At 29.7% G+C, this 72,089-nt stretch overlaps 1 long non-coding RNA gene across 1 annotated transcript; it reads left to right on the top strand.

The window, feature by feature from the left end:
- The first annotated feature begins 25,796 nt into the window (after positions 1-25,796).
- Positions 25,797-46,774, top strand: LOC139904843 (uncharacterized). Its single transcript, XR_011779091.1, has 3 exons — positions 25,797-25,940; positions 31,340-31,425; positions 46,455-46,774. It is a non-coding gene; the product is annotated as an uncharacterized lncRNA (long non-coding RNA).
- The last annotated feature ends 25,315 nt before the right edge of the window (positions 46,775-72,089 follow it).

The raw sequence follows: 72,089 nt of genomic DNA, 5'->3' as shown, positions 1-72,089 counted from the left end.
CCTAAAATAGTTGACTTTCTGTTCGGTCCTGTCAAAGAACTAAATAAATGCATTAATTGAGCTCAAAAGTGTTTCGAAATTCTTCACAAGTTTCAAATTATTATTGAAAAGTTGTTGGGAGTTGTTCAGTGATCACAGCTAAATAATATATATTTGGAATTAAACCAATCAACGTTGAGAACACTGATAAGGAAGAAAAGCAGAAAAATAAAATGTCCAAAAAAACTCGGGATCCTATTGTTTGAGCGAGGCAAGTAAAATTTCAGGCAAGGGCCTAATTCTATAAGTTTTTTACAATGATGAAAAGTTGGAAAAAGTTGTATTTCACCCCGAAAACGCCAGAGCCCATTGATGTAGAAAAATAGTAGCTTACCTATATCCAATTCAGTGTTGTAGGAAAATCACATAGCTAAAAATAGTATAATCCATCCAGCTGTTTCGGAGTGTATTGTTAATAAATAAACATAAGTCTACATACATAAATGTATGTAAGCTTTATATATGATACAATTGTTGAAATTTAAAATACATATTATATAATATGACACAGAACACTTGTCAATTTTCAGAGTTGGGAAATTATTACACAAGTTCAGATCTACTATCGAGTCTTTGCTTACTTGTCCACGTTCTTAAATATTTCTATCGGGTCCAGTTATAGTCCAGGAACAAAGTCGGTACATAACACCTTCTTAAAATATTACAATAAATCGTTGTTTTCAAAGATTTTTTTTTAAATCGACAACTAAATTTACACTCACCACAATTAAGACAATTTTTTCAGCCCTATACATAAGATAGTGAAAAATGCACGAAGGAGAAGTTATTCTGCTGAAATCAATGAGTTTATGCTCAAATCCTGCACGATTTGAAAAAAGATGTTAAGTTTAACATTTCTAATCTTTATGTGGAACAGTAACACACAACGTGGCCATTTAACGGAGAGAAGGTGGGTAATGTTGCAAACTTCGTCAATCATCATGGGGAGACGATATATATTAATAAAAGAAAAAGAGTATTAACATTTAATTTTTATGCAAAAATTCCCAAAAATTTCAAAATCTGAAATTTTTGAAAACCTCTCATAAACAGTTCTAATCGAAAGTACAGAGTCCCCATAATGTTTATCAAGCTTCTTTTTAGTCTCCTCAAGCGTTTTGTCTTTCATAAGCTAACTTACATTTCCTAATATTAGAAAAAAAAAATTGGTATAACTTTTTACATATGTAGACTAATTCCATACATTAAATCATAAAGTATCAGGAACTATGTACATTTATTAGAGTGTGTTCTATGAAATAATAAAAAATCCGAACTGATCACGACATGAATTTACATATTAGTACGAATACCCTGTAATATTTTTTTTGTCCTCCCAAAATTCGAAGGGGTCCATTAGGTCAAGGCATCTGGCCAGTAATAAAACTCTTCCAAAAGTTATCAAAATTTAGTCTATTTAGTGAATTAATTTATGGAGTCAATTTACCGAAGTAAATATAGTAACACATTGGGCGTTATGTGCAAATTCATATTTTTGACAAAATATAAAGAGTTGAAACGCTATTATATTTCTTGTACAAAATAAATAGCATAACTTGCAAGGAGTATGAACAAAGAAATAAATGCTTAGAACCAGACTTCATATGAGGATACTTTTTTTTTTTTGAAAAAATGTTGGATCATTAATATTAAGAATTATGACAACCAATCTTTTAAGTTGTTTTAATGGATTTCTTGTTTGGATGTATAAACCCCAAGAGAGTTGATGCTGTTGTGATCCATTTTGTATTGTGAACTGTCTCTGGATGTTTTTTGAGAAATAAGCTGTTAGCCAAAATCCATGAAGTACTTTTGATCTCAGATAATCTTGCTCTTTTGAGACTCCTTAATTATCAGAACACATGTTTTTATTGCTTTTTTTTTTTTTTTTTTGGATCCTTATGACAAGAGAAGTTTGATACATAGGTTTCTAATATTCCTTGGTCTACTTAAATTTCCATCATATGATTCAAAAAGGTTTTTGACAGGAAATTCATTGAAGTGAAGAAGACAAATAACTCACTGTAATGGAATATTCAATTTCTTTTCCAGAAGTCTAATAATACCACTTTTGTGCCTTTTATTAACCGGTGCCCATTACTACTGATTCTCTGATTGAATTAAGACTTTTAAATTAAGCTATTAATAAATTATAATTCATTTGCAATATGCTCAGATTTCCAGGAATATGTGATAAATGATTTCACTATTCTACACCAGGTTCTACAATAACTGTTATATGATCCTCCATAATTTCAGGCTTTTTAGATCCGGATACACAATTTGTAAGATATTTGTGCCCATCAAACTTGATACATACGTATGTTTTTCTTTATACATTTGATAAATTTTAATTCCATATTTTGAACTTGCTTACTAACTTACAAAACTGAAACAAAATAATGGGATTTGAAGGCTTTAGATCTCGTAATAATGCATTGCATATGCTGCAACCGAACAAACTAAAAGTACATATTTGACTGGAATTTAACATGATTCTCGGAGATCAGCATTATTCTTCTGTTTCTTTGGCTTACTTACTTCATTAATTAAAGGACTCATATAATGAGAATTATTTTCATATTGATTCAAAAGCTCATTTTGTTGATTAGATTCTTCTTTTTCTTTTTCTAAGTTCGCCATTATTATTTTTTTTTCTTGATATGTTTTTTTAGCCTCTTGGTCCTTCCTTTCTTGATTTCAAACATATTTGTCAGACTTTTCTGTATATAATAGACTTGTTTTCTTGTCAAGGAAGGAAGCAATCCTGAGTTTCTTTGAAAAGTTCGGATCCATTTACAAAATATATTCATCTTTTTGTATTTTTCTGAATGCCTCACAAGTATAGTTTTTAATTTGAAATTATTATTTTCTAATTTTTATAGCAACAACATAAAGCAATATAAAAAAATTTGCCACAATTTTTTTTATAAAAATTTACCAATATATTTATTCTCGATTGCCTTTTGAAATGTATCTTCTTCGCGCAGTCTTTGATCTCTTCGACAAATTTGATAACTTTTTATTCAAGTATTTCGTATTATTAAAAGTAATGCTTTGCTCTTTTTCAAACACTCTTGACATGGGAGGCAACTATTTCATTTATTTATGAATCTTATTTACTTGATAATTTGGCACCATTTGGACGTTAATTTTTAATATACAAGTTTTATCTTATTAACTCGAACTTACTTGTCAAAATATTCCTAGCTACATCACAGGGACATCATAACATTAATTGCTCACGGTTAGTCCTTGTTCCTGAACCCAAGGCAACAGTAGCTTATTTGTATTCAAGGATGTATCAATATTTTTCTAGAAATAATTTACAAGTATCATCAATCAAAGAACATATTTTTCACTACCTATGAAGTAAGTAAATAATATTATAGTTATACCTAATTTTGAGTTTAGTACCTGGTTGGGTTCATCATAAAGCTTGATATGTAGGGATTAAAGTGGATATTTGGGTAAATTATCCTAAATAGAAAAAAAAATAGTTGAAAGGCACGAGTAAGGAAATCTTTGAAGTTTATATTCGCTTATGAGCATTTTATAATTAGCAATGATATATTTTTTTTCATACTGCCTTGCAAGTTATGCTCTGTATTTTGTACAAGAAAAAGATAAGCGTTTTTACTCATTTTTCTTTTTGTCACAAATAAGAATTTGCACATCCATGCTCATGGCATTGGTTGGTATATTTGCATCGTTACATCAACTGCATAAATGAATGAACTAAATTAATATGTTTTTTAGACAAAAAGTCGAATTATTTTATTAAATATCTTTTTCTTTTTATACTCAATTTTATGTTTAAGTTTTTTTTAATCCGATTTTGATAATTTTTGGAGTAGTTTTATTACTGGCTGGAATCTTTGACTGGATGGAACCCTACGAATTTTGGCCTCATAAAAAAATATTGCCGGGTATTTTTAATAATACATAAATTTATATCGTGATCAGTTCGGATTTTGGTTTGGTTAAAGTTTATTTCATAGCACACAGTCTTATGTAAATGTAAATTTATTTCGAACTGGACATAGCCAAAGATACCGTATTGAACAAATGTTTTGAGACTAAAATAAAAGAATGAAACAGTGATGAATAATTTTGTACAACGTATAAAAAAAAATTCAAACATGTTAATCCTGATAATTTGAAGAATGTTTGGGACGAGAGCAACTTAAATGGCATGCCACTTATATTAGACCAGCATCGAACAGCTCTGAGATTAAGGGAATAAACACAAATTTATATTTTCTTGAAAATTGTCATAAAGTTCAGTTCGAGTTCTCTAAAAAAAATTGTTTTACCCACAACAGACGATAATAATTTAGAATAATTAGGAGATAATGACTCAAGTAAGATAATTACAATTAAAAATATTATAAATAGACTCCTGGGACTCTAAAAAGAGCCAGTTAATTGATTAACTTATCGCCAGTATCATTAATATTTATATTTAAGATAAAAAATATGATTGGTTGACATATTTGTTATATAATTTTTGGATTCAAGCCTGAAATGTTAAATAAACATATTTAGATTCATTCTTGCTTAGATGAACCAAATTTCAAGAAAAATATAATGATTACAAATATAATTAATCTTATTTAAGATAATTATAGAAAAAATGGGCATATATGTTTTTCGACTTTGAATTAAAAATTACTCTCGATTGGAGCTAAATTCTTGAGTAAATCAGCGCCCCAGTAAATAAATTTATTTTTTATATAATATGAACTAAAGTACTCTGGACTTTCATAAATATTGTAATTATTGATTGAAAAATTTATAGTTATATGTATAAGTAACTTATTCATCTAATGGGTTACAATAACCCAAGTAAAGTTTTGAATTTTTGATTGGGAGATCAAGCCAAGTTGCAAGTATTTATAATATGGAATAGTGCCCAAGTCTAATTTCCCGTCTCTGCACATAACACTTACCAAATAGTAATTCTCATTTTCAAGCCTAAATTCCATGCTTGAATTATATCAAAAATCTAATGAACAACTTCAGTTAATCTATTTTCAATCACATTTTTGCCCGATTCAACTTGTACAAAATCTTAATTCGTTTGAAACACATGTTTGTGTAACATATTTAAGAAATTTAGTCAAATTTCACTTTCAGTGCTATAAGAAAAGGAACAACTATTCTCTTTTATCTCCAATAACTTTCTATTGGAATTTTTATAGGCCACGTTGCAGTTTCATTTTTTTAAACGTTTTTATATTTTCTTTTTTTCACATTGCCACTATTAAACCTAAGTACTTTTTGTTTTCTATTTAATATAAATAATATTGATTTTTATCTTTTGCCTCGGCTCATGTGATTCTAAAAAATAAATTTAATTCTAGTACATCTCTGATCTCAACAGAATGTTCATCTATGAAAAACGATAAATTCATTGATTTTTTTAGGTTATTCGTTTAAAGTTGGCTTAGTTTGCTTGTGAGTAAGCTGTTTAAAAATCAGATTAAATCCATTGTTAAAAAGTATTTATTTATTCATTTACAATAATGCAGTTTGGATTTTTTTTAATGATCTGTATTTGTCAAAAATAAATAGAGGATGAAATTATATATCTTCTAAAAAAATATTTAAAAAAAAAAATGTAGGAATTGGCAAGTCATTTTCATTTGTTTTGATAAAATTGCATGCGTATATGTAATGTAAAAAAGATTGTATGTCTTTAGTAGGGGTTTTCTCTCGGGATCCCGTTTTTCCGGTATATTTTAGGGGTTTAAATCAATGCGAAATTCCATAGACATCCTGCATTTAATTATTTCAAATTATAAATTTCATGCAGTTATATATAATGTATCAAAAATTTGCTTGTTCATCACTTACTATTTTATTTTTTTGCGTGTTGGATTAGGTTATATCATTTTTTAAACTGGAACTTCGGATTCTATAAAACAACTTGTGCACTTTTAGTGATAGTAATTAAAATAAAATGCAAGATATTTTCTCTTACAAATTGTGTGTATTTTGGGAATGTAAAAAATCAACCAATTAATCCTGACAATTTGAAGAAAATATTGTAGGAAACGTGGCTTAGCGTCATGATGTTTAATTAAATCAGCTATAATTAGCTTTAATGTGGGAAGAGGGGGAGAAATAAATAAACAACGAAGTAGGAAATTTTTCTCGGACGTTGATCCTAAATTCTTCTCTGAGTTTAACAAGGACTTACAATTATAAGCCTTATGTTTATTCTCCGTCTTTTATGAGCACACACAAATGTTTTGAATATATTTGAATGCATTAAAAAAAAAATTCATTCCGTAAATTACCAAATCCAAAAAAAACGGACGAGCTAAAAATATAGATGTGTATTTATTATTTCTTCATAAAATATAAGAAAAATACTTAAATTTACTGTATTTATTATTTATAAACAGGATACTGATATGTTCCGAGGTCCTGAAATTAAAAAATAGATTTCCCGGGATCATGCTCTAATGAATTTTCCAGGGAAATAAGAAACCTTATTTTGTCCTACGTTTATCAAATGTAACTCAAGACGCGAAAAGAAAATAGTCAAGAGAGATATATATTTTCATTATAATATTAATTAATTTTTTAATATAATTATTCCTAGATACATAGATTGATATAAATGCATAAAAAGCCTGGGAAAATCCCTTCGTTAAGATTTATTTAAAAAAAGCCCCATGTATATTGTATTTATTTATACTTGACTATTATTATTATGATAGACCCAAACTATATCTCTATATATATGTACCATACGAGTAACTAAGTATATATTTAATATGTATATGTATGTTAGGTTGGAGAAAAATAATTTCGTATTTTCCACTTCTTTTTTATTAACTAAATATATCATGTGCATAATTGGTCACGTCAAATCATACGATAAGCATAGCAAAGCTATGATTTTATACTACAAATACTTTTGAACCAGTATTGCACTTGGTCGGTTTAGTTGTGAATCATTGTGCGTCGAGTATGAAAGCTTCAAAGAAAGAAATTTGCTATATTTTAAATTTGTACTACTTGAAAAGGAAAAACGCGTCAAAAGCAATTTGCAATGTATTCTTTCGGTTTGTGTTGCACAACTGTGGTTCGAGTGATTTTTTCCCGCTCAACTCTGCCTCTACTGCAAAAACTTGACCGTGCAATGGTGGTGATGAAACAGGAACGGCCAACATTGGTGAATAGGTGACAACACGACATCATCAAGGTAACATGTTTCATGATGCCAAAACCTCTGGGAGCTTGGATAAGAAGTTCTTATGCATCAATCCTACAGTCCGGACATGCCAACAAGTAAATTCCTTCTGTTGCTGTCTATGGTCAACATGTTTAGGGGTACAAATTTGGCCTAAATAGAGGCCTTTGAAAATTAGTTGTTTGAGTTTTTTACCAATAGGGGCAAGGGCTTCTACGAGAAGGATATTATGGAGATTCTCGTTTTCAAACAGTTATCGAACAGAACCGGGCATACTAGACTTAAATCGGATGATTGTGACACTTCTTATCCGAAAATACGAAATTACTTTTTCCCCCACCCTATTTTATAAACTTCGATTCAATGACCCTTTTACATTATACATTTACATTTTACTTTTACCTTATACATTTCCCTTATTATCCTTTTACGAGGCATGACGTCATGAAATTATCATCGAAAAAAATATGATGGCAAAGTTGACTATTTGATAGAACACTCTGACAAAAATGGGATCACACCAAAATGAAACAAAAGTCCTTTGAGATGCATAGTTTTTTAATGTAAAATTTTTTTTTATTGTACAATGAATATTTTTCTATTTATAAATTGGATTATTGTCTTTAATTTAGGAAAAAATTGATCATTTGATTGTTGTCTTGACATTTTCTTTTAGTTTTTGTCGAATGATGAAATATATGTTTAGAAAACAATTCAAAAGCTGCGGAGAAATGAATTGTTTTATTTTTTCTGCTCAAATACTTAAAATGAAGGGAAAGCATGTGCGGCACACAATATCCGAATTTGTATACATTTCAGAACCGAAAACTCTTATTTGCTACTTAAATTCAAAGTAAAATAAGCCATAGGGCTTGACTTGGACTCAAATTTGATAGATTCAGGTTTTCAATAAGAAGCAACGAGTCTTGAATATCACAAATATCCTTTGTTTCAAATTATCTTAATATTTATTCACCATTAATTCTTTTAAATAATATAATATTTATGTTGATAATGACAAATTGACAACTGAGTCAGAGCTAGAAGAGTCATGCACTCACAACTCGGACTGTTGTTCAAAGAATGGTGCCGGAACTTGGACTTGTTAAAAAAGATTCTTGTACAATTATGGTATGTCTGAAATTTGAATAAATTCTCAGTTCTTTTTAATTTTTGGTGTTTTGGTCAATTTAAAATTAAGCTAGTTAGATTACGCTACAAATTTTTAACTCTTTTTCAAATTTCATTCCCATTTGTGACAATGTGTGAAAAGTTGCTCTTTTTTTATAAGTCTTTATATATTTAAAACATAATTTTGTTAATTTATGGTATCAAAAGAAGAACCTAAAGCTCTTTGGAAGTAGCCTGCAGTGACAATTGATTTTATAGGCTCTACCGAATAAAAAACGGAAAAATATATACATCACGAAAGGACTTTGTAGTTTGCTACACTCAAGCCATAAATCATTTGTAGAGCTATGTACAATTTAGTTACAATATGGTTAAGTAAGGTGGGGATTCTTTGCTGCCTTCCTCAGGCTTTCATATTTGGTAAAATATACTACTTTTAGGATCATAAGTTCATTATTTTTTGGAGCGTAAACAAAAATCTCACAATAATTATTAAGTGTACTACAAAAAAAATTGTTGATTTTTTCTTTGAAATAAGACCAAATTTCAACGGATTTGTTTGGAATTTCTAACGTTGAGGAACCCAATAGTATTCCAATATCTGTGGATGCTACCACCATATACCGCTGATTGACTGGTTTTATTCTTATTTGTACTGTTGTGTCCGTCCTTATTTATGAATGTAGACTGCAGCTTCTTCCAGTTCAGTCTTAGTCCGGTCCTGTTCAGTCCAAAAAAATATAAAGTTCGGCTTTTGATAAGGTCACTTTGTTAAGTGCCAAGGTTTTTAGTGCATCAAAGCTAACTAAGCGTGAAAATATTTGCAGTGTAAATTAAGTTCAACAATTATATATGCCTCCGCGAGATATTCTGTTTTATATCTCAAAATTCCCTCCGATACTATTCGACGTTGAAGAGGATTGTCCGAGGGTACGAACATTTAATATATCATAATATGAATTAATTTCAATCACTCAATCTTCATTTATTATTGAATTAGTAAGTATTCAGATTTCAATGGACCACCCGGTAGATGTATCTTTGAGGGAATATGCCCTGTAGTTATAATTTTTAAAGATAGTTCTTCTTATTAAAAGTATCTTCTCCAAAAAATCTATCCATTCTTGTTTCCAAGTCTATCTTATGTACTAATCAATCTAAAATGACACTACACTTATAGAGCCTCCGCATTAGGTTCATCAAGACGGGTTACCCCATTCCTGGCAAAGGCAACAGCATATTTATTGGAAGTGTAATCCCAATCTTCCTTTATCCAAGATTAATTGAAATACAAGGTTAGCCCATAATCTAATAGCCCTAGCTAGAATTTTTTATTTGATCTATCGTATCGACGACTGAGCAAAACAGGCAGATTTTGACAAAACACGCAACCACTCATAGTCTATGACGTCACTATTGCTTGAATTTTCAATTTAATGTATCGAACCCACTGCTTGCCAAGAATAACAGATTTTGACAAAACATGCAACCACTCATACACTTTGACGTCAATATTAAAAATCGTGGTGGAAGTCAAACATCAGTCGTACACTCAATATGGTATAACCTTTTATTTTTATCAATCTTGCCTTTATCTCAGTTAATGTTGGCTTTCTTTTCAATCTCTTGATTTCTTCCAAAGCAATATAAATATCAATGACCCTATTAACAAACTTTTTCTTTTATAAACAATGGAGTCATGATCGAAAAATTATAAAGAGAAGCCAAATAAGATTATATCCATATTTTGGGAATATTCAATTCAATGTACACACTTACATTGCAAAATCATTGGGGGAAATGCTTTTTAAATTATCCCTTTAAAGACTTTGAAAAATGACAAATTTATTTTGTAGACAAAGTATGTAATGTTGTGATTCCATACAAAAATAATCTTAAAAAAATAACAAGAAAGTATAACATTCGCAAATTCATTTTCATACTTAATAAATTGGTATAAAGACCACAATATTTCTTTGGTTGGTTTAAATATGGGTTGGATATTTAAATGAATTAAGACACTAAAGAATATTATATACTAAATAAAGCTTTTAAAAGATTTATGAGACTTTATTTCGCTCAGATATTATCTTCCAAATTGAATCCGTCATTTTTTTTTGAAAAGTTAACATTTAATATTTTAGCAAGCCCAAAGTGTTATTTATAATGGCTTGGAAGGGTTCCACAGAACAATGTACTATTAAAAATGTAAAATAATTAGTGGAAGAATACAATTATATTTGGGACTCAATTTTGAGAAAAATTATTCAAGCTTACTTTTGTGTTGGCGTGCTACATACATAAAATATCAATTTGAAGAATATTTTATTAATGTTTTTGGTTCCTTATTACAAGTTTATTTCAAATAAGTCATTGTTGTAAATGTTTGTTTCTGAAAATATCAAATTTGCATATAATTATTTAAGATTTGAATTGTATGTCTTTCATTAATCATAGTAATTATCATTTGCAATATTTTAAAAACAATAGATCATAAAATATTTTTTTCTTTGTCTTTTCCTTTCAAAATTATCGAACTTTATTTGCGTTAGTTCAAGGCTATTACCACAAAACAAAAGAAATATTTTGATTATAATTTCAGATGTATCTCTTAAACTATATTTACTTTTTAAATGGTTCAATAACATTTTCTTTGGAAGAATCTAAAAGTTGATGAAAAAAAGTGTAAGATTAAGTAACAAATTATATTATACCCTCAAGATATTTTCTTAAATTAAGAAGTTGATTAGAACCTATAATCCTAGTTACAAATTATTTTTTTTATCAACATGGAAATAAGATATTCTATAAATATGTGCTTATCAGTTAAGCTTCTAATATAAGCCTACTAAAACTTTGGATTCCATATTAACAACATATGTCTAGATTTGTAAAAATATGACCTATACCGCTTGTAAGATTTTGTCTAGCAGGTCATCTGAACACTGCTTTGTATTGTATATTTTAATTTGCATTGTTTCAATGTGTTTATTTTCTTTCTCAAGTAGATGCTTTCGACGTCATAACAACTAAGCTACTCTATGTTCAAGCATTATTTAAACTATAAAAGTTAACATTAGTGTTGTGTTGGTTCTTATTTAGAACCGATGTCTACGTTCAAGTGCAGTTTAGTACCACTTGTCAGTCTTTAAAGAAGGTGAAATTGATCCCTCATAACGTCATTGATGCTATTTTTCCTTCTTTCTTTTTAATTGATTCCGTTAAATAGTACAATAAATTATATAACTAAGTGAAAATAATATATGTTCATATAAAATATATATACTATAAATATTTTTTGTTAAATTAGTGCATTGTGCAATGATTTTAATATATATCGGATAAAACTTATTGGCCTTAATAAACCATCGGCATTTTTATGCAATATTACAAAGGCCAGTCCTAAGGACCAATCCTAACACTGGACTGGACCAAATAAATATGGACTGACACAAAAGTAGGTAACAAGTCATTTTTGGTTCCCTTTTTTAACGTACCGGCAGGTCATATGATTTACAACTCAGCATATGAACATCAGAAAAATAAAATTAAGGAATAGGAACAAAAATACATAGGGACTCATATCTGAATTCAACTTTATTCTCATGAGACGTCAGACTCAGCTCGTATTCAAAATTAAAAGATACAAACTTGAATAAGATTCGAGGGTGAATACCCAAAGTCATCTTTTATTTCAAACTTGTGCATTTTATCCTTTTATACGATTGAATTTGAATATTGTTGATAAATGAATCAGAACTCAGGTTCATGTTGTTCATAAGTTTCATTGGACTTTGACTTCAAATCAAATTCAGAAGTGAAAAAACATATACAATACCGAATTCAAACCCAGAACTGTCTTTGAGTGTACATTTTTCAAGTTGAGACATTTCTAACACAGATCAGAGTCGATAAAATATTAAGTACAAACGAATATTTGATGTATTATTTGATATTTAATTTTGATTACACAGATTTAAAAATACCCAGGGATATTTCAATAATTACTTATTTGTCAAGAAGTAAGAAGAGGAGATGTAATCGTTCATACATCCATAATTATATCCTTTGAATAACATAATTATACCTTGCACATATGCACATGAGGGTGTACCATTATGACAAAGGTTGATTATCAAGCATCGCTGCATGTTTTTTATTTTCTATTTTATTCCTGTAATTAAGACTATAACTATATAATGCTCAAAAATATTATTCTTCATGGACGTGCAGTTATAGAATTTTATATTATCAAGTATTATATATGAAACATATATTATGCAACCATATTTTAACAATCTTTCTCTAACTTCCTAGATAGTAGATCAATAAATATTTTTGTTTGGTACCGCATATAACGCGCATTTACTTTGATTTTTGTCTATATTTTTACTGCTCAAATCTGTTTTTTTATATACCAAGGGTAGAATATCTAATTATCAAATATACTTTGGTTGGTCATTTTTTAGAATAAGATACCCTATTATTTTTGATATTTTTTGATTTGATCAAAATCGGACAAAAAATGAGTGAACAGGAATCAAAAAGACAAAGTGATTTGGAACTTCTCGACGCAGATGTTGATCCAAAAAGAGTTTCAGATATTACTGGCGTGACCGTGAGGACAGTCCGGAATAGCAGAGTGGCCAAAGAGAATGAGAAAGGAATCAAAAGGAAGGCAGGAAGTGGAGGAAATGGTTTGAAGCGAGATGAAATATTTATCAAGTCCCTAGTGGCCAAAATCAAGGAAGATCCTACATCATCAATGCCCCACTTGGCTGACGAGTTCAACGTGGACAAAATCACCATCAAGAAGGCAATTCATGGTGATAGCTATTTCACATAATAATTGAACTCGATAGTAAGACAATGACACTTTATATATTTATTTTATTTTACATTTAAATGTCAAAATTGGCACTCTTGGCCTACGTTATGGCCTCGATCATAGATCTAAAGGTCATGTATGTCTTTTTCACGTATTCCTCCGATACGGCGAAAAAATCTTTACACTTCGATCTTGCTACATAAATCAAGGTTTTTGTGAATACAGTAAAATTGTTCCAGTCAAATTAAGTGTCTTAGAAAAGCTGAGGAAATGGTATATGAAGGTGACCAACAAGTTTAAGACACCGCACTTTTGGACACTGCACTGGTAAAAAAACTAACGGAGATTGCAAAGCAGTTGGGGATCTCCAACATGAGCCCAGACATGAACATGATGTTCCAGCAGGATGATGCGCCAACTTGCCTTTCTGCCCACAAAATTTTTTCCCCTCCTACTCGCCAAATGTCAACACATTGGAATTCACTTGAGTCTAAGCCCTGCGCCGTCTGTCACCCAAATGTATGAAGACTACATCTGAAATGAGTTTATGGCCTTCCGTAGCCGCTTGGAAACCATCATAGCTGCCAAGGGGGGCTACATCGATAATTAGGGTAGCCAAAACTTTATAATAGTTATTTTTATTTGATTGAAATACCTTATTACAACTGATGGATGAAATACATCTTGAAAATTTACAGATTTTTTTATTCGCCCGGTATGTACAATATAACTAAGTTATCAAGGTCTTTATATTTTCCTCATTAAACTTGAATGCAAAGGTATGATATAATTTTCTAATACAATTGGGCGTTAACTTAAATTTTAACTTTTCTACATAATAACAAAAGATAATTGAATTTGCTCAAATTTCAAGTTTTCCAACTTCATAAATAATTAATTAGTTCAGGAAACATATATTCAATGGAATTATAATTAGAATATATAAAACACATACATATGTGTGTGGTATTGAAAATCTTTAAAGGGCAAATGAACCTTGAATTAAATTAATAATAGTATTGAAAAAAATAAAGCAGTTAAACGGAGGAAAGAGGGGGATTTACTCTCAAAGGGATTCTTTGATAGAGAGGAACCACAAATAATAATTGTATTTGATCAATCATTTAAAGACAAATCTTTTTTTTTTTTCTAAATGATAAAATAGTTTTGGGATATTGAAGATACTTTCAACACGGGACGGTTGCAACAGTTCCTTGTTTCGAGCATCATGAAAGCTTAAGTCATCACAATTGTATAATATAAAGCCGATGAATGTGAAAAGAAATCAATAAATTTTGACAACTTTTTCTTGACATATTTGTTATAAACGTATTTTAAGTGGAAAATATTTTTGTAGGACTACTTTTTTTTAGAATTATCATTATTGTACTTAAATATTATCTGCAAATTGTTTCACCATTATCGAGCTTTGAATCGATGATAATTTGATACTTATCAGAGCTCAACCTATTTGGGATGATTTTCTTGGTGAAAAACCAAATAAAATTGTGGCTTTAATTTCCACAATGTTGTGGTCTGTCATGCCCATGTTTAATGATAATACCTCTTGAATTATGGCAACAAAAGGGCATTCAAGAAATAAATGCAAAACACTATTAAAAAGCTTTTTACAACCTTTGCAAACAACAATATTTATTTACTCATCAAACGATATTATTTGGTATTGCTCTAATTTTTTTAATTTATTTTTCTAAATTGATATTTTTTTTAGTTTTCCTTAATTTTGTCACATGGAGTTGCACAGATTAAGCATACTATAATATTATATTATTACATTTATTCCATCTGATGTAGGAAGCTTCTTTGAATTCCATATACGTTATGTATATTTTCTTCTCTAGGAACGGACAAGGGTTAATCTACGCACATTTAGTTCAAAAGAATAATTTACCCAGAGCACGTTGTCCATTGAGCTATATCCTTCCATGAATTCGATACTTTTGAAATGTGGCATCTGTCCCTGACTACAAGGACAGTTGCAACATTTGACGAGTCCAATTCAAGTACAACTTATGGAAAAAACTATAGGAGGGTATAATTTTTAGTTATACTGAAACAAAAGCACACATAAGTAGATATGTTGTTTTAAAATTTGTCGGGTTTAAGTCAAAACAGTAAGTCTTTCGGTCTACCTTACATACATATATTACTATGCAATACATTGATTCAAATTTCAAATGTCTTATCAAATACTGCAAATTTCAAATGTCTTATCAAATACTGCAAATTTCAAATTCATGCCAAGAAGTTGTTATTGGATATTTGGAATGAAGGAAAAAAAAATAGAATAATTACATTTGCTGTTCAATCAAATTTCCTTCAAATAATATGTACACATGCATAAATTGCTAAGTATATTTAATATAATCATAATTAGTCAAATTACAAAGAAGAAATGAGAGGCATGCAAATTTTATACAATCCTGTACAAGTAGATAAAAGTAATAATTTTGTACATCTTTTAATTATTATTTATTATTTTTTTCCCACTCAAGTACAACTATATTTTAATTTGTTATTTTATCATGAATCACATACAATATGGAGGTAAACTCGCACTTTAAACCTTAAATATAAAAAAAAGAAATCATATTTCAATAAAAAATCTTTTTTTTTTATAGATCTGTTAATAATTTGGACATAATTATCAGGCAATGCTGTTAAGTGGATCTGAATTGGTATAAGATGCTCTGAACTTCTGCCGTAATAAATTTAATTTCTTCTTGATAAGGGCAAAAGAATGGTCAATATGTCTGAGTCTAGTGAGGGAGGATTAACGTAGCAAAGTGAGTGCACACATTTCTTCTTCAATACATTCCGGTATTATTGAACTGTTTAACTGGACTCGGTGGCATTCATTTTTGTAAATATTAAAAAGAAACTACGTAATAAGTCTCCCTATCTTTTTAGTTTATAATATTTCCCTTCGATGGAGAGGGAGCCGGTAAATAATATCACTTAGAGATGTGGTCACAAAGCCAAGAAGGGAGTTTCTCGTTCTTTTGCTTCCCATAATATATTATACGGTGCACATTGGAGATTAGTAACTAAATGTTTACCATTCCTTATAACATGAGGACGTTACAATGAGCCAATCCGAGGGACTCAATCTTACATAAAAGTTTCTCCAGACATCTTCCTTCAACATAATAAGGATCGGTGTAATTTGTATATATAGGTAGATAAAATGAACTGAGCCTTGAATTCTTTTTGGCAAAAATAATAGATCATCTTCTAAGGATCTTACCGGGACTTACTTTTAAAAAAATAGGACGTACCTCAGCCATTTTTGACGTATGTCAGTGAATGGGTTCTTCAAAATGACGTTTCGATGTGTTCCATGCCATCGCTAAAACCAAACAGTTGGAACCTTCGCTTTGCGATTGATGAAGGGTCCTACTGTTCAAGACCAATATTAACAGTCGAAGCTTGTTCTATCATTTTGTTAAGACTGACTTCTAAGGCAATTAATGCAGGGATCGGAGAACTGACATGGGGCTCCCATCTGATATATATTGGCTTGTAGAAGTAATCCCTACACTACTGAGGAACTCACTCCTACCATTCAGTCGAGGATTATAATTAAGTTGTTCGTTTGAATATAGTAAAGGGAGGACATTCTCAATGATAGAGCTCAATAATGAGCACATCTTACTCCAATGATGACTCGATCTTTTAACCACTCCAAACATTTCAGTTTGACCCATACAGATCCATTCAACAAATTGAAAACCAATCTGTTAGAAGATTTTTTTTTGGTTTTATTGCAGAAAAATCGAACACTTTTCTGTCCCTAGAAGTGAGAAAAACTTGAGAAAACGTAACTTGCTAAGATCATCACATGTCTTAAGATAGTCGTCACAGTTGGATAAGATCTTAGTCTTCTCAATTTTGATGGAAAGATCCGTCATTTTTTTTAAATCCTGAATGACTTCAATGGCGTGGGAGATGGAAAATTTGATTTTTGCTTGTGTTCCCGTTAGAAATATAGTAAGATCGTCCGCATTTAATAAGCACTTCAGTGACTTTTCATTTATTTTCAGACCTTCAAGCCTGGAGTTGTAGTTGAAAATCTTGTTCAATCTATTCATTGCAATTTCAAAGAGGGATAGAAAATCTCCTTACCGAGCTCCATGGTGACTGCAAAACCCAGAATGAGCACCGGAAATGTCAATGCTCAAGGATGAGTTTGTAAGGATGGCAGATACCATGTTAACAAACCCATCCGGCAGTCCGTACATTTACTGCTTTTCAAAATGAACTTGAGTTAGAAAATATCGAATGCCTTTTCCAAAGTCGACAAAAATAGTAGCGTACATGGATGATGCACATAAGTATACACAATTTTGTATAGAGCACGGTATATCCTCTAGGAGGTGTGACACAATAAATCCTTTCTGATCCGTTGTTATAATACATGCGAGAATCCGGGGAAGTATTCAATATTCCGGTGAGTATTTTATATGATGCATTCAAGAGGGAAACGGGTCTGTAAATTTTAATGTCATACTTTGACATGTTCTTCTTTAAGTCAAAACTTAAGAATGCTGTGCTCATGAAGTGAGGAATAAAACCATAAACCATTCCTGAATATTTCCTTAAAAACTTCTTGTAGGATTGGAAAAATTAAATTTTAAATCTTTTGAAAAATTCAAAAGGCACCCCTGATGGTCCAGGACTTTTAAATTTTTTATTCATAATCTTAGATAAACGTAACAATTTCTTATTCTGTGATGGGTGAGTCTATATCTAAAAATATATCCTGATTTCAATAATTTTGATCATTTTTTTTCAGTTCGTCTAGGATCCCAATTTTGAAAAAACAGAGGTTTCCATTTTGTTGGATCTTTCAACATCCTCCTGCTGAAACAGAATTCACATAGTTTATTCGACTTACAGACCAAACAACTATATAATTCGGAATAAATCAGCATGTGTCTGTGAATATTTTCTCTGGATCCTCCGATATTTTGGCAGGTTTTATGGATGCCATTTTTCCTCCAGGAAGCGATTAATCCAGATGTTGAAGGAAGATTTTCCCATTTACATTTAACTCCACCTTTTTATTCCTTATTCTTATCAGTGTTCCCATGTTTTTATTGTCTAAAATCTCCTCCAATTTGGGATTCGTGGTGTTATTATCATCCCTCATTTCTTCTAGACGTTTATTAGTTGTTTTGTTTTTTTACTTTCAAAGGAGGCCCCTTTCCCTTTATGAATCAATATTTCCCTTAATAGATGTTTCCTTTTTCTTAGGCATTCCCATGAAGAGATTTTACTTGCATCTAATGCCAATTTGATCCTTTTAATGATTTCAAACATCTCACCACAAGTTCCTTTTGCTTTTAGAAGATAAACATTCAGTTGCCAGAAGGATATTCGAGGCTTCGATGGAGTATTGAATGCTACAAAAACTGGACAATGGTCCGAAATGTACGGTTGAAACACCATAAACTCTTCCGAAATAATTGCCAATCTACTTGAAAATAAAACATAATCAAGTCGTTGTTGTATTTTGTTACTATATCTTGTAATCTTTGTAAAAGTCATTTTTGGTGCAAACTCATTAAAAACAAGCCCCAAGTTCACTAATTTTTTTTATGAATAACCTTTTCTATATTTTTGGCATTGATCTTGTTACAGGAACCCCCATAGCCAGAAGCGTCACGTGATAGTTAGAGGGTAACGTTGAGGTCACCCACTATTAGACATTGATTCTCCGATTTTTCATTATGTTAGAGAACCAAAGGTTGGATTCGAAGTTTGGACCATATAACACATGTGTTGTTTTTCTTTCAAGAAAATCAATCTCTATTACTAAATCATTATCTTCAGGGTCTTACTCTCTCATCTGAGGACTAAGCGACTTTTTATTATGACAATTATTCCTCCCGACGAATGGTTTGACTTTCTTGTTGCCTTTGTGAAGAAAACAAGAATGACTTTTCTGGAAACAATGGACAATGTAATTTTTACCTTCACTTCTTCTATCAATTCGAGAGACCATGTCAGGAAACAAAACTCCTTTGATGTATTTAATTCTTTTAGCCACTTTACCTAGAGAGACTACGGAGTTAACATTGTAAGTCATAAGTGTTACCATGGTCTGTTATTATGGATTCTTTTCTTTCTATAACTTTTTTAATACAAACATTGCTTATTATTTGCAAGGCCTTTGATTATTAATGTTTCGTAAGTCTTTTCTTTCTAGAGTGGGTTTCCACCTGTGGAGGCATTAAGGCCTCAGTCACAGTACAGTGTTTAATTTGAGAATTTTAGGCACAAAAGGGATTGGTTCTTTTATCTAGTGATAATCTTCCTTATTCATGCTGCGTTCCATCAATGATATTTTCCTTTATTTTCCCTTTTTCAGAGGCAAGGGGCCTCTGTCTTTCATATGATATACCTTTTTTCTAGGTAACATTGATATTTCCTTCGACATATACCCATTGGAGCCTTTATTGTTATGACAGGACCATCTTCTAAATATTTTACACTCGACTGCTCCAACAGACTGGCTTACTTATAATGCACCCGAAACGATTGAACTCTTAACAGACTCAATAGCACCTTCCTCACGGCCGGACATTACAGCTCTCAAATCAGTTTGTAGGTTTTCTTCATGGGATATGGCAGAACTATTTACTTGCACTCCTTCAATCTTTTCAGGTTCTTTCTCTGTTAGGATTTTCTCGTACATGGAAATATTGGAAGAATACTGTTTCATAAATAATATTGGATTTTTCAATGCATTGCCATCAGCATATTTACCACTGAGATTAATATGGAATTCATCTACCCCTTGATGTGGGGTGTCCTTCAGAGATTCCACAATGGCAGTGTTTCCCTCAGTTCTCTAATTATTGGTTTCTATAGAACTTCCCTACCTCAATCTTTTGAATGTGCTTTTTATCTCAACCTTAGTATGAACAACAAGTTGGGGGTATATTTATCTGACTATGTGTGAATGTTTCACTATGCGTTTCTAGATTTGATCTTCTTTCCGTTTGAATTTCAGATTAAACTTCTTTATTTTTTTTCTTGAAAAAGTCCTTTAATTATTTTTAGTTTAATGATCTTTTTTTATAAGGAAAATCGAAAAAAATAATTCTTAGTGACATTTAATTAGAAAATAAATCCTCAAATTAATTTTGGGTGCTATTTTTTTCATACAAGTGATTTTTTTTAAATTTCTCAATTTTTTTAGGGGGGCTACAGCTCCCCCCTGCGGACGTCTCTGCATATAGAACAGTCCAGTGGGTTCAAATCTTGTGAGGAAGGGGCCATATCTCTTTGTACCAGAATCGAGCCATTTTATCTGCACAGAACTTCTAGCAATAGGCGGATTTGTGGGAAGGGCGCCGTCCTGAGTCCACACGTAGTTACCTTCCGGATATTTGGTCTTCAGCCCTGGTAAGATGGTGTACCTAAGCACATTATAGTCGATAAAACCTTATAAGCTCAGGGCCAATTTTCAGTCGAGCCTTGAAAAGGAAAGGAGGGATCTTCTTTTCATCAGAGGTCACTACACCGAGGACCATTGTTTGAGCCAGATATTTGGTGTGATCCCTTGGAACTCTTCTTTTGTTTCTACAAGCCAGCGGTCGTGCCGGTGGTTGTGAAATTGATCAACTTTGAAAATCTTCTGGTCCGTGAAATTTTTCACAATTGACCCATTTGCCTTTATTCAAATGCGAATTTTCTTCCACCTTTCGAGCCTCCTGCCTTTCATGACCCCTGTAAGAAGGTGGAATGGGTACTTGTAAAAGAAAATAATCCCAAATTATGCTTTATACCCCTCTTGATGGTCGTATGAAAAACCACAAAAAAAGTCGTTGGCAAGGTGATTCATCAACTTAATGTGATCCTCCTTTATATTATTCTCCAAACTTAACAAGAACTTCGTATCCTTCATTAAAATATGCCCTCCACTTCTTGACATCCTGGAGAAGTCTTTTCGATTTTTTTCATCTTGGCCAACTTCAAAATCAGGCTCCTAGAGCACTTAACAACGTTTGGAATCTTCATTACATAAACTCTAACATCTAGGAGATCTGAGATACGCCCCCTTATTGCTTGTTGCCCGCTCATAATGATGAAATGACTGAATGATTAATTAAGTATCTTTATGTAAAAAGGTCGGTGGAAACAGAATAGTAGTGAGAAAATATATTAACTAACAGTCCACGTTTTGCTTCCCTACACTGTAAATACCAATCATTGATTCTCGGTGACGGTTTCCTGCCATTTTATAATTTAAAACAAATTTTTGGACAGTTTTGAGTTAGTTTTAGCATTTTTATTCAAAAATGATTTATATTTTGAGATAACTGAATTATTTTGACGGCACCTTTACTTTTGTCTTCATTTATTTAAATTCCATTGATATTCCAAAAAAAAAAAAAAAATCTTGAATAAAAGCCCTAGAAAAATCTCAAGGAAATAAGTTATTTGTCGAAGAAAACTTGGTGGTCTTGAATGATTATCAATAAATATTTTTAGGTAATCTTTGCTTTGTAACTGGTTCAAAAGAATATTTCAGAAAGGTGCAGTTTGGGCTTCTTTTATTTATACAATTAATGTTATATTCCTTCAATTTCCAACTGCCCGTAGTTATCTGAGGTGTTTATTCTCTCTTTGTTAAATTGATATTTTATGATATAAAACTTTATTTGTTTTAAGTAGCTGTTCATTATGAAATAATGAGCATCAATAACCAAACTAAATACTTTTTCCCAACATATTTTATAGCTATAAATTCATAATTTAAGATTGCAGTCGGCGAAAAGATTATTATCCTATAACTACAAAGCAGAATTCGCATACTGTCGGATTGTTCACCTAATAATATTGAACGTGAGCTGAGTTTAGACTGTCGTGATTAGGGTTAGTTTTAACATACTGCTGAATCGTCTTAACGAAAGTACTCTTACTCAGTACGAGAGGAACAGGATGTAAATTCATTCAATATACGTAGTTGGGTGATCAAGATCAATCAGTCATGCATAGCTACTATCCATGACATTATATCTGAACGTTTCTAAGGCAGAATCTCATTTAGAATCTTTAATGATATTTGTTCGTTCATCTCACTTGGAGTTAATATAACGAGCTTTGTTTTTGTTTCAAAGTTTTACATTAATGGAAGGATTGGTTAGTATGATTCAATTACCTTCTTCCTGTCTATGTATGAAAGTGTATCTGACTTTCAATAAAGGTTCTCTCAAATTGAAAGGAATTTACAAAGTTATTCATACTCTTTTCATGTTTTGAATTGATTCAATTCAAAGAAAAAATAAATAGAATTTGAGGTTTTTTTAGTTTATTTCATTTGGAAGAAAAGAGAACATTGAATTTCAAAAAAAAAAAAAAAAAAAACCATCATTGTTTCTTTTAATTGAATTTTGAAAGAAATTTCATACGATCTAATTCGATTTAAGAGAGAAAGTACAACTAAAGGCTTACGTCTCTCTTCTTTGCCTTTTGCTTAGAAGAAATAGGAGGTAAGAAAATTCAAAAAAATTTCATCATCCTTTGGTTTTTTTACTATGTTCCCATGAGAGAGAAAAGTAAATTCAATTTTGTGGACTGTTCATCGTTGAAGTATATATGTATTAAGAGAGGGATTTACATTAACAAATGCCCAAACGTCTAGGAAAGTAAACTGTTCTGTCCGACAAATTAATACGGTGTATATTCTGTCTCACATTACGTAAGACGTAAAAACCATAGTCCTAAAATTTTATATAAATAAATATATATATTCGAAAATCCAAGGCTTCAAAACCACAAATAGAAGAAAAAACTACACTTATGAATAACTGATGAGAGACGATCAAAACATTTCACTTTCTATAGAATCTCGTTCCACGCCTACGGAAATTTGTGTTCAAAGTTACATTCAATACTCTTTTTCAAGGACAAAATGAATCATATATGTATGTCTTAACATGTGCCTAAAACTCTCCCACACTCTAACATGGAGTAAGTGCAGATACAACTCAATGTGTTCCGTGTATTGTATATTAACTGCACTCTCTCATTGTTTTTTAATTTTATTAATTAATGCCTTTATTCATTTAAATAAATAACATAATAAGAAAAATATATATAAATTTATATTTTTTATCAAAATAAATCATCTACGCTAAAGTTATTTATCAATTTATTCTCAACAAAACAAAGTCACAAAAGAACTATAAAATTCTTTAAAAAAAAAGGAGTAGTTATTTTATAACATTGAAATGAAACTATAAATGAACGATAATAATTATTATGTACGTAGACCCAGAATATCTTTTAAATTTCTTATTATTGTGTATTAATTGTTGGAAGAGTCTGAAGTTCTTATCCAAAAATTAGGGGTAGTAGTGTATTAATTATGTCTCCAGCCTAGTTCCACGAAGACAAATACTCTCTTGCAATCTTAACGGAAAGGGAAGAATGTTGGGCTTTGATCAGATTAGATAGGCTACACTAATACCAGCTTCTCTGTAATCATACTTTTACAGCTTGGTAAGCTCCATAGCATTGTTTTTGTAGTAGCACTTTGAACTTTTAAGGAGATACCCAATAAAATTAAGGGCGTCATAAATTTTTGTATAATTCTAACTATGTTCAGCCTCATAAAATATTCCAAAGTCTGGTATGGGAGGTAACTCAAAAACGCATGAATAACTGTGTTCTAAATTTTGCCACAATCCTTACATAAAAAATAAACAACTCAAAGATATTTGAAATTGGATAGCAAATCTCTTTCCATCCTTGATTTTAAAAATGGAACTCGCAATCATATTTCTCCATCTTTTAGGTAAATACAACTAATTTAAATAGTAGTTACATATTTATCCGCTTGTTCTTCTGAGTTGGAGGGAAAATTCATTCTTAAGTGCCGGCAAGTTGGAGGGATCTGTTTTTATGTTTGTATATTATGCTCGAAAATATTGTGTTGAGTCAAAAATATATCCGTCAGGCTTTAATCCGTTCACTTTTTTCCATTCATCCTTTTATTTATTATGTCTTAGATAAAGTAGTCACACAGTTTTAAGATATTCAACCTACGCTCAAAAATGAGGTGTCCACAGAAAAACAAATAAATTTTGATTTAATAATATAGATACTTCCGTTCTTCCTTGCGACATTTTTATTTCTTAGATCAGGTAGTTCCAAATTTCTAAAATATTAAAATTACACTCAAAAATTAGGCATTGACAAACTTTGCTTTATTAACATAGACGTTAAGGAAAGAACAGGTGCTGGGCGTACAAAAACAGTGGTTTATACTATTATTTTATAAAAAAAGTTAGGAGTTTCTTCAGATTTGTATTGTCAATAAATTCTATTGTTTTTGACCTATTAATATTTTTTTTTCGAGATGTGTTATCAACACCAGGGGGTATTTTTATTTCTGCGCTCACACGACTTAACCACTCTCAGAGTTATATTTGGTTCTACATTACTTAAAAAAAAGATTAGATATGTAATGATAGTTCTTAGTCCACTACATGCATAAAAATATTGTTGTTTACCACTCATTTTTGAAAAATCTGAAATAAGTATCAAGCCTAGCGTCTTGTTCAATTTTTTAACCTCAAATCCAGATCGAGTATGAATTATTTTACTTCGACTTCGAATCAAGTCTGGAGTTTCATGAACGATCCAAACGGTAAAATATATAACACAGTGTTGTATTTCTTTTATTGGATTCGAAAAGCTATCCCGTCCCCAAGATAAATAAATATATTTAACCCTTCGTTAGCAAACATCATTTTATTAGTTTTATAATTATAATTTTTATAATTTTAATACATGATACCAAGTCAATATAGACTCAAAAATATCAATTATAAAAATACTAATTTTCGAAATTCATTATAATGACAATATTAGATTTGTTATTATTACAGTAAAAACATTCGAATTTTATTAAAACCTTCTTTGAAGTATTAATTATTTTTAACGAACTTGAAGTACCAAAAACGTGCTTATTAATTTGGATGAAGGTAAGTGTGATACATGGAATAAATGTTTATATTACATTAGTAACAAGGCGTATACCTTAAATTGAAGAAAATGAAATAGAAAAAGAACAACTTCAAAGCGAACAAACTAATGAAATTCGCCATACCTTAATTATAAATTGCAAAACTAACTAATTATTCAAAGAAAATACATTTTTACAACAATAAAAAGTTGTATTTATTCTAAAGATGTTTTAGTATTATACTAAAAAGTTTTGAATATAAAATGTATTTTTAATAGATTTGAAGTAATTTTATAAAAAGTTGGGGTACACTAGGTTTACTAAGGAAGGGTTAATCAAAGTCGGTTAAGAATGTTGATGAATGCTGTAACTAATGGGAGTGTCTTATTATTAGAAGAAAAAAAATAAGAACATGCGGTTTTAAAAAATTTATACACCCTCTTAAAATGTTAAAGTGTATGATTTCCTTATCAAAATTGGAACTTGTACAGCTTATTTTACTTGATAACGGTGCTGTCAAATTATTTAGCTATTAAGATGGTTTTTTTTGTTTGTTTTTGTATATATATCATAACCAGAGCCTCGTGTGGATGCAAGCTCAAAACGGATTAATATTTTGGGTTTTTTAGAGAAAAGTGTCCGATTTAAGTTTTAAGGGTCCTCAAGTTGGAGCTGTGAATACGTACGATTTACCGGTTCTGAACAAATTAAATGGAATTTTCATCATCAATGTAAGTTTAACAAATAAATTATTTTATTATTGTTTTTTTGTGAATCCCACACAATTTGAAATACTTTGTTTATCTAACCTTTATGTTAATATCATATGATATAAGTATAATCAAGTTCCTCACAATAACATCAGGAATAAATTTCATCCACTTCAAATTTATATACTTTTAAACTTACATATATACAATATACTTCAACAAAAGAGATGAATAAAACATAATTGACCTTTAATAAGCCTCCTCCGAATTGCACTTATAGTTTTATAAATAGAAGAATAAGATGCAAGCAACAAAAGTTATGTCCGTAGTAGAGAACATTCAATGAAGTAACTATTAGGAGTATTTGGAACGCCTATTTATATCTACCCCTTGTAAGGCATAAAGAAAGAAACATTGTTAGTGTATAGATATAGAAAATTTGTCCATCCGTGATAGATATTCACATTTTCACCATCATTTAAGGATTGTTTGGATTGGTAAGTTGATAAACATTAATGAAAAAAAAATCCTTAAAAATAATTGATTTCTGTTTACTACACTTGATATATTTATTTTATCATGCATTTTAAGACAATTTACACCAAAGATAGGGTATAATTATTTTTGAGGGGAAATTAACACCCCAATGACATATTAAATAATGAAAAAAATGTAGAAATGTAGTTGAAACAAAGGAAATTCCAATGTTTTTTTTTGTTTTTTTGAATTTATAAATCCATTAAAATACGTACAAAAATATACGCTCATCTGTCTAAGTGCAAAACTTTTTAAAACTTACAAAAACTGTTATATTTTGAAATATATCATCAAATTTAGAAAATTTAATCCACATATACAATCAATAGAATTTGCATCATCAAGCAATATAGCCATTTTTTGTACTAAATGACCAATTTCAGCCTGGTGCAGAACTTTACACAGAAGTTATTTACAAATATGGGTTCTAGGTTGGCTCAAGCTGTGGTTATAGATACTTTAGTTGGTCCTTTGTTGTGTATCGGGATTCTTTAAAACTTTCCAGAGGGAAAAGACGGCGCTGTGGGGGCCAAGAGTTTGGCTTTTCAACCTTGTTGAGTAGGATTTGCCACCGGGTCACACGCTATACTTGATTCAATGGCTTTAAGCCTTGAGGAGCAGTTATCTTGTAGCCATGAAGGCTTAAGGCAATACGGCCACCTTCTTCTGCCTTCAATGGTGCCCTTAACTACTTCAAACCACAATTGGAACTCTGCGTTGTTCTGTGTTTTTGGTTATGATGTTCTTTTTTATCGGTTGACTTGACTTATTTTTTGTTTACAGTTTATTTGGAAAATTGCACGAGTATACAATACGTTATAAGGGTTGAACATCAAAATAGGACAAGTAGGATAAAGACACACCATTTAAAAAAACGTCTTATTTTAGACAGAGGGATGTATACTCCTTACAGTACAGGTAATTGGTTCTATGACTTTACCGGACTCATTAAGTCTGCACTATAATTGACTTAAGGAATCGTTTGTCAGTGATACGATAAAATAGAAGGATCGAGTTTTCTTAGATTCTGTCAAATAATTCAATTTTTCATTTTGTAAATGAGGCACTTTGAGGAAGAATATATTTACTAATCTGCGGTGTTGGTTCCATGAATATTAAATACTTCAAATGACTCGGTACACAATGTGTTAATCACTATTTCTATACTAACAATATATTCCTTCCGATACAAATAGTGAATTGTATTTAGAAAAAGTTATTAAACAAGAACTAAACTGAGTATTACTGTAAACACATTGACTAAATAAACTTTAATAAGAGATTTAAAATGAAAGTATTTTAGTTTTTTATGTGACAAACGACAATTTACAAATAAATACTTTGTTTCATCACCAAAATTAAGTTCATTTATCTAATATATATATATTTTTTTTTTTGATAAATTAAATTTAATTAATCATTGCCTTGTCAATTATAATACATATATGAAATTACTTAAAATATATCATTCCAAATAATAAATGATGAAGTTATGAACAATCAGAAATTTCTTAATTAATTGGATATTTTTAATAGAGACTTCAAACATTAATTACTTATTCGAATTATTTCAAATGAAAATAATTCTTATGAATTTCAACTATCTTAGAATCATCACATATATTTCCTTATGTTGAAAAAAATACGAATGAAGATAAATATTCTAAGCTCCTTAATGAACCTTCATATATTATGAATATTGATATTGTGTTATGGCTTATGGTTCATTTTCAAATATTTTCATTGTTACTTCAAAATAAATTTGGAACACTTCTATGAACTAAATTTGAATTACTCTCCGTTATGTAATTTTAAACATCCTTTCTTTAAGAAGAGTAGGTTATGCAAAACCAAAAATCAATGGCCCATCGAAGAAAAATATTATTAGGAGGAATTTTTGGGTTTACGTAAGTAATATGCCAATTTACTAAGGTGTTATTTATAAAACATATGGATGAACTGTTCAGCACTTCCTATATTTTTCGTCACTTTACAACAAAAAAATATTTCACATATCATATTATTTATATTATCAAAGAATTTGATATCATAATTTCATTCTTTGCCAATTTTTTTAAATTTTTGAAAAGAACTTCTGACTTTTATTCAAAATATTTAAACAATTGACAATAAAATGTAGTCCATGACTAAGACTTGGTACAACCTTATAATTTAGTACGCTAACGAAGTTGAACAGAGGTTATGTTCTCACCTTTTGTATGTTAGTCAACGTAATTACACCAAAAGCTACAAATCGATTTTGATCAAACTTCGTTTGAACAGTATATATAGTTACAATAAGACCTCAATTGATTTTTAAGAGATCAAGGTCAGAGGTCAATTTAAAAAATAACGTAAAAAATGCATGATCAACCATAACTTTGGAACAAAGTTGTTTTTAGGTGGAAGTTTTGCACTCTATTGAGTGCCCATTCTAGTATATTTATGTACTTGTATTTTTAGCCGTTGATTTATTCCATTATCCATGTTATAAACAATGATTAGTTAAATGTTAATTTAAACATATTCCTATTAATAAATATTTGAATAGTTCAACAGCAGTTAGAAGGAAGCAATATTTACCTAACTACTTACAAGTTAAGACCTCATATTTTTCTATTTTTTACAGAAAAGGTTGAGAGATACCATGAAGAATTAATTATGATGAATGGCGTGTTTACTATATTTCCTTTATGAAGTCACTTTTTCTTCTATAAGCAATGTAATTTTTACCTCCCACCAAATCTTCCATTTTTTTTAATAGAAAGGAATGTCTGATTTTCTTGATAACAATGGTTCATTGGGTCACTTTTAAGCGGTGGACCCATGGCCTGTAAATCTTTTAAAAAAATCAACATTTAATATCCACATAAATAACTCAAAATACTTTTGACAACCTTGGACACGTCATTCACCTATGAACATTTTTATCTTTATACATTAAAAAAGGAATGTCGACATCACATTTTTCGGTATCAAACCTCTATTTACAAATATGTATACTGATACCTTGATGTATGTTTATTTACAGTGCATCTTTTACTTATAAAAAGAAGAAGTGCCTAAAAAAATCACGAACCTAACCTTTTGACATTTCTCTTCATTAGATGTTTGAAGGGAAATAATTTTATCAGTTTGTAAATATTTGTAAACCCATTTTTAACAGATGATCCCGTAAAGGCAAATTATAATTTACCCAAATAATTATCCGTTATAAATTATTTTAAAATGTATTGATTCACTCTATAAATGCTTGTCTATGCTTGTACTTATATTAAGTTCCAAAAACTCTTTAAAATAGTTGTTGAGACAGTATACAACACTACATATTTTTATGTAAATTAAAACAGTAGTATTTCAAAAAAAAAAAAAAAAAAAAAAAAAAAACACCGAGCCCATTTCCAAGTCAGTTCATGTAAATATACTGTTCATCGGTTGTGTCAAGCGTATAAAACCAATATTTTAGGATTGATAAGATTATCACTAATTACAATTAACAAGTAACGGTATCGAATACCAGAATTAAAAGTAAATTTTAAGAAGAAACGAATATCAACCCTTATGGTTTTTATAATAGGTCTTTAGAACCTGAAGTATTCAATGAAAAAGATTCAACTTCCTTTTGAACTATTCAATTAGACCCATCCCAAAAATTTCAAATACTAATCATTTTTTGTACATACAATTAAATTTGGTCTAACGGTCATCTGTTTTAAGCGTGTAAGCCGTACTAACCAGTTATATCTAGTTTTTAAATATATAATTGTGACTCAATAGTAAAAATGGTTCAAAAGATTCTAGAAATATATAAGTCTGTCAACGTCATTTTATTTTCTTTTTTTCCCCATTTCAGTAATCGATCGTTCTTAATATATTATGAGTATTATTATTTTTAATAGATTTTTTTTCTACTAATATATTTCTCCTTGGCAATAAAAACAGTGCTTACAAGACGGCCAGACTCGACTATTACCATTATTTACACAAATTTTCGACAAGTGGTCTTGCATCTTTGACATCAAAATTAACAAATTGGAATCGATAAATCAAAAATTGCACGTGATTGGCTGATACACTATAAACACCATCAACACTATTCAACCGTTTGGCTTGAGTTTTTTCCCTTATCGAAGAAAAATTGAAAAATTGGCATATTTTCATTTTTCTAGGTTCTATTTTTCACGCACACTCAAACAATATTCAGTCAAAATTAACAAAATTATTCATAAAGTTTTTTAATGCGTAGCTTTATCGTTCGAAAGATATCTAGCGTACGCCCATCGCAGTTTTAAAAAGAGAGATACACATTGCTAAAGCTATCTATAGGGGGAATGATTGATTTCTTTTAGCTAAACTTATTTTATACATTTACAGTTCTCAGTCCTTAACTTTTATGTATATGCATGTTTCCTTCGCAACTCTTTAGAAATAAATGTATTAAATAATATCCGCACTAATGAGTTTAAAAGATTAACATTTATCATATAAGAAATGTGAGGAAGACCAATCTTTGGTCTAATTTGGTTAAACACAATATATAAGGGCCCTATTCCATGTACCTAGAGTTCGATGCCTGGTTTGAGAGGTCACCTACACTAGGCGGTCGCTTTTTCATCTTCCCTTGCCTTACCACTAAATACAGGTTTGACTATAAAATTATGAGAATTAGTGCAATCAAATATTTATTTTTATTCTATTACATATACCCCGGACAACTACTCCCCCCCGACATTATACATCACCTGTCGTTCTATTCATTAATTTCAGTTACTTTTGAGAAAATTCAGACAAGTTACTAAGTGATTGATGAAAACATTGTTATAATATTGTGAAAATGGAATAATTTATTTATGGCTAAACTGTTTTATAATAATTTATTTTAGAAAGTGTGTGATATCTATAAAATAGACTAGAAGAAATATTCTTCAATCATTTCAACTCGACCCAAAAGTTTAAAATGATATTTCAGGTAATATAATATTCGTTTTTTTCTGTATTTGATATCATTTAAAGCTGTGTTCGATTTGTGATGTCGGATTCACATATATTTTGGTTACTTCTATTTATTTGTCTCATCTTATTTTAATTATGTTTTTTTTTGTGCTTGTTTTATTTTATGTCGTATCTAATTTTAACATTGTGTTTGTCAACTATCTTAAAGCATAGGAATGAGTTTTATTAATGTCATTTAAGGCATATCATCTGATAAGTCATACTCTGTCACAACAATAAGAGAATGAACGTAAGAATCTTCTTTTCTTTAATATATTCTTGTGTTATCGAAGAAAATCTCATTAATCGATTCTAGACTTGCCCCATGACTCTATATTGGATCTAATTAACCAACTCCTTTTTCAATATATGTAGTACTTACAGTTGTTATGTGAAAATAAAATGTATGAGGGGTAAAACGGGAAGTGGAGTGAATATCCGAGGGAGTAGACTGTCAAAGTGTGTTCGTCGAGGGGATTAGGTTTCATGTGGGGTTGAAAATCTTGGGGATTGTGTAGAATCTTTTTTTATTGTTGGCACAGTGTTTATTATTTATATAGCTATTACATTATTGTTATTATTTTATTTCTGAGGAGAGAATATCTGAATGTAAAGTGTGTGTTCATGAATGTTAGAGAGTATCTCTGAAGATATACTTGGGATTTATAAGTCGTAGTTCCTTTTGTAATAGAATTGAAGTTGGAATACAGATTTATTTCTGTCAATGTTATTGTTTGATACGGAGTAGAGATTATGTGCATTTCATTCTAATCATAACTGCTTACATCTACTCTATTGAAATTTTATGACAGCTAAACTGCTCTCTCCTTTAAACATGATCCAAATAGTCAGGGTTACCATCTCCATTTTTAGTTGTTATTTTTCTACATGCCGAAAATGCTTACAGTTTACAGCCATAAATGAGCTATTTGTACCCTTACAACTCACATATCGATCAAAAAAATTAGAACCTAATAATTTTTAAAGTGTAACAAAATTTCTAAAATCGAGCAATTTTTCTTTTAGTTGGACCCCAGGCTACAGATTTTTTATCTTTAATGACTTGATGGGGAGTCTTTGTTGTTCTCGACCCCGATTTTGAAACGAATTATGGTCTGGTACCAAGGTACCATTGAAATAACAATATTTATTTACTTTGATCTTATTTTTTTTTTTTATAACCAGTCTCAATTTATTCTGGTACAAATAGTAACAATATATAAAAAGTAAAATTATCTAAATTACATAAAATTTTTATAAATCAAAATAAACCAAGAAATAATTAAAAAAACCAAAGCCCTATCACATTAAAATTTCTAAATAATTTCTTGCTATGTAAAAAATAGATGTACGAATTTCCATTTTCGTTGCATTGATTGCATATAAACAATATTGCAATTTTAAGACCTCTGAATTTTATTTGTGTTTACTTTTTTTATATTAGGGCAAAAAAATCCTCCCTTTGTAATGACCTTCCAAAAACTATTCACAATTCTACTGCGAGTAGTATATTGGGCGTAATATTTTACATTCATATAAGAGATGCAATGTTTTTTCTTTTTCTTCCCTGCAAAAGTTGCAAAGTGTCTCGATACTTTAAAAAAACAGATACTTCAGGGTAGCAGTAGCATACGGTAAGAAAACCATTTTTAAGCAGGAGTTAATCATGTATTCTGAAAAAAATTATATGCATGTCCTTCAGTGAATCTATGTTTTTTCTGTTTAAATTTTTTTATGGGTTGATAGAGATGATTCACACAACATTATATTACAACTTTAATCTTAACGAACTGGTGGCTTAAACCACACCTTTTCTTGAAAGTGTAAGTATGACTATGTCGAACTTAAGCATTTTAGAAAATAAATTATGCGTCATCAAAGCTAAAAGATGATGTATGTACTGAAGAAAACCATGCAAGAAGGAAACTGGCATCTTCTAGAGAGAAGTGGGAATTAAAGTATTGAGATTTTTAATCTTCATTGTATATTCTTTCTTTGTAATCAAGGTTGAGATGGGATTTCATTATTATAACGGAGACAAAAGTGAAATATTAATTATTTATTCTTTTTATCAGCTTTCCACAACCAATCTAAGTTTTGAGTCGCAACTCACCAGTTGAGAAAAGTTTGTTCAAACTATTCACTAATTAAATGAAACTTTAAGTTATGATAGATCTACTTTAAATTGAACAAAGATATTTCTATAGTTAAAATTCAAAAGATGAACATGTTTACTAATTTTTTTAAATAATTTTTCATTATAAATTATTTATGCGTTTGTCAAAAAAGGTTCATCCTTGACAGCAGATATTTACAAGTAACAGAACGATTTTTAGGACCATCCTTAAATAAAACGTATTAAAATATCCATTTATCATAAATATTTGAACTTCAAAAATAAAAGTTACTTAATTTTTTTAGGAAATGAACTAATTAATTATTTTATCTCTTAACTTTACTATGTAACAAATATTCCTACTTTTAAAACTTTTTCTCATTTTCTTCCTTTACTTCCATAAAACCTACACAAATAAATAATGATTTATACTAATTAAAATATATGTTTTGATATATTTTAAATTAAACTATAATTAACTTAATTCTTAGTTACGATATAAATCATATTTTACTTAGATGGAAACATTTACATATATATAATTTGCGTTGTTGTAGCTAATAGTATTAATAGGGTATACCATTTTATTTATGTATATAATTAAACATACATATTTCAACAATTTCAACATCAATTTTCAAATAAATATTTGCAAATATGCATTTAAAAATGTATTTGTGATGAGTGTACTGCCAATTTATTTGACGTACTTTATTTTTTTATAAAATTGACTTAATAATGAAATGATGACTTCTGGAAAGATATTTGTCATAAAAATTGGTAGAACAGTTATGTCATCACCAACCCATTTGGTATATCTTGGAGGTACAAATATCACATGTTTATAAGAGTTCCCCCCTCAATTAAGAATAAAAGCAAACTATTTTTGTTCATATATGATATCAATAAGGGCTAATAATTTAACAAGCAGAGTATTATGGAACCTACAGTGCTAACTTAGATGACTAAAATATATTTTAACTATCTGATAGAACCTCCTTTAATGAATAAATACTCGATTGAGCAAAAAAAAATCTTTAGTGTAATGAAATATTGGAATAATCTACCCTTGAAGACGAATTGTGTTTGTAGGACTTTAAAAAAAAGATATCTTGTAAAATTCGAATTTTGGAACTGCATTAATATTTTGATTTAATTATTAATAAACCCTCTAGCTCCCCATTCTCTTATTTTATAGTTTTCTATACTTGTGGCATATTGTTTTTATATTTTATTGAGTTCTAAATTATATAACTAGATTTAACTCACTGAATCTGTACTTCTACATATTGATTTTTTAAACATTAAATTTTACTAGTCATAGTCGACACTCACTGGCATTTATTGCCACTAGTCGAAATAAATAAAAAATTATTTAATCTAATATATATACATTAATTATAGTTTTGCTAAACGAATTAAATTGATAAATAATATGACTTTAGTGAGGACAGGTTCTATGAATAAAGATTTAATGTATCCGATTATTAGTAAAAACTCCATATTAGTATATTCATATTGTTTATAGTATTAGTATTACTTATTAGTTAATAGTATTTCCCGCCGATGGAGAGGGAGCCAAAAATTAATATTGCTTCAGATATGTAATCACAAAGCCGAAAAGGGAGATGTGCTTCACAGCGTATATTACACATTGTACTTTGGAGATTAATTATTCAATTTTCCACCTATCCACTCAATCTCACATGAAAGTTTCTCCAGACTTCTTCCTTCACCATTCTTAGGTTTGTAGTGATTTCTATAGATTAGTAGAATAAATGAAAAGACGTCTCCATTTCTTTTTGGCAAAAATAAAAAAATCTCTCCTAAGGATATTACCGGGACTTTGTAAAAATACAAGACGTCCCTAGTCTGTACCTCAGCCACTTTTGACGTATGTCTTTTACTGAGTTCTTCAAAATGACGTTTGGATCTGCATTTTCCATGTCATCTCTAATACAAGGCCAATCGAACATTCATCTTATGATTGATGAAGGGTCCTTCTGTTCAAGAACAATATTAACAGTCGAACCTTGTTTTATCATTTTGTTAAGACTGACTTCTAAGGCAATTAATGCAGGGATCGGAGGACTGACATAATTACATTTGAAATCTCGTCCAGAGAACATCCGCCGTGTTCTATTGATAGAAAGAGGTCATTCAAAACGTGGCTCCCGTCTAATATATTTTGCCCAGGAGAAGCAATCCCTGTACTACTAAGGAACTCACTTCTACTGTTCAGTCGAGGATTATAATTAAGTGGTTAGTTTGAACCTAGTAAAGAGAGGAAATTATCGATGATAGAGCTATATAATGACCCGATCTTTTCACCACTCCTAACATTTTAGAGGGGCCCATACAGAGCCGTTAAGCAAAATAAAAACCAATCCATTGTAAGAATTTCATTTTGATTTGAATTGCCCAAAAATTACCAGACCTTCTCAGTCGTTTTAACCACGAGATATTCAGCGCCTTCAACATACCTTCTATTTGCAAAAAACCAAGACCCCAGCGAGAAGTTGGGGTAAATATTCTCCACCTTGAAACGTACAATCTTGCATGTGTTTACTAAATCTACCCTTAATTTATACATGCTCTCACATATTGTCTTTGAAAAAGGCACGTATCTCAGTAGATTGAATTTTTTTAGAATGATATTGGTATCATAGGCCTTCATTTTTTCACATCTTGTGAATGGGGTATTACTGAAAAATCTGACACCTTTTTTGTTTAGTAGATTTTTTTTACTCCTTTCTTCTCTAAGCATCGACACTGCAGCTAGAAACTTCAATCCCTACAAGTGAGAAAGACTTAAAAAGACATAGCTTTCTAAGACCGTCATAAGATAGTCGTCACAATTGGATAAAATCCTAGTCTTCTCGATGTTGATGAAAATACCCGATTTTTTTTAGAAATCCTGAATGACATCAATGGCGTATTGATGGAATATACCAGTATTTTTCGTGTTACCGTTAGAAATAAGGTAAGATCCTCCACATATAATAAGCACTTCAGTGACTTTTCATATATTTCCATAGCTTCAAGGCTGGAGATATAGTTGATAATCTCGTTCAATCAATTCATTGCTATTAGAAAGAGAGATGGTAATAGCAATTCTCCTTGTCGAGCTCCACGCTGAATGCAAAACTTAGAATGATTTCCGGGAATGGGAATGCTCGATGATTAGTTACCCAGGATGGCAGAGACCATGTTAACAACCCCATCCGGTAATTTGTACCTTCATAGCTGTTTGGCAATGAATTTGTGCGGGACGGTATCAAATGTATTTTCGAAGTCAATAAAACTAGGATGACGAACATAAGTCTATGCTATCTTGCTTAGAGTGCGGTATATCCTCTAGCAGGCGTGATGCCATCCATCTTTTCTGATCCATTAATATAATGTATGAGAGAATCTGAAAATGTCTTTTATTCAATATTCTAGTGACTATTTTATATGAAGTATTCAAGAATGAAATGGGCCTGTAATTTTTAATGCCATACTTTAACTTGCTCTTCATTAGGACCTAAATTAAGGATCTAGTGCTAATGAAGTCAAGAACAAAACTCTTTCTGAATATTTCCTTAACCACTTCTTTGAGGATTGAAGAAAGTAAATTTCTAAACCTTTTGAAAAATTCAAAAGGGAACGTTGATGGTCCAAGGCTTTTATTTTTTTTTGTCATCATCTTGGATGAATTTCATAATTTATTTTTCAGTGATGGGTGAGTCTATATCACGATTTAAATAATTTTGTTAATTTTTTTCTGTTCTTTCAGGATCCCAACTTTAAAATAACAAATGTTTCCATTTTGTTGGATCTTTGAACAACCTCCGTTCAAACAGAAGCTACATAGTCTTTTCGGCCTACAGACAATACAACTATATAACATGGAAAAAAATCTGCATGTTTTTACAGATATTATCTCTGGATTCTCCGATATTTCGCCTGAAGCGGAAAGCGATTTTTTCAGATGTTTGAAGGAAGATTTCCCTTTGACACTCAATTCAACCTTTTTATTTCTTACCCTTATAAGTATTTCCATTTTTTCATATTCTATAATCTGCTCTAATTTTGCATTTATGGTATCATTATCATCCCTTATTTCTTCAAATGCTTTTTATTTTTTTTCTTTCGAAGGGAGCTTCTCTTCCTTTATGAGTGAATATTTTCCTTGCTGAATTTTTGATATCTCTTAGGCAATCCCCTGAAACATGCTCTCCTTATTATTTAGTTTTTTAAGAGGTAACGCATAAATAATAAGGTATAACTCATGTGCTCATGAAAGAAGGAGAATAACAATGAGGGTTAACTCATGAGTTAGTGTAAGTCTTTGTTGGACTCTGAGAAGTTTTGAGGAGTGACATCTGAGTAGTTCCAACCTTTTTGCTCTTGCTATATAAGGAATAGGATATATGTTCATTTATTTTCTCTCACGGATGCTTGCAGCAGATATAATAATGCATCTTGACAGCTAAGCTGCTCTCCTTCCAAACATTTTTGAAATTGTAACCATTAAAAGTTAATTTTCGGGATCATTTATTTTTACATACCGCAAGTCATACGTTATACATAAACTGATTCTTATAGAATAACTACTTCGGAGCATGTTGTCCCCTATGTTACGGTGTTGTATCTCTGACTATTTAGCGAGGATTAAATTGTTGATAAAGAAGAGTACAAACTTCAGACACCGACTGCAAATAAAAATATCTCTCTTACTCCATTTTTTTTTCTTGTTTTAAGCATGTCCTGCACTAAATTTTATTTTCACTACACTGGCATATTTTTTAAAGAGTTAATATCTGACATATTTTTTGGCGTTAGCTATAAAAAGATATTACTTTAAGTAAAAAAGCTTGTAATATACCAAAAATGTGAAAGAGAACTGCTTATTTCATTATAATTAATGAGTCTATATTTGGAAGGAAATTGTAACTAGAAAGAGAATTAATACATTGGATAACAACTATAATTAAACCTTCTTCCGTTGTTGACTTTTGGGTTATACATATTACATTAACAGGTCATTTATAAACCCAGATTTTATTTATGCTACACTTATCTCAAATTTGTGTTTGTCATATTTTATTTTTCTCATATAGAAAGTGTTGTATATTGCTAACAATATTGGTAGATATTTTAGCCCCGACAATCGTTTCAAACGTAGAAATTGAGAACGCACAATTACTCAACCTAATTATTAAATGAATGCATCTTCACATGATTGTACATTTGTCTTTGCTCATGAAAGACTGAGAGTAAGCTTGAAGAATTGAGGATCAACATGAAAGTAATTCTTGCATACGTCCTTTCCTCTCTAGCCCCTCCTCACAACTGATTGAAGCTGATTTAATGAAATGTCATAACAAATAAGCTCATTTAATCTAAAACGTTTTTCAAATTGTCAGGGTTACCATGTTGATGTTCGGTAACTTTTTTAACATGCCAAAAATGCACACGAGCTATATTTTTTTAAAATTCTAGATAATGGAATATCTAAGTACAAAGAATTAACTAGTACGTTTACTCATGAAAGACTGAGAGTAACAAAGAGGGGTTGCTGGATAGTTATTTGTGTAGGTCCTTGCTGGACTCCAAGTAAAATTGAGGATGGGCATCAAAGGAATTCCAGTCTTTATGGCCTTTGTCTATAAGGAGTGGGATTTGTGTTTATTTCATTCCTCTCACGGCTTGAAACTGATTTAATAAAACATCATCACAGCTAAGCAACTCTCCACTAAAAAAATTTTCAAATTGTCGGGATTACCAGATTCATTTTGTGTTTCTTTTATTTCTACATACCTCCTATACATGTTTTATGTATCACCTTTAATGAATACTAGCTCATAATCATAAGAAATTCACTCACTCTAAAACGAAGAAAGGCATCATTACAAAATCAAAAGATATGGATGTCATCTAATGTTGTCACAATACCAATATTTTCTGTATAGTTGTTTTGGATATCTTTTTTTAAATAAAAGACAGTTTTCATTTTTCCTTTTTTTTATAAAGGACATTTTTTAGGAAGGATGGGGACTGGTATATCCTAGAAACTTAGGGGTATCATGATCGGTGTAATATGTGTATTTGAGTTTCTTTTATCCTAAGAATTGTCTTTGAAGTCAATTTATATTATGTATATTTCTTTCTCTAGAAACGACTGAGACACGAACCTACCCACATTGATTTCAAGAGAATAATTTCACCAAGCGGGGTGTTCATTGAGTAACGTCGTTCCATACTAATTTAGTATAGTACACTTTTATAAGCGTCAGTACATTGCTATCACTGAAGTACATGTATTTCGAACTTCAAAAATGCTTTAAAATAATTTACAATGATCCATAAACATTAAAAATAACAAATGGATTATTGGAGTCCCTAACAAGAAAGGTTAATATACAAATATGTTCAATATTCCTTAACAAGCGTGTATAAGTTGAGAAACGTTCTGAATCAATTTATAAGGGATTAGTTCCATATCTTAGACTCCACACTGTATTTTACTCATGATAACAATAAATACATACCCTATAAAATGATATGCAATAAGCATCATTTCATGAAGCCATTTTAAAGTTTGTGATATATTAGGCCCCTAGTTTTTGTTTAATAGAGAAAACATTTTTTTAAATTTTTTTGTTATTATTGTAATTAATTAATATATGTACATTAATTATCGAAAAAAAACTATCTTAATGACCCTATAAAGGAGGTCGCTGAAATTGTGAACTTCTCTTTTGAGCTTGTCTGTAAGGTTGCGAGATTTGCAAGAGCCTCTCCAGTAGGACAAGAAGTGAAGAATACAACAAGATTATAACTGAAGAATTATTGACTTCGAGGAGCTCATGATGAGGGCCAAGGAGTTCCAGGAGGTGAGAAAAGATATTGTAAAGCCCTGGTTCGATGCCAACCTCCCCCAAGGGGATTGTTGTGGGAAACAAGACTCAGCTCCTGGCAATAAGGCCATAACATCTAAAGCTTGTCGCAAGTAAAACCTTACCGATTTCTGACCTAGAAACTTATGGTCCCCTCAGTACCAGACTACTTGCCAATGGACTTCTGAAAAAACCGAGCTTTTAAAATCCCATACTGCAATTTTAATTCCCTGAAAGGTTCAATTGAGAAAAAGTGGGATGACATGCCCAATCACTACGTCATCAATGTGTGCAAGACTTTTAGGTTCAGACTTGAGGCCATGATGGCCACAGAAAGATGACATTTTGAAAAATAATTTTTGATATTTTGAGGTATATTTACAACATAAAAAAAATACTCATAACTATATGTAAATCTTGTTGTTGATTAAGTTAAATCTTAGTACCAAAAATGACACAATTTGGTGACACACACTATACTTAATTGGTATTTGAACAAATACTTGCAGCACCATTATGTCATAAAAATATTGGACTGCCTATGGCTTGAACATAGATTTTTAGTGTTAGACCTCCTTCCCCTCCAAAAACAAAACAAAATGTTCCTTATTATGGAAAGGAAATCATGAAAATTGTATTTTACAAAAAAAAAAGTTTGTAAATTTGTGTGCTAACCATTGACTACATCCAAAATCCTGTAGACATCCTTTAAGATGGTGGGCGTTTAAGAACTTCAAATCTACTACAACAAAAAAAAAATCTTTTGAAGTTATTATTTGGGCTATTTAAGTTATCATATTTGTTGAAATTTTGATCTTCAACGACACTTTATCTCTATTAAGGGAATTTAATACATGTTTTAAATTCATTATCTGTTATTTGTGTAGGAATGGCAGAAACTGTTATTTAAAATATGTAAACTTTTAGAAAAAGGATATACACACAAGTCATAATTAGAACTGCTAATCAAGTAAGGAATATTCGAATAGGGGGGTTTCAAAGTTATTATATAAGATAAGGAGTTTAATATTTCGAAAAAAAAAGGAAAAAAGATATATTTTATTGTGATTTTGTTCAAATACACCACAAAAAGTTATATGAAGTTTTATAAAGAATTCCTATTTTGATAGTTATGATGTCACTTGCGTCGGTAGATTCTCACAAATATACTTTTTAATTCTCGTACATTGAATATTGTATAAAATTTTGGCTCAGGAAGACTCATGAGGCCGAAAGAGCCATTAATGCTATTGATTTTTTTTCGAACCAAACTAAGATATTGTTTAAATTATGAAACTATACATATATTATGTTTATGTATGTAACCAAAATGTCAAACAAAAAAGATTAAATTTAGACATAAAATCGATAGATATTTTTATTGTCATAAAAACATAAAGAACATTTTACTGTGTTTAACCTTTTCATAATATCAGAATTCAAATTGGTGCAAAAAATGTTTAATTGTTTGAGTTTGTACTAAAGTTTACCAGTTTGTAAAATTATGTGACGTAGAATAATGATTGATAAACCAGTGAAATGTTGTTCGACAAAACTTTAATGTTTAAGATATTTGATAGGTTCCTTTTTTTTTATAGATAACTTATCATCTTTATCCCTTAAAATAGGAGCTTGGTCAATTAGATATATTTTTTTTAATTGGATTGTTTGTTTAACTTCCATTATAGCTCTCAGCAAGCCTTTGTGACTTTAAGGAATTAAATGATAAATATATGATTTAAAAAAAAAAAACTATTTCTATTTTCCACATACATACAAGAACAAAAACATACCAATGGATATAGTATATTCTTATACATATACTTACTTTTTACAGTTAAAACCTATTGTAAAATAAGAAGAGTAATATAAGTTCTCATATTTAGAAAGAATAAAAGTTAAATAATTCAAACTTTTGTTCAAATTAGCAACAAAAACTAATTTCAATGTTGTTTCTCTGATAAGTAATCAGTCAATAGTAGGAATCATAGGAATATTAATTTCTTTGTTCCTTAGGATATGGAATTGTACGTCTTTATAATTTAATTTATTATGACGTATACTTTGCCAATAAATATACTTGGTAATAGTAACCAAATTTCACTATAAAAACTACTATAAAAAATCATTTGTTCCTTTGAGATGCCTCTGTAAGAGTATATATGTTCTACTAATATAGCATGTAAGTATGGAGTAATGAGGTTTAAGAACTTTTCATTGATATTATTTAGAATTTCATAATTTTACGTTTAAACCATTAACTTTCATAGTCGTAAATTGATTACTACGTCTTAATTCAAATTAAATTATACGTCTGTTGAAACTTTATTGCACACAAAAATAACCTTTATTTACATTAACGATAAATAAATGTATTTTTGAGTATTTTTACATCATGTCATCATTCTGGAAGTCAACCACTTAGAAGGAAGCATAAATTACAAAATTTTAAACAAATATAAACCCTTTTTCCTTCACAATAGTATATGTTTGTTCCTTTGATTGAGTTTCCTCAGGATTTATATGTAAATTTTCCATTTTATTTAATAAATATACCTATATGTTGTATGTCAACATGAAAACAATCTAGAGCAAAAATCAAGAAAATGTGAAAATCCCAATTTTTTTCTTCTTCATATATACACATAACCACATATTTCATAGATATATTTAAGTCATTTATCGGCTTTGTATTCAAATTTTTGGGTTTGGGTTCTGAAACCCAAGAGTTTTTTCTATAGTTGAAATTTTTTATTTGATTTAAGATACTTATCCCCAAGGTGGTCTTTCTAAAAATCTATCATTTTCTTCTTTTTTTTTTCATTGTGACGACGAATTTTCGTTACTTCAAGTGGTATTTGCTACGCCCTCAAATGATTAACAAGAATAACTTTTTATAGAAATTGACGATATTTTGTCGAAGAATACAAATGTAATCCACATTCATTTTTGAGCATAATAATTCTAGCTTTCCAGACTATATTTTGTTATTAGTCACGTGAAAATCATTTATGTTAGGAAATTTTTAAGTAGGTTTTTATTTGTATTGGTAGTTCGATACTTTTTCGACCAACAATAAACAACAAAAAAATATAAATTGAACTGAAAGTGCGTCGGTTCGATACTCGCTCACTCCTAAAGAAGAAAATATATAATATTATCTCTGTGGATTTGTAGGTTAAAAGTAGTAATTTTATTCGTAAAAATGTACTGTTTTGTTATTTTTATAGTATCATGCAACCTTACCTCCAAAAAGTTACAGAAGTTGAACGGGGAATCCACACCTGACAAGATAATACACAGAGTATTTTTGTGATATTAATTTTTGCTATACCTAAACAGGGTCAATCTTATTCATCAATTAAGAGGAGATAAAAACATATCGTAAAGAGTAATTCAGATATACTTACAGTGGCGTTCACTGGGTATTTTTTTAGGCGGTTGAGAGGGTTGACAAGTTCAAATATTTTGACGACGTTATTTGAACCATTTTCATTCATGCTATATCTATTTGGTAAAGATTTTTTTTTCTCATAAATTTGATTGGTTACGTCAATCCCTCCCCACACACACATCTGTGTATGATTTAATGGGACCGTAAGAACCGACTCCTATAATCAATTAAATATAGTAACGTTTTAAATGTCTTAATACCACGGTAACACTACAGTATCGGTAAACCGATCAATAGCTATAAGAAGGTTATTACTTACTTAGAACTATGTAGTTTGTGTTACATAATATATCTGAATTTGGGCATGAGTCATAGTTGCATGAGTTTATGCCTAAAATGATTAACTTAAGCCTAATGGGAAATTATGCCATTTGCTTTGTTATTTCTTTAACTGTCCTTTTTTAATGGTTAATGTAAGCAACATTCTCTAACTAATAATAAATGTCATACACAAGAGATGTACAAAGTAAATAAGATATGTACATGCATAGGTAGGCAGAAAATGATACTTATGACCAATGCAGAAAAGCATGCATTGAATATTTAATTGAACAATATTTAGTTCTAATAGTATATAGGTATATTAAGAAAAATTTATCTACGAACTTTTTTTTAATGCATGTTTGTACCAAAAAATTATGTTCATATATTGATCAAAACATTTTCTTTGTTATATGTTATTGGTTATGAAAGAATTCTTGGAAATTGTTCATTTTACTGAGTCACGTTTTTTCTAAAGAAAGATTACTCAAAAATAAAGACATCGAAAATTTGAATTTGTATATTTTTAGAAAAGTCTTTGATTGATAGAATAATTAAAAAGAGTCTATCTAACACTATCGGCTAATTATTTACCCCTCAACGATTTCCCTTCAAATCATAACATGCGTACTTTCCTGGAATGATTAGTCACCTCAACATGAAAATAGATCTTCCAACAATAGGAAAAATTATTTACCTCAGTAGTTGTTACATATGGTACTATGAGCATGAGTGAACTAATTAAATACTTTTTACAAAATACATATTTTGTACCTGTGAACTCATAATATTAAAATAAATGTTGGAGTTAATAAAAAAATATTTTTTAAATGTTAGAAAAATATTATTTCTAATAAAAAATGAATTTATACAATAATAAACGATAAAGAAATGAGAGACGCTAATTTATTCACATTTGCTATGAAGGCACACAAAATTTAGGGAAAACTGGGTATAACGCAAATTAGAGATCGGAATTGGTTTATCCAGCCTGACTGTGCAACAACTGGTGACGGATTATATGAAGGACTGATGTGACTTACGTCAAATCACAAATCATGATTCTCTTTTTTGTTTTGTTTCCTTTCTGAACAATATTATCGAATAATAACTAATATAACTTTAACAAAGGCTGGATTCATACTACCACTACTATAACTAATACTTCTCACCTTCTTTAAATATAATTCAACGCTCATGGTCGGTGTAATCATCATCATCATCTTTAAATCAAACAGATAGAAAAAAAATGAAGAAGATTGATATATAAATATATTTGTTTCTGTCTTCAGTTTATCTTCATTTTTTTTTTACCTTTTAAATACCATTTTAAATGATATTTTTATTCCAGAATATACCATTTAATTTAATTTTAAAAGTGTATATTTATATATACTTATGAAGGCAAATAAATTAAGTAAAAAATTATAATTTATGTTTTTTATTATTACTCCTACTATAATGATAAAGTTTTCAAATAATTATTTATTTTGAAAAAAAAAAAAAAAACCAAAAAAAAACCACAATTTCAATAATAATTTCTAATCGTATTTAAAACAATTACTAGAGCAACACCACCTATAATAAACATAAGTACTCTTTTTTTATAAAAAAGATAGTTCATATCATTATTATAATACCAAAAGATGATAAAAATTTACTACTGTGTATAATATATATTATTAAAAAACACATAGTGTTCTATAAAAGTGATACTGGGATTAAAAATTTACTTTTTTTTAATTTATACAAATTATTTTTTTGTATTAGGGACTATACTTGTCTTTGTTTTCTCTCATTATCTCTATCTATAGTTCTTTATAACAATATAAAATATTAACATATAAATAAAGTCTGATTTTTAATAAAACAAAATGAATGTAAAATCTAAAAAAAACTAATACACTAGGCAACAATATTTTTGCCCAGCTGCTAAATCCACATATATTATTGTAATTTAAGCCTTAGAACACGAAAAGGACCATTAAAATCTGCAATTGTGCTAGGTTTGCCCTTTAAAGTACCTTTTAAATCACGTTTGTAAGTATACTTTTTATTCAGAGACATATTTTTAAATAAAGTAACTATATAGATGAAAATTTCATGTAATGACAATAATAATAAATATTCCAGCACTCAAAAAGACATAATATTTATTATATACTAGATATTCGTAGTTACTTTTATAACTGTAGTGATTTTGGAGCTAATGCAAGTGAAAGAATCCCGAACTTACAGAATGGATGATTTTATTAGATCAACACTAATTCAAAACTTGTTTCTTCACGCAGGGGTGACTTCCATGACTCGTGCTGCTAATTTTCTACAACAAGGCATGCCAATCCCCTTCTTTATAAGAATTGGTTCAGTGGAAAGAAGACAAAGAAACAGGAGCAAAATAAAACCACAACCAAGCTTGTTGGTGGCAAAACGCTGGAAGAAACTTGATATGGAAGAAGAAGCAATCAATCCAAAATAATAATAATCGTGTATTAAAATGAAATACATTAATCTGAATGGAGTTTCCCCCATTACTGTTGATCCTTTTGGCAATCAAGGCATTGCCAACATGACAGGCAGACTCAACTATTTCCATTATTTTATACACCCTTTCGACAATTGGCCTTAATAAACATTTCATTTTTACATCCAAAATACTGCAGCTGAATTTGCAGAACCAAAATTGCGTATGGGTGACTGTTACAGTATCAGAACCATAAATACTATGTTTCTGTCTCCTGGCTTGCGTTTTTGTTTTTCTTGAAGATAAACTGACAAATATAGCGTATTTTTTCATTGCTAGTGTCCATCTTTGACGCAATCTCAAACAATACTGAGTGTAATAATCAAAAAACTGCAGAAAAAGTTTTTTAGTAGGAAATTTAATCTTTATAATGTCATCTTATGTTAACCAATGGCACTTATGCAACGCCATCTATAGGAAATATAATGGATTTTGTTGTCCTACACCTATCTTTTACAAAAAAATAAAGCCACAAAATCATCTTTATGACAATTCCAGTACTTTTGAGTTAAAATGCAAATGATATCGATTTACCTTTGCGAGAGTCACTAAAATATTTTAGTAACATGAGCAATCAATATGCAATATACCTGTTCAAATTTAAACTTTTTTTTGAAACCTTTTAATATTTAACTTTTTCCCCCTTTTTGTGGAATACTACACAAATATTAGTTGCAATAAATCTAATTTTAACCATTAAGAATCAATGCATTTATAGTATGTTATATTGTATGGTTTTTCAGTATATAACTATTAGCTTTGTTCAAGGAAAAAATGTATATTTTTATTTTATTCTATTGTATTCTATTTTTATATACTAAAACGTTATGAGATTAATAACTTAGAAGAATAACTAAAAAGACAATGGAAAAAAATTACAATAAATCCAGAGTAAAATTTACCCATGGGACAAATAAAGGGTTAATAATATGATTATATAAATTGAAAAAAAAGTTATTACCTTTGATTTGATACCCATATCAACGCTATAAAATATGCCATTGCGAAGCTATAGTTAAAAAAATACAAGCCCTCACGTTTTTTCCGCCATTTTTTAGAGTCACCAACAATAAATTTTCAAGGCTCATGCGGCAGGCATAGCCACTGTCCATAATCCAAATGACTGGTATATTTAGATTTTATAGACGTTGGAAAACGAGGAAAAGTCAAATATTATAATGTTAAAAAAAAAAAGTTAAAGTTTGAACAGATCTAATATGAAATCATGATTATTGGTATGTAAGGTATATAAATGCATATTGTACCCAACCTAAAAGTCAAGGTTGGATTTTTTTTAAACAATGAATTGGCCTCTAGAAACATAGATTATATTTACAAACACACTACTCATTAAATGTGCAAACACAAATATATTGCTATTTTTTTAGTTATGAGTGGGTGTGGCTGAAGAAGTTTGGTTTTTAATGCATTGCAAACTTATCCTTCAACTCATTTTGAATAAATAATTGATTTTGAATTATGATTTGTAAGTGGATAAACATCCCTTTAATTGGTTCTTTAAAAAAAATTATTTTCAATATAAAAAAAAATATATAACTTTAAAAAATAAACCTTTTCTTAAAATATGGAGGGCCATATGCAATTTTTAAGATTTATATTTTCTAATTCATTTTGGGTTGCCTACCCCTGGCTTAATATGATGGAGTAGTAGGTTTTGACTATAGACACACAGCCTACGTACATAATTTAACTGTTATAAATTATGTTATGAAATCAATTGCGGGCATGCCATTTGTACATAAACTTTATTGATCGTTTGGAACCAGAACTGTGGTATTAGAGTCTGGATATGGTACTCGAGTTATTTCTTTATGTACCACAACTAGTCTCCAACCATGAACCAAGTGAATCCATACTTGATTTGAACTTGCAACAATATAGACTCAGAGTTGCAGTCATTATTCCTTTGGCCTCAGTTTTGTTTCCGAGTAGCTCACTTATTAATAACAATATTTTCTGAGATATTTACACTTACATAAATTTCTTACTATAGTACAATACTAAACTGATATTGAAACTGATACTTGTAATTCTACTACGTCTTATAAGAAATTTGCCTACCAATAACGTAAATCCTGAAATTTTTTATCAAAAAAAATAGTTTTGTATAAAAATGCATCACTAAACATTTTTTTATAATATTTATACTGAAAAGAAATCCATTTTTTTCCAATAAATGACTTAAGTAATGTGTATCTCGTTGCATAGTGTATTTGATAATTTTTCAAACTAAAAAAACTTTTTACATAGTTTTGTGATAGTTTTACTCAATACTGTTTGAACTCGCGTCAAAAATGGAGACCAGGGAAAAGAAAAAACAAAATATTTTGCAGTTTTTCTCCAAACAAGGTGAAAACGCATGCTGAAAATATGAATATTCCCTTTGGTACAGACACCATAACAGAGAGTCACGGTTTCCATTAAAAATAATAGACTTCTTTTGACTACACCCAATATGAAAACGGTAATCAAATTTCTCAGATAGCCCCAATCCAAAGTAAACTTCTGGCGGACGCCCTTGTTTGTGCATATCAATTGCATTTGACAAAATTTTGTTGCATAGTTATGTCAAAAAAGTATCGAAAAGTACTAAAAATCGATGTATATATATATTGGTAACAGAACCGCTACAAAATTAGGTGTTTAAACAACACCAATACGTATTATGTATACTCTACATATTATCTTTTTGCTTAATGCTCGCAGCGTTCCAGACTATCTTGTGATACTTCTGGGGCTTTTTTCTAAATTGGTTAAAATCAAAATTGATTTTCAAAGGTATTAGATTTATTTTTGTACTTAATATTTTATCTACTCAGAGCTGTAGTGGTCGAGTATTGGCTCGATTTTGACGTGGACTAAAAAAAAGTGAAGGATCACCTAACTGTGCTTGCTATTATTGTTAATTTCATTTAAAAATAATTATTTGATAACTAATTTACAGGAAACTTTTGTATTTTATGTAAAATCCTAATCTTAATTGAGTTGTCAACCCAAATTGACTAAACTACTTAAGCATAAATTTACTAACATTTCCTACAAAACATCACATTCAAAAGACTGACTAAAATTGATGCAAGACAATGTGCCTTGCATTTAAAGGTATTTATATTCTTGAAACGAATGTTCACTAGATGGACATAGGTATAGGTTCAGCAAATTAAGATGATAAATTGTGTTTGTATTTATTAGTATATGGTTTATCTATGTTCATGTTATATTAATTTTAAATACCTCAAATAAAAAAAAGGCATCATGGATAAACAAAATATCATTTGGTATCAAAGTTAATAATGAGTCAATTGTTCTAATTTTGTACATATATAAATAACACAATGCAAACATTGCACTTTCTTGTTAGAAAATGACCTGAAATTTGCACTATACAATGTATTTTTACAATGCATAGTTTTTATAAGTCTATATATTGTTTAATATCAAATGTAAAAAGTGCTTAGTATGTACATATGAGACTCTACACACATTCATAACTGAATGTTTTTGGGCAAATAGGAGTTACCCGTAAACCTATTTGTAATCTTTCAGTAAATAATTACGATTCTTTTTATCAATTAATTATTTCAATTCATCCTTCAAAATCTCAGTTATTTGAATTAAAATGTCACAAAAAATTATCTGTTAAGAAATAGAATAATGAAATGATCAGTAGACTTTGTATTTTTGAGCAATTTTTTTGGACAAAACGAATATAAAATGAGCGCCAAATTTTTGAAAAATGAGGCCCTAAAATATCAAAATCAAGCAATTTTTATTTAAAACAAATATATCGTTTTATTAGAATAATTTAAAGTAATAAGTGCTGTTTTATATTTATCATAATTTATTCATAAATTTTGCAATATTAAATCAACAAATCAATATTTTAAAAAGATTTTATCTGGTAGTTTTTGTGTTCGATCAGTATCTGTAGTTTTAAACATAATAAAAGTCATCTACATTAGTAGCTGAATAAAATTTGAAGTTGTCAAAATCTTCAGGAGTCTTGTCAGACAGAGTCATCTCATCTTGATGAAAAGTCCATCTATTTTTTTTTTGCTAAAAAGTTGCCAAATTGAAATTATCAAAGAAAATTGTAAAAACTGTTATATAATAATTTGGCAAAAAAAAGTAGAAAATAGCATTTATTGATATTGAAAAAGGGAACAAAAACCTAAAAATATTTTTTTTCTTAATTACAAAACCAAAATGTAACATTCGATAACATGTTCATTTGTGGAAATATTACAAAAATTGTATAATAGAATCTTTTGCAAATTGAAAATGCTAAATTGTAATTTATGGTCTTAAAATTTTATCTCCAAACTATATAGTTTTCTGGCATTTCTTCTTTAAAATTAAAATTGATGTTTGATGAAAAAGGAGGGAAAAAATGAAAAATTATTGAGAAAATATTTCAGCTAAATATCAATTTTTATGTATCATATTCATTAGTAAACAAATGTTTAAACAAATTTTCTAGATCCTTTATTTTATCTAAGAATTAATTATTGCATTGAAAATAATCTTTTTAGCCCCCGAAAAAAAAGGAAAAGTTGTCCTTTTTACCAATTTTTTTTCCCCCATTTTTTTATTTTGAATATTTTTTTCATCTTTTAAGGGACCCCAGTCACTTTGTGATTTATAACTCAACCCCCTATCTAGTCTCTTTGAGACCAAAAACAATTTTTGTGTTTTGGGTGTAGAATATATATGACCCCCACCCAAAAAAAATCGTCTTTATGTCACTAGGTTCAAAAGGGGAACCCATGCAAATTTCTGCATCCTAGGCCCTTGGTTTGGGCACCCTTAAAAAATCCACACATTTAATTATATATAAGATATATTTATCATACAATGGTGTAACTCCATAATTGAAGTTATGTAACATCAGTGACCTCGAGTATTCTATAATTATTTATATTATTAGACTAAATTATCCGCAATAACAACAAACTTTAAGTGAAAAGTTCGAGATTCCATACCAAGTACAGCTTCATCTTCTTCTGAAACATCCAACATAGATGAATAGTTAGCAAAAAGTGCAAAAAATTTAATCACTATATAATCAGTAAGATGCATAACTTATTATTTAAATGTTAATGATGTATTTAGCTTTTTATGATAAACCATAATCATTCTTAGAGTATTTAAAACCTTATGATCACTTTAACAATATGTAGACAAACAAAAGAAATATTTACTTTCGAAGGATATTACTGAAATATAAAATTTACATATTTAAATTTGAAGACTGAAATCTTTAGATATATGTAGTAAAAAATTAAAATATATTGGATGAGTTCTATGCATTAGAATATGTAAATAGGATTTAAAATACATATACCAAGGTTCTTTATTAATTTATTTCATTAAAAGGGAAAGAAAATGAATTTAAAATGAGGAAAAATGAAAGATTAATTTAATACATTTGGAATTTATCAATTTAGGTTAATCTTAATGATGATAATTATATATTAAGTAAATTTGGTTTTGAGTAATAACTATTGGGTTTGGTTGAATTAGAGTAGTTAAATATTGAATCGAGAAAAATTTGAGTTATGGAGAATTTTTATTTTCAACAAAATGTATTGTTTAACATATTGGTAAATTTTGAAGGAGTTAATGAATAAAAATATAGAAGCGTCTGTAAATGAGATTAATATATACTTGAACTTATTCAAATTCAAGTTTAGTCAAGTTTTCAAATAATATTTCGACCGAGCTCGAGTAATTTTCAGAAAACTGTCGACTTTAGTAAAGTCGAGCTTTTTTTAGTTTTACAAAATATTCGAATTCAACACTAATAATTGATATAAGTTGGCTTATATCTTATGAAGCACTAAAGGTAATATTATTAAGCTGTTTCACTCTTAGAATAAATAAAAAAGAAATTTGAAAAGGAGCCTTGAAGGTTTTCGACTTGTTTTATAATGCGATAGAATATCGATTTTGATTTATAATACATGTGTATTCATAATTATTATATCATAAATAAATGACATATGTAACATTTGTAATACAAGCGAGTATCAACACTCAGCGTCCTTTAAGAGGTACAACCTTAAAACTCAACTAGGAAATCGAACACAAACCGTAGACAAAACCCCTGCCAAGTGCCAACCGTCTGTCAAAATCTCACTCTTATGCTCTGATATATTCGCTTACTATAATATATCTTCCCCAGGACTTTTTATAAGGTCATAAAATGTCAGGTTTATGAAGAACAATCTACTTTAAATATAACATTTTTTTTCTTTTTTTTAAAGAAGAAAATAATGATCAAAATAAAAATTTAAAAAATCCAAAAATTAATAGGACTAAAAACGGTATTTCTCAACTTATACTATTTCATTATATTAACCCTCTAAAACGGTCATTTATCGGGTCACGTGTTAAATAAAAAGTATGTTCATTCTAGCAAATAAGAAAAGGTTCTTCCTTCCACAGTTTGGAAAAGATTGAATAGGATTATTAATATAAGATACATTTCAAATAGAGCTGTTAACAGCATCCCAGGAAGGTAAATTTATGAAATGTTTAATAGTAGTATTCCTGAAGATGTGAAAATTGTGGCAATCCTGTTGGGTGTAAAATGATGTCATAAAGATATGGTAGCATTGAGAGAAAAAAAAATAATTACAGAGATTACTATATTGATATTTGTCAGCAAATAAATTTGAAATCTTCAAATTGAGTAAAAACTGTAAATGAAAACACAAATATTTTGCAGAATATCAGCATACATTTTCACTCCATTATTGGAGTATAAAGATCGACCAATTAGATATAGGTATATATTGTTCTACTGCAATTCATCAATCTGACCTAAGGTAATATCTTAAACATCATATACACAATATTTGTATATTTCTTTCTCTAGGAGTGATTGGGATTGGGACTCATGCACAAATTTCAAGAGAACAACTTTTCCCAACCACATTTTCCCTAAGCTACCAGATGATTCAAAGTTTTGTGTCCATTTTTTAAAACTTGATAACTTAGCATATAATACATCAATTTGTTTTTCTGTTTTCTTCCCTTCTACAGAGAGCCTAGAGTCTCCTCTTTTTGTTTACATTTAAGTAAAAAATTTAGAATATGTTATAATGTTACAAGAACAACAAAAGCGAAAGATTGAAATTTTGGTTAACGCTGGAATGTCTGCAAAAAATAGTTATTGCACCCAGATATTTATCAAAGGCAAACATATACCGTGTCAAGGAGTGGTTCAATAAGGGTGAAGATACCAGCAGTGGGAGTGTAAATAAATTTACTATTGAAGGTTTAGTAAAAGCCTTTAAACAGCAACCACATTTATCCATAATGGAAACGACTATAAATGTCAATGTCTTAAGTGTCAAGCTGCATCAAAGCGGCTGATGGTGTCTCTCTACTAGCCAAAAAAGTACCACTCCGGACAACAAAGAGGATGGATAGCGCCTTAATAGTGCTAATTTCCTTCTCAATTAAACTCTTGGCCTCCCCAAATCTGAATATCTGAATCAAAGTATAAGGTGGCAAATAGAGTCCTAGGTCTGCAGTTTTCGACACCCAAATGTTGAGACGTTAAAGGAATATTTCAATGAGTAGCAGGCTGTCATGTCAGAGCCCTACATCGAAAGCACCTGCGGAAAATTCTAACACTGCCGTCTAGAAGCCGTTATTGCAACCCACAATGGTCATACTAAAAATTGTTTATCTTTTATATAATTATTATAAATAAGATTTTTTTGGATACTAAATCTATGCAAATTATACATCAGTGTCTAATTTATTCATTTTAGTCTTGAAAACTGTTCCACGACCCAGTATATCAGTCTATTAGTTAACAGATATTATTATTAAAGGTAAGCAATGATCCCACAACTAAAATTCTCCCTTTTTCCCCCTTCAAACTTATTAATCACAGGCCTTTACTTCTCTAAAGAGAATCCTTTAAATTTTGTAAAAAAAAATGTACCTATGACCGTTTTACTACGTAGTTTCAATACTCAAACATCTTTCTGAAAGTAATGAATTAAAGTATTCAGATATACTCTATCCATATGTGAAATAAAATGATTAATTATTAAAATATCTCCCACCCCCTTTAAAATCCCTACACATTCTCACATTCATCATGACCCATCCCATCCAAAACAGAGTCTAACTCATTATGAAAATCAAAAACTATTATATGTTTACAATTCTTGCAAATTGGTATTCTAACTATTATTGATTAATAATAGCCATATCAGTTGTACTTCTACCTTAAATGACCTTCAAATAATGACAAGCCTTACATTGAAATGAGTAGTTTCATTGCTCATCTTTTCCCATGCCTTGTGTGGTATATTTTAAGAAATATGTTTTTAAAAGCCTTTCAGTTAAATCTAAATATTTCAATAATTTAAAAAAACGTAACTCTAATCTATAAACGTTCAACCCCTATATTAAATAATAAAATCAAAACTACCTATGACTTTCCTAATTGCAGTGATTTGCTTAGAATATCAGGATAATGTAATATAGGTGTGCCTAACCAAATATCATTAGTCAAATCTGATGTCAGTTATTTACTAACTAATAGGATTGAACATAATTTCAGGTTAAGAATACTCATCAATTCTTCTTTACTTTCAAGGAGTGTTAGCTAATGATGATTCAGTTACTTTAGACTACTCTCTTCAATAGAGGTACAATAATGAGTCATTGTCAACAGAAGTAAATCCGAATATTGTCAAATGAGATTAGGCGATAGATATTTTGATTATTCATATTGTATTATGAGTGTTTAAAACGGCATTATTTGACTTATATAAAAACTTATACTGTCTTCAATTGTCGGCTGTTGATTTTTTACGTTCTTTTCTTTAATAAAGATGTGGAGGTTAATTGGTTAAACTCAAACTATTTTTATAAACGAATAATTCCCTGCCATTAAAAGAAAATATTTGAGCGTTTTCACGGACGCCACAAAATGCATAGAGGCTGCACAATCTAGCTCATAGTTCGTATTTTTACCTTTGATAAATCTTGGAGAAACATCAACAAATGGTTTTAAAAATGAAGTCAATAGGCAAAATAAAATCATTGAATATTGCAGGCATGTGCATATAACATCAGACGTGTACTGTATAAAGTGCTCCCTAATGTAAATCATATAAATATTTTGATATAAGAAATAATAATATAACCGTACAAATGAAATATTATATGCCTGCGCCATTATACAAAGAGCACTGTTTGCTTTGTTATCGCTCTCTGATGTATATCATAATTCAAATACATTTTCGGTATATGTTTAATGTTTGAATTAAATACAAACGCTGGTATGTAGAATTTTTTATATATTAGTGCACGCTCTTAAGATAAAGTACTCACCCATATACTTCTTTCTGTAACTCTGATTATTATTCTTTCATTCTTGTACAGAAAACACGTTATATGGATTCATATAATTATTATTTTATGGAGTAGTTACGTGCTCATTAAAAACGGAAAGTAACACTGAAGATTTCTTGGGAGCTATCTTCTTCATATATTCTCAAATAAAAATTTGTCTTTTAGCTGGTGTATTAATACTCCCAAGTGAATACTACCACTAAGCTAGTATAAGACTAGACACTAGTGAGATAGATTATTGATAGACAGTAAAGGTTTACGCCCATTTAGTTGTCCGTCCCTCTAGACATCCAAATACAGAACAATAGATCAGGATTTTATTTTTATAGAATTTTCAAAATGGTGGGCATTAACAACACTGATGTCACATGAAAACGCCGTATAGTGTAATGGTTGTGAGGGATTTGCCAACCAACGGCAATTGATTTTTTTTTTCTTATATTTGGAAGAAGTATAATAAATATCACACCGTGTTACAAAATTATAATCGTAAGCTACATACCTTTGAATAGGTATTTCTTCAAGCCAGCAATAGGCATTGCGTAAATGTGATGAAATGAAATTATAGCAATTAAGCGTCCCAAACCATTTATCTACTTAAATCATTGGATGATGAAATAATTCTAAGGAAAAAAAATAACTACAATTAAGCTCTGATTTTACCTACGTTGATAAAATGATTAAATGTTGTTGCTCTATTTATTTTTCTTAAAAAATTAATTCACTGAACTACGGAGTTAACCAAACGGTACATAGGCAAATGCATTCCTTTTAAAATTCAAATGCATCAATTTAGATATAATCATCATTTAATTCAAATGGTATTACCACAAAGTGAGTGAATTTATAATTATACAAATAATACTTTCTAAAAAAAGTTTGTTTTATAAGGAGAAGAGCTAAAAATTTGTGAAAATGGTAAATTAAAGTTTATCAAAAGAGGTGTGGCAGAGTTGATGTGGGTATCGTATTCAATGAGTAATCGATTAGAATCAATGGGTTTTGTTTGAAAGTTTTTGAGGAGAGGCTTACTCTAAAAGTAAACTTTTTGTAAAATCGTTGAATTCAGTCAAAAAATCATGTATTTTTATATTTGAAAAAAAAGTGTTTTGGTTGTCAACAAAAAAGAAAAAAAAATGTTATACGTTGCTTGGGAACCCAAAAAGAAATTATTTTTATCAAAAGTAGATCCAAATTACATATGTATTCTTTGACAAATTATCGTCAATTTCTATCGACAATTTATAATTATTAATCCTTTTGAGGAGCAGCATATGCAAATTAGAGTAGAATTTGTTTTCTTTTATTCATTTTCTTATTGTGTATATGCGTGCATGTGTGACCCTAGTTAAAGAGAAAAAAAATAATCATCCAAATGAATCAATTAGAAATTGATGGATGTTATTTCAATAGTCGTATTAGAGGCAAATAAACTTTATAAATCCACTGAAGCTTTTAATTTATGCCTAAAGTTGTTGGATGTCTCAATTCATTCCAGAAAATTTAATATAAAGCCTATAATTGACTAAAATGGGTTGATTGTGTATTGGACTATATTTATATACTAGTGGCTGCACCCGGCATTGGCAAGGGTAATTAGGCGTCGACAAAAAGACAAACATTACATTAATAATCTAGAAAATGCCCTAAGAAATCCTCAGTCGTCCTTTCCATTTTTCGTAGAATCACTCACATGTAAATTCTCAATACTTAGATGTTCTCTCTTCATGAAGGAAGTAATAACAATAACAGCTTGATATTTTTTTTAATTGCATCATGGACCAGGGAGTACTTTAGTCTCTAGACGAAACTACTCTAAACATATCCACTTAATTTCTTCTTTTTCTCCTATTATTCCTTTCAATTCTCTCTTTCTATTTATCTCTTCTTTCACTGTATTTTTCCATATCCATGTCTCTGTCTCTTTTCTTCCACTTTCATTCTTTGTTTCTGTTCCTCTCTGTTCAGCTCTACATGCAGGAACCCTCCGCTAGTATACATTATATGTTAAAAGTTGTATAAAATGTGAACTGCTGTTATGTAAAATAAATAAAATCGTGCAGGAGTTTAGATCAACTCATATTTTACAGTAGATATACTCCCTTTCCTTTATTAATACGGGGGAACGCTTGATGCTTCAAAAAGGACTGTACATTGGTCCGAAATTCATACAAGATGCACTTTTTTTCATCTACATAGATGATGTAAAAAAATAATTTGGTCTTTATAATTTTTTCGATTTCGGTTCAAGATTGTGCTTGTGTTAATCCAGCCGACCACATGTATACAAGCAACTGTAACACAAACTTCAACAAAAATGTTATTCTTATCCTATTATCAGTGTTAATTTCTTCATCTAAGAATAACTTAAATATGTTCATAATCAATTATTATTTGCATGACGACAGCGAGACAAGGACGAGTTGAAACAACTTCTTTGAATGATTCATCTGATTCAAAAATTATTGTCAAAATATGGACGAGACTAAATGTGACAATGCAAAACCAAGAAAAGTCCAAAATTGATAACTAAATTAACACTGATTTTTTATGAGAACATTTATGATAAAGAGCTGGCATAACACCAATATTTTTCAAAATTATTTCTGGAATTTCAATGTTTTTCGATTATTTTTGAAATATTAAACTAATATGTCCTTAAGAGTAGTTTACATGCACTTTCAGAGACGTCAGCAGATATTTTATTTGGGGTGTAACTCATATTTTGATGATTTTTTAAACTATAGGACAATTTCTTGAGTTTCATATACTTATTCATTGACGGTGAAAAATCTATATATAAATGTGTCAGCTATAGTTATCATGTCTAAAATAGACTATACTGCAAAGACAAAGAAAAAAGGATTATGTCACAAAACAAAGTTTTGCTTCGTCATGCTATCTTGCCAAAAAATATCACTCTATTTTTTTAAGAATAACATGTATATAACATCAACAGGAATTATAATACATTGTAATTGCTAAGGTTGTCAAACATTTATTAAGACTATATATGTAGCGTGTTCAAACATAAATAGTCTTAAGCGAAAATCAAGGAACTTTCAAAAAAATTCTTTACAACTAACAAACATACAGAACAATATTTCGTAGGCATCATTCTGTTAATTAAATGCTTTATATTCAAACTTTTTGGATGAGTTGAGATACCCAAAAAATTTATCTATAATTTAAAGTCTTCATTTGATTTCTTAGATCTAGATATGACCGTCGAAATAAAATCTAACCATTTATAATTATTTCATAGTAATTATGAATTTTTTAAACATTGATTTCCTTTAAAAGCGCGTCTAATAGAATAATATTAATAGTTCATTTTTGGAAATGGTTGCTAATGAGTTGAAGAATACAAATGTAATCCAAACTCGATTCTTTGAAAAAATATTCTAGCTTGGTTTTGTGTTGACGAGTCATATGTTTGGAAAAGCTTTTTTACTTCTCATCATTATCTTCAATTATAAAACAAAAGATTGCTATGTTCATTTTTTTTTAAATGAGTGGTTGGTACATACTTCGTGGGCAAATGATTAATTTGATACTCATTCATCATAGATTTGTGCAATGAACGTTCTGTTCTCCATGCATAATTCATAAATGATGAATATGTCTAACATTTGCTTGATAATAATCATATGTGTAGCTTATTTTTGAAATATAGGTAGACGGGTTTGTAATTTTGAAAGATATTTGAGTCATACGCTATTTATAAATGGTTCTAATAATTATTTAGTTTAATACCTTATTTTAGAAATTGTATAGATTTTCAATCACTAATAGAAATATTGTCGATGCATAAAATATAAACATTAGTTTGTTAACTTTGTTAATTTCAAATAGGTCATTGTTTATTTGTCATTTACATCTACTGAAGCAATTAATATACTTTATGAAGAGCTAAGAATAATTTTGGCCTTCAATGGTATTATTGCTTCAGTGAAAAAAATACAATATTTAATTAGTCCTGTGTGAGTGAACTTGGATACTATTCACCGTGAGATATACAAAATGCTTTTTATTACTATGAATATACATTTTATTGCACATAATTTTTGCTATGCTCCTAAAATATGAAAATTGAATAGATATAATTCCCTATATATCTGGGATAATGCATTGTTCAAGATTTATTCATATATTTAACAATTTTCAATTGAGATTCAGTGAATGTAATTAATTGGTATGCTTCAAAGTCGTTCCTTTATTTTTTCTTTTAATTTCTTGGATTCTTTTTTTTTTTTTTTTTTTTCAACCTGAGGACTGAGGTGCAAAACGGTAACTACACAATTATAATATTTAGGATTATCTTATATAATAAATGCAATCTCATGGAAAAATGATGGATACTAATTTGATTCTCAATTGGTATAAAATTAAGTATTGAATATTTCATTGCCATTTTATCAAAAAAATGTGTTTTTAAAAGTAAAATAACAAATTATATATTGTTAAAACCCTAAACTCATATTGTTAGGATCATTTAAAATAAAAATGTTTTTTTTCTAGATGTCTTATATGTACTCATAAAAGTATATTTTGCCTATTAATTGATATTTATGAGTACAAAGGGTATAAAAAAGTTCTTTTTTACTCAGTTCACTAACTGCGTTATAAAATGGATGTTCACTAAGTGAGGGTTAAGAAGAGATTCTATAATTATTTAGAAAACAAAGCTTCCTGTTTTTGTATATTGTCTTAAGCCATTACTAGCTAAGTTTTAAAAAACACTTAAGTAGAAGCGTTTTCTATAAGTAGATGGTCGTCCCCAGGGGTAGGCTGGAGGAGATGTAGCTCCCTCCCAAAAAATATGAAGTTTTGCTTTTAAATAGAAAATTTAATATATGAAATTTAATTTAATTTTTGAAACTTTTTTCAGAAAAAATGTAATTTTCTGTAAATAGCTTTAAATTTTTGAAATTTTTCTTCAAAAAATTAATTTTTGAAATATTTTTTTAAAATTTTATATTAGAAATTTACTTTTTGGATTTTTTTTAATAGCGCCCCCCCCAAAAAAAAAAAAAATATATATAATCTTGTGGACCCCTCTAAAGTAATATGTTATAGTGTTCCTAATTTTACAACTAATTTAAACTTAACTTGTATGTAGCTCTGTCAAAATATGCAATTATTCTCGTTTTGTAGATTATAACATTCCAATTCATTATATTACATTGTTGCTACGTGAACAAACGTTTTAATTATAAATGATCAATAGTTTATATCTACATACTCATAGCTACAGTGTACACCGATAACTTATGACTTCTTATAAATTAAAAAAGGCTTAAGAGTGAAAGTTAATTAGTTATAAGTATCATGTCCAATGCATCTTATGTACATGAACCCATAGATATAATTTTAAATTTACAATTTAGACCAATGTTCGTAGTGTACATTCATGATTTTATAGTGATTATCAGCATTTAATAAAGGTATATATATATGCATTGCAAATATATAATTATTATTTGGATGCATAGATAAATAAAGTTGTTTTTTATGATATTTTACAAATAAATTTTGACCATGCGAGAAAAAACATAATAGGTATTTGGTTTTCACGCTATTTTAATTTTGTAACCTTTTGTAAGCTGTAAACTATATTTTTTATGTTTACTAATATGGGAATTAGGGGTGTGTCAATCTACAAAAGTATTGGCTCTATCCTTTAATGGTTATAAATTTGATTTTTATCTGTGAATTTTTTTTTGTGTTTTCCAAACTCTTGAATGCTTTTTTAATATGCTTATGATGGAATTTGATTACTGATTGGATTTTTAAGCATGTACAGTCACAAAAACTTTCTATTAAGTTGTGTTAGGAAATAATTTTAGGAGGGGGTGAGAGTTCTTCAAGTGGGCGCCAAATCAGAAAAAATAATTACCTCCAACAATGAAGTTTTATTTCTAAGCCTTGTTTTGTTAGATTGTAAACAAGATTACGGAAAAGTTACGGACTTATTATTGAGAAAATTTGTAGAAAGACTATATATGTTAATAGTAAGAGACTGTTAAACTGTGAAAGGTATTGTTAAAGTCACAGGCCATCGTTAAAAACTCAAAATCGACAAAACATTTTAACAAATTGAGAGAAGTAGGTCAAATTAAATTTTTGATAGGTTTATATAAAAATGCATAATTTACCACAATTAAGAAACATAATTTTAGGCGTAGGTTTGTCCTCTAACTAGTGCCCATTCTTTTTATAAATATAAACATCTTTAGCAAACAAGGGAAGAAGTAAATATTGACATTCTTGAGGTATATGTGGGATTCAGAGATGTAATAACCAATTGAAAATATATTGAAATATATTTTTGTCTCTTACTGATACTTCTTCAATTAAGATATCTGTCAAATATAATTGCAGTGTCTTGAGTCTTCTAGGATTAATGAATTGTTATTGTTGTACATCCAATAATTCTTAATAATATTTATCGATGATATTAGATATTTCATAAAACCAGATTACAACAATTATCAATTTGGTCTATTCCAATATACTTTAAACTTCAAAAATATTTATTTCTTTTCATGTTGTCTTGTAGGCATACTGAATGAAATATTTTAATTTACTTTCCCGTATATCCCAGAAGAAGTAAATGCCCCTAGCCAGGACATGATAAAAATTAAATGTTTGGCTATATCTCTTTATTTTTTTAAAGCCCTTCGGTACAACGTAAATATATAATATTAAATATTTTGATGATATAAATTTTGGGATTTTTATTAATAAATTTAGATAGTGAGGTAAGATTTTAATCCATAGCATCCACTTATTTAATAAATAATTTATGTATCTCTTTATAGAAAAAAGAGATAATGACTAACGAATTGACAAAATAGATACCAGTTGACGAAACTGCAGTGGTATAGTGGAGAAGTCATTTAAATAATTTTTTACTAATGAAAAGTTAGTTTGTCGATACCTCACAACTACAGGTACATCAGTATCAAGATAAATAATTTTTTCTACAGGTGGCGATATTGTGACTCCTAATTGGTCTTCTTTATTACCAAAAAATGTAGACAAGCTCATCTTTTTTGCAAAAAAAAAATTATAAATTAGTTATTAATAGTAAAATATAACCCCTGTATATTTAGATCAAACTTTTTTTAGAGAAGTTAAGTTTGTTTTCGTACAGAAAATAAATTATTAAAGATTCAAATATCGAAAAAAAACTTGAAATTAATAACATTTTTTATATTATTAAAAAAACTAGTTTATAAAATACCGTACCAAACTGTGTACTCTGAAGGGAGTACAGCAGTTTGTAACGAACCGTAGGTTTTGTGTACCATCCCAACCCTCATGTTCATAGATTTAGAACAAATCAAAATATTATCGTGTAATGACTAAGAATGGAAATATTTAATTTTATGTTATGTATTAAGAAAAGGATAATTTTGAAGGATCGTTATATTTCCTTAAAGATAATGCCAAAATTATGGCTCGGAATCTGCGTAAAGTTATCCAATTACATCATTTTCCTCAACTGTTGAACTAGTTAGTTGGTCATATTTTTCTAACGAAGGCTTTATTTTGAGACAAATAATAATAATGATTAGTATATCACGTCATTACCTTTATTGTATTTTGGAATCTTTGGTATATCTGAAAATCTGATAATGGTCTGATAACGTTCGAATTATTATAAAACTTAACTAATTTGATCATTGAAGGAAGTTCAGTCTAGTCTTGTCACATAGAAGAATTTGCTTGGATCAACCTCATAAAAAAATCGATTTATATAGATATAATTTAAAATTCAGTATAGACCGTTTTCATAAATTAATTGTTGATGACGTTATGTGTGTTTCCAAATTGTGAATATTAACACTAGACATCTTAAGAATTTTTAAGCATAAGTAGGATTTAAAAAAAAAATAAGTTCACGATTTGAAAAAATTGAGCTTTAGATCTAAGTTCTGAGACTATAGTCTCCACCCTAAAGTCGCTCCAAACTGGTGTACAAAATACTTAAAAGCGAACTGGGGAAAAAATAGGTCCCTAATTTAGTCTCAACACTAGTAAATAGCCCATTCTTCCGAATGATGAAATTGCATATTCATCATTTAATAGGGGATAATTGCTTTTTATATTTCAAGCAATCAACGTTCCAAACACTGATAATAAAAAAAAATAAACAACCCACAAAAAAAAAAAAAGATACTTAGAAAACTTTTAAGTTTTTGTGTTAGCATTGTGACGTAGTTAGTCATTACAGCTCCAAACAACGAAAATAACATAATGGTGTAATATTTAAATGTTTAAATGAGTACCGAGTTGGGATTGACAAACCACTTGAAAGTTGTTGTTAATGAACTGCTAATTGAATAGATTTGTATTGGGCTATTAGTAATTGAATCGTAGTTCTAACGACCTTGGATATAATTTGAAGGACTAGTAGTATTTTGATAAACACATTCCTTTCTTTTATAAAATAAATTGAACAATTGGTGGGAACAACCGTTAATTGTTTATTTAAGAAAACTATCAAAATTCCTTCTTGTAGTTTTTTTTTTTTTTTTGACAGCTGAATTACGTTTTCAAAAAGAAATTTTGTATATGATTACAATAACATTTTGACGGATAAGGGCCATAGCATTACCAAAATAAATGGGAATAAGATGAAAAGCTGACAAATATAACTATACATTTTTTTTTTTTTTTGTGCGTTATTAAAAATAGTTGCGACTATAAAGAGCCAGGTTAATTTAAAAATAATAGGATTTGTATTTTAGGAATCCATTTTGGGACGTGCTTAAACAATTTAACAGATGCAAATTTCACCAAAAAAGTACTTGATGAATTGATTTATACCCGGCCGTGCAGAATTATTTACCGATTTTTGTTCAGAACATATCACGGACAATAATGACATTTCGACTGACTTGAGAAACAATTATTCATACATTTTTAGAATACTAAAATAGTTTGTGATCAAATTTAATCAATATAGCCACCATTTGACTCAATGACACTGGTCAGGCGACGTCTGAAGCTACATTGCTGGATGTAATCGGCGTCCATGGAGGCCCAGGCCTTGTTGAAAGCAGCCTTTATGGCATTTATGTTCTTGTGTCGTTTTTTGCAGGCCTTGTTATTCACGTGCCCTTAGATAGAAAAGTCTAGTGGGTTCAAATCTGGGCTCTGAGGGGGCCGGTAGTCCTTGGGCCAAAAGTTCATGTTGTCCATGAGCCACTCCTGAGCTTTCTTGGAAGCGTGGGCGGGTACTCCATCTTGTTGAAAACCCCAAGGAGAGTTGCCCACTATGGATTTGATCCACGGAAGGACCATGGCTTCATGGCCTTCCCGTTGGAGGCCACGAGACCCAACATCATCACCGAAGCAGGGTGCTTTGTTGTTGCCATATAGCAGTGCCTATCTTGCACATCCTAAAAGCTCACAACACGGTCATTTTGCCTGTTGAAAACAGGATCGACCGTAAAAGTTTTCTCACCTGAAAAAATGATGATGCGTCCAGATGAGCTCTTGATATCATTCAAGATTTTCTGGCACACTCAAGTCTGACTTCTCCCTGACGTTCAGTTAGCAGAGGGCGTTCAGTACGCCTCAGGGACTTTCCTCCAGCCCTTTTCAATGCCCTTGAAACAGTTGATCTCGACGTTCCCATCTTTCTGGCCATTTCGGTAATGGACCTGTTGGGAGTCCTCTTGAACACTGCCTTTACTTGACTTGTTGAGACAGTGGGCTTCCTGCCAGCCCCAGGGGAATGCTTGAGATCACCCACAGCCTCCAAGGCCTTGGAAGCGTTGTAAATTGTCTTCAATGAGGCCTCAACCTGTTCCTTAATGTTGTTATGAGGCACTCCTGCTTGGAGGAGGGCTGCAATTTCGATCCTCTTTGTTTCCTGATTGGACATGGTCTCACATATGGAAGTTGTTACGTTCTCACAGGAAGGATTTTTGTTTATTTTAACAGTAAAAATACGAAACAATCAGATTGGTTGCCACAAAACCTCTTAAAAAGTATATTTACATTATCGGTAAATAATTTTGCACGGCCCGGTATATGACTATTATTTTGAACTATTAATTACTAATTTATGAATTTTTCCTACTTGTTTTTTTCCGATTTTGATCAATTAAATATTTATTTGTTACGAATATTTGGGGGGTTTCTGTTGGCAAATGTATTTATTTTTGAAGGAAGTATTCAAGATACAATGATAAAATGAACTATATATTATCATAGTACTAGTGGTAATATCCGGCGTTAACCCGCAGTTATTAGGCATTGTCGAGTAGACAAACCTTGTCTAAACAACACAAAAGAAAACTACCCCATAAATAAATCTTTGTGTTACTCGACCCTTTTCATAAAAATACTCAAACAAAGTTACTCAAAAAATAGATCATAGATGTTCTCTCCCCAAGAATGAAAGAATAATAATAATAGTTTGAGAAAATAAAAATATGAAATGAAGCTATGAATTGTGAGACAAGGAGTACTTTAGCCTCTATAGCACTACTTTAGCTACACAATATATTACTAGAAACCTGTAAACAAAGGCACTAGGGCGTTTACTACAAATGGAGTAGAAGAAATAATAAACTACTACAATGGCAAAACAATAGCTCATAAGCATATTAGTCAACCATTTCTTATATTTTCATACCCCATTTATTTTAGTCAAATAGTCCAATGTCGAACAAATAGCCTTTGTAACTTATGCTGTTTGATGGTAGTAATTTCTCAGTACTTCTATCACATTTGCAGCGGGCATACTTGAGCATTCGCTTACTATTTTCCTAGTATTATATAGCTACACAAACTCGATTCTAAACGCAAAATGTCAGTCATATTTCATAAATATGACTACATAGTTATATATTAGTTCAAAAATATCCATATAATATACACCAGGGAACACTATATACACTGCATCATGTATACACGCTCAATGCTACATGAAAATGCCTCACAAATTTCATCAATATGAGTACATTGTTATTTTGTACATCAAAAATATAAATACAATATATATTCAAACATTCAAACATTTTTTTTTACTTGCTAGATGACCCGTAAATTGAATAGATAATGTTGAACATGTTTTTCAAAAGAAGAGTTATTTCACTCAATTCAATTAAATTTTATATATTCATTGAATACTCAAATGCTATCTCATCATCACATAATGGAACATCCTTTTAGATTGAAGGAAACAAATACCCAGGAGTAAAACCTTGTTTGATTAATTTAGAAAATACATTTCTAGATTAAGATATGAAGATTTTCTATTTTTATGATATTGTATAGCTTGTAAAAGACCTGTTTCATTGCAAAAACTCTGATCTAGCTCTCTACTACTGCCATAGGTCACATTTATCCTCGCAAATACGTTTTTATGGTCTTTGTATATATAAGCAAGTAAAACACGAATAAATCTTTCTTGTATTTCTCAACTTTTCCTCTAAAAAAAAAAAAAGAATAAAAATGACCTGTAATTATATAATGGTATGTCTTCCTCTAAATGTGGGATAATTCTTGGTTCAATAGTAGCAAATTGTTCACTATGTATCACTAAAATAGTTGTATTTTTTTCATTCTTAAATGGCCAAATTTATTAATTTTAGCAAAACACCAATTATAATGACATACATAATCAATAATATTCTTATTAATATATACTGATTTTTTTTTTTAAATTGAAAGAAATATAAGTTTATGATTATAAAACTCTGTAGAAAAAAATATATAGAAGAGTTCTTCATAATATATAGGAAGAATGGACATTAAAAAAAACTTTGGTATAAAACGGTACACCGTGAAGAATATAATTTTAAGAATAACTTATTTGAGTTAGACCCATAAATATTCAGAAAACTAATAAAAGGTAAAAATATTAAAAATTGAAAGGTCAAGTAAAATGCAAAGGAGTCGTTAATACTTTAATGGAAATACCATTGGGAAAAATCTATTTTTTCATCACAATTACATATATTTACACTTTTATACCTATCAAACTATGCAAAGAAATTGAGGTCATTAAACGCCCATCGGCTTAAAAACACATTTATTTTTATTATTTAAACCACAAAACACAAATACCTATAAAATCGTAAATTTGGCCTAAAAAGCTTATATTTAAAATCCCAAATTTTGATTCAGAGCTGTATTTCCAAATGAAATATCTAAATAGATGAGAATTAAAGTAAAATAAAGGTTTTATATTGAAAACTAATATCTTTTGACATAACTTTTTCAGTTTAACTTATATGTAATTCTGTTGTAATATATAATAAATATACAATGTAAGGTTGTCTAACATTTTTTTCAAAATTCGGAATTGTAAGACGTGTTGAATATAACAGAGGCATAAAAGATCAGAAAAAAAATATAAACATGTGGATTAGATTACTTATATCTAATTAATAAATACTAATCAGTTTACACAATGTGTAAATTCACGTTAATCTCTGGTTTACTAATTTAAAAAAAAGCTAAATTTTTTGATTTTTTTGTAGTAAATCTAGATATGTTAGACTGTATTATTATGATAAAAGTTATAAATAAATAAAAAATTTACAATTCAAGCTTGAACTTGTTACGTACTTTAAAGTACAAGGTGGAAGAGTTCATGTTATGTTCAAAAAAATAGGACCGCTTTTATAGAATTGTAAATGATCATTTTTATAAACTTTTTTGCTCTATCATCTAATAGTCTGTGAGCCTGCCCCGAAGATTTCATCCCATAAGGTACAGAAGGTTTGACCCCCTGAAATTACATATGTACCTAAAACATTCAATATTTTTTTGCCAGCCTTATCAAATCATTACCAAAGTATTGTTTTAATTTAAAGGGGGTGGGGGTACTTCTTTGAGGGGTCTGACTTAATTTTCCAGAACGGAAATTTGTTTTCAGTCTTGTTTTTTTAAAATGCCTTGAGATAGTAAAATACATTGATGTAAGTTTTGTCCATATATTTTATGGCCTAAAATAAACCATAAATTCAACGTTTTTGGGGCAACTTTAGGGGGTCTGACCTCAAGTTTCTGACCGAATTTTTTGTAAGCATTGGTTTTATAATTTCCTCATATACATTGTTGCAAGTTTTGTTCGTGTACTATATGGTTCAAAAACCCATCCAGAGGCTATTTTCAGGAGGAGGAGGTAAGGTTGACAAAATATATTCTAGGTAACATAAGTAATATCAGGGGATCAAAATTTATGTACCTGACGGCGTGAAATATTACGTGGCAGGCTTTCGGAATATAAATATTTTATTTTGGACAAATTCCTATTCCATAGATGGTTTTATTGAATTGTTTTTCAAAAAATCATGATAACATTTATAAAATACTACGTACTTGTAAATGATTAGGATCATAAGATAGTATGGGATAATTTTTTTACTTGGTTAGATCTAATGGACTATTTGTGATCTATACGTAGTCGGAAAAATGAGGAGAATGAGGCTGAATAATATGGATCTTCAAAGTAATCTAAGATGAACAAGATAGTAAATAAGGTATTCAAACAGTATTTATTAGAACTAATTCGAATATAACTGCTTGGAAAGACGCAGAATAAGTATGCATTGGGTTTAACTGCTTGAATTCAGAGCCTTAGGGATACGTGGGTTCTTACAACAGAGAAAAAGGCAAGAAACTCTCAGTACCATGGCCTAACTATAGAAGGTTGTACAACGCAAATATATGTGGTCTTGACATACTAGATAATGCTGCAGCTAATTTGTGAATCACATTGAAGACAAAGAAAGGGTTGTATAACTGGTTCTTGAACGTTAAAATCGTAAAGGCCTGGGGCTTTTATAGGAGAGTTGGAAGCTTGAACAACGATAAACACCACACCACAATCCCACAAGTTGAATTCATCAGGGCTGTTTCTCATTAGTAACATAGCTTCATCATCATGAAAGCCCAAAATAATGCCTTAGTACATATCTAAAGCTGATTTGCACTATGATGTTTACGTAATTGCGACGAAGTCTGTATGTTATTATTGAAAGGAAGTCGAAAAAAAAAATCATTTTTTCGCTCTAAATGTGTGACGTAGGCCTTCACTTGCAGTAATTTTTAGCATACCATACGGTGAAAAAATAATAATATTAATATTGTTCGGATTAAAATGTTCGATTTAGTACAAATGATGCCAATTTATTTCATGTTTTAATAAAAAAATAAATTCTTTTTATTTGCAAGAATTATTCTAGCACGTACTTTTAAGTACACTGTCAATACGATCATATGGGGGGGGGAGGGAGGGCTAAAGCTGAGATTTTATTTTTTATTATCCATATTTCGAAAAAAGAACAATGCTGAAATTAAAATGTAAGAGTTCGTTGGCAGTAATGGATTAAGCACACTATAAAAAATGAGTTTTTGTATGGCTTACGAACCTTGCTTCATAAATATAGGTTTCCTTTCAGATAAATGATTTGAATCTAATTGTTCTAGAACTGTTTTGGGAGATAACTTTGTATATCTTCCAAAATGCCTTCAGAGACACTATCTAAGTAAACTTTTCCTTTACATTAAATCTAAGGAGTAAAATTAGGATTATCGACAATGATTATTTATTGGCAAAGGTCATTGCATAAATACAACTAGCAGAATACTTGTTGGAAGAAGTTATGACTTATGTATAAAATGTGCTTAAACCAAACAAGGAATATGAACACTTCCAGTACTGCTATTTTTTTGTATACTCCTTGGGAGTATCAATGTATCTTGGTTATATGACAGAATCCAAAACTCGATTCCAGTTCTATTTAATTGAAAATAACTGTAAAAAAAAACGAAAACACTGTTTTTTACTGCGGTTTTGACCCAAAATAGCCAATACAATCGGATCCAGGCACGAAATACGGTACAAAAATGTTTTTAAACTTATCGAGTGGAGAGTGATACAATACTTTTTTAAGTCTACAATTTGTTCATTTGTTGATTGAGTCAATTTGGATAGAGAATCTCAGAATTAAAACAAAATAAAAATACATGTATTATTTTCCACGGTTCTGAAAATCAAGAAATTATACAAATTATCTGAACAATTAAAAAAGAACGAAACTACCTAGATCGATAATTAGGGCCACAATATAACACTTACTTGGGTCAATCGAAGGATAATAATTATATTTTATTTGAATTTCCTTGTTTTCCTTAAATTATTATTCACTTAACTATTAAACTGTTTTTGGGGGTATCCTGTACAAGTTTGCCCACAAGTCATACTTTCTCTTTTTCTCGAAATTAGAGACAGCAACAGAGGATAGTTGAAATTCAATCTTCACAACCTTTTAATAGAAAGGAAATAGCTTCGGTACGTCAAGCGTAGGGACGCGAAGTGACGCGAAGAATATATTGACTGAGGAAGAGGTGTAGGATCTCGACTTTTTTGAGGACGTGAATTGAAGCAAATGATATATTGATGGATGAAGAGGAGAAGGATATCCACTCATTAGTTATTCGGTTAATTAGCACTTCGAAGCGTCACGAAAGTAGATGGAAGGTCTCACTGTGTGGAAGAAATTGTGAATTTGGTTGTTATGGAGTATTTGGAGGCGGGAAAGGGGGTGAGCTCTCTCGGAGTCCATCCGTCGACTGAGGGATCAGGCCGGAAGAGATCTTATCTAATTATGTAAGGCATTACGAATTTTTCTTATATCAACCATGAATCATGACAGTAGAATTATGATCAGCAATACTTTACACGGGAGTAGTAGTACTGTGCAAATTCGTACTGGCGTTTTTCTTTTTTGAAAATCGATGAACTCGGATAAAAGTGAATTCAAGGCATAATTAATTTTTACCCCTTGTTTTACAGTGTATTATCGTGTTCCTTATTTAAACCTAATTATTTGTTACTTAATAATAAGTCTTAATATTATATTACATTAATTATCATTTGATATATGATGATTTTATCGATCACAATTGTTGGAATAAGTTCACAGGTAGGATTTTATGATCATAGAAGCTTTTGCTTTAT

This window comes from Lepeophtheirus salmonis, chromosome 3 (assembly GCF_016086655.4).
Source record: "Lepeophtheirus salmonis chromosome 3, UVic_Lsal_1.4, whole genome shotgun sequence".
NCBI classification, from domain to species: domain Eukaryota; kingdom Metazoa; phylum Arthropoda; class Copepoda; order Siphonostomatoida; family Caligidae; genus Lepeophtheirus; species Lepeophtheirus salmonis.
Note: the sequence above shows the minus strand (reverse complement) of the source record. Positions and strands in the feature narration are given on the sequence as shown.